General features: G+C 39.0%; 2 protein-coding genes across 2 annotated transcripts; both read left to right on the top strand.

Moving 5' to 3' along the window:
- Nucleotides 1–32,722: 32,722 nt before the first annotated feature.
- Nucleotides 32,723–34,807, top strand: LOC113295870. Its single transcript, XM_026544199.1, has 2 exons — nucleotides 32,723–33,122; nucleotides 33,348–34,807. The coding sequence occupies exons 1-2, from the start codon at nucleotides 32,723–32,725 to the stop codon at nucleotides 34,805–34,807; spliced, it is 1,860 nt and encodes a 619-aa protein (XP_026399984.1).
- Nucleotides 34,808–34,845: 38 nt separating this feature from the next.
- LOC113295871 lies at nucleotides 34,846–38,045 on the top strand. The gene is made up of 5 exons (XM_026544200.1): nucleotides 34,846–34,917; nucleotides 35,025–35,199; nucleotides 35,458–35,778; nucleotides 36,357–36,577; nucleotides 37,551–38,045. The coding sequence occupies exons 1-5, from the start codon at nucleotides 34,846–34,848 to the stop codon at nucleotides 38,043–38,045; spliced, it is 1,284 nt and encodes a 427-aa protein (XP_026399985.1).
- The last annotated feature ends 34,044 nt before the right edge of the window (nucleotides 38,046–72,089 follow it).

Genomic DNA, 72,089 nt, shown 5'->3' on the forward strand with positions numbered 1-72,089 from the left:
AATTCCTTCAAATCATGGAAATAATACATAAAATTAGGGAAAACTCACGGGACCGGGCCCTAGCCGGCTAACCATGCCCAAGCCCGTCCCCCACCCTTATTTTATTATTATTTGTTTCCCTCATCTCATGGAAACTCCTTCACTTCAAGGAAACTCCTTGATTTCAACAAAACTCCTTAGTTTCAACAAACTCTTTGATTTCATGGTATTTTCATAAAATCATGAAAAATATAATAAAATCATGAAAAATGGTACGGGACCGGGCTTATTGGTCGAACGGACATGCCTTGGACATATCCGGTCCCACACTTCATGATTCCTTCATTTTTATTATTATTTTCCTTCATCTCATGAAGTTTCCTCAGTTTCAGCAAAAATCCCTGATTTCCTCATATTTTCCCAAATGATTGCTCAAACACACATCAGAAAATATCAAAATTCTCAGGACTGAGGCACGAACACTTTGGTGACGTGAGCATACTACCTTGACCGACCAAGGTTGGCTCTTTGGCTTGCAAGAAGCCGGTCCCATGTATTTTCATCATTTAACCTAATTTGTTCATATTAGGTTCAAACTCTTCCAAACAACTTGGAATTCCATGAAACGATCGTCAGTCGATCCCGTGACCACCCATGGCCGGTTTCATGACCCCTTGGTCGGTCCCTCATCTCTTCACAATTAATTAGGTTTTATCACCTAAGGCTCAGACGAGCATTATAATAAATGATTAAACTAACATTTAATCATCCTTTCATCAACAAATCAACAAGTATTCAAGAGACCTTGGTATCTCCTCACTTGAGCATCTGGGCGCTACATGGTCGACCCATGACCCCATGTAGCCGGTCCTTCCTTCATTCCGTGGTAAATCTTCAATAAACCATCAATTTATCATCAATTGATCGAATTAGGGTTTTGAGTCCAAGGTTCATAATTACAGATTCAAACGCTAATAATTTTACGATGATCTCATGGTCAACATTTTATTAATTATACTTGGTTCAGTTGCCAGAATTTAAATTAATATTTTATTTGGTCATGCTACCAATAATTCATCAAATGAGCAACATTCGCTCAGATGAGCACTATTTGATCAAACCAAGGAATATTGGTTCAACTATCAATATTCAACAATTCATCGAGCAATATTTGCTCACATTAACTCTCGACGTTTATTTATACATTATACCTCTGTCTCAACAGACATGTTCAATTCATGAGTCTCAGAACATTTTTAAATCATGTTCGACTCAACAATACAAGGACTCATCGTCCCATGAAGTCATGAAGTCAGCAACTGAATAACTAATTACAAGACATCAATCGTGTCACATGGAGGATATTAACTAGGGTTTTGGTCTGGCGGTCTACGACATGTGTGTTCATACACACGATGAGAATGTGAGCAAGTCGTGCAATCAGTTGAAGGAGTTAACAAAGTAGTGGATGGAAAATCGACCAAGTCTTCGCACGTTGAGCAACTGGTTTTAACATGATTTCCATTTCTCCAATCTTGGATTCCATCAACTGTCACACTTCATGGGATCATGGTGTTTACAATTCTATCAATATAAATAAGTCTCTGAATCATGATTGAAAAGAGGACAATCTTACGTCAAATAGACAACACGAGATCAACAACTCAACCTCTGAGTAATTACTCTCAACAGAGCAAAATTCAATCATTCAGAACTCATCTTATTTTCAGAATACACAACACACCTTCAATCTTTGATTACCATTGATCTCATATATTTTCAGCTTCCCTCCTACAGATCGACCCATCCTCTCTTGTGACCGAATTTACTCTGGAACGACCATTGTCTAGGTTTAGGCCGTAGTAATACAGATTGATCTCTCGAATTCAAAGCACTACCTTATTGCAGTGCATCTGTGTGAGGTTTGACAGTTCGCTCGGTTCAAGGAGTTTCCTCCGCACGGTCGTCTCCTCAATTCCGTAATAACCAGCAACTTGTTTTGGCCCATCTACAGATTGGTGACCACAGTGGGAGATCATTCTCTCGGTTGCAATCTCACTTCTCACAAAGATGGTCGGTCTTAGATCTGTTTCAGTTACCAACCCGGATTCAATACCTGGTTCTAATATGGCAAGCTCTAGTGGTACTGCCAACACCACTCCTCCGGCGCAACCTACCACTATCACTCCTCCGGCACAACCTACCACTACTACTCCTCCGGCGCAACCTGCCACTACTACCCCTCCGAGCACTGGTGCTCTAGTGATCACCTCTGCAAGTGACGGTACCGACACCGGTACTGGTTCAGTTACCAATCCACTCTTCGGTCGGTTTCCTGAAGAAATCAGAGAAAATCCACCTACCATAGGCGATCTCATGAAGGTGCAAGAAACTCTTGCCAAAAATCAAACTGACATGGCTGCTACTCAGAAGGAACTATTCAACTATCTCAAGACTCTTACAGACAAGATGTCAGAGAAAACTCAGGAGAAAGGAAAAGCTAAAGAAACGTCTTCAGACGCTGATCCCGAAGTCACTCTGATCCATGTAGTAGAGGATGAGGAAGTTCATAAAGCTGCAGAGAATCCGCCAGCAAAATAGTCATCCGGTTTCATCACCCGTGAAGACCTAGAACGTCTCTTGGAGGACCATGGAAAATACAAAACACCTTCCGTCCATCATCACCAACCTCCATATCCTGCTGCTACACAAAGGATTCCTCTGCCAAAAGGTTACACCTCTCCAACCTTCACACTTTATGACGGAACCGACAATTCTCGAGAACACGTTTCTCGATTTATGGAAGCACTGGGTGAACATGAGCACAACCGTCTAAAGGAATTTTCAAAGTCTATGAAAGGCAGGGCATATACCTGGTACAACAACATAGCACCAGAAAGTATCAAAAGTTGGGGAGATATGGTTAATGCTTTCTACATAAAATATTTCTTCGTTTCAGAGCAAATCACCCTCTCTGATCTCAGAAGGATGTTTCAAAGGAGCAACGAATATCCTAACGATTATGTGAAAAGGTTCAAAGTTCAAGATTTGGACTGCCATGATACAAATGTCACAGAGCAACAACTTTTAGACTTGTGCATCAATGGAATGATTCAAGTCTACAGAGCCTTATTGGAGAATCTCAGGTTTCAGACTTTCTCAGAACTTCATGAAGCGGCCAAGAGATCATCAACTAGCGCACCTGCTTTATTGGAGAGAGCTAAGACTACAAAAGCTGAATATCCACGAGAAACTCGAGGAAGCAGACGTTTAATCAATAAACAATATAACTCCAACCTTCCACAAATACTATTGCAGAAGGGAGCAAACGAAAAGCCGAGCCATAGAGCAAACATACTTCCTCAACTCCTTCAAAGGCGCAAAAGAAGGATAATGCATAAGTTCATGCTCAACACACAGAAACTGATCCAGAGGCACCTAATTTCCCCTGCTCCATTGAAGAAGTTATTAAACTTCTAGATGCCTGGATTCAAGACGGTGCAATCAAACTGCCATATGTCAAGAAAGAACCAACTGAAGAGGCCATAGAAAATCCTCGTTACTGTCGCTTTCATAGGTTCGTCAACCATCCCACAAGTGATTGCAGAAATTTGAAGCACATATTCAAAGAAAAGATCGAATCAGGAGAACTCAACTTGGGGACTGAAGGAGTACACAGAGATCCTCTCCCAGTCAAAACCTTCACTTTTTCCGAACCACCTGTCAAGGAAGCAGTTCAATCCTTAATCGAGCATGTCTGCGGATTGCTGTACTTATCAAAGGCTCAAAGGGAGACATGTTTGCTGCACTGAATCACATCGTATCAGGGAAGCGTTTGTCGATTCAAGAGAAATTTCCTGAGCCGCCTTCAACAGACGAAGAAATGTTCGACTGGGGACTTCTCACCACAGTCCATCTCAAGGGAAACGAGTTCAAACGAGCATTAATTGATGTTGGCACTGTTGTCAACGTTATCCCTCTGAAAAATCTTAGAGTCGCTGGTATCACACGACAAGAAGCCATTCATGCTCCAGTAACAATCACAGATCATGAAGGAACACCCAGAGACGCTTATGGCCACATTACTCTCAAGGTGAACATAAACTCAGCCTGGACAGAAACAAAATTTTACATAATCCGAGAAGATCCAGGATATGATATGATTCTTGGACGCACATGGATTCATCCTAGAAAGGTAACGCCAACACCTTCAATTGCACATTTTTCTGTTGAAGAAACCTCTGATTCGGAAGAGGAAAAAGAAAATATTTCACCGTTCGAGTATCTGGAGGAGGTCAAAGCCCTGACAAAGCTAACACAAAAGCCTGAAGAAGATTCAAATGCTTTCATCAAAAGGTTTCGTACTCAGGCAAGTCTCACTCCTCCTCATGTGTCCATATCATCAGTTTTCAAATATGCTTATTTGATCTGAGGGCTTCACTCCACCAACGATTTAGCCATTGCAAAATGCTATGAGTGGATAATATCGCCTCAACAATATTTCACCAAGTGGATGGATGCAGAACCTCTCCGAATCGAATACCTCACTAACACAGTCATTGCTGAAATAATGGCTGAGTTCGACAAATAGTATCCCAAATATTCTCCTTTGCACGAATGTCAAAGTTGGAAGACTTCAATAACATGAAATTCTACTGCGCGAGGAATTCCGAATCAGCAGAAGATATTCAAGGCGTGGACGACCAGGCCTTACCAATTCAAGGAAGGAGATTTAGTTCTTAAAGCAACTAAGCGTGATCTCCATTCTGCAAGGAGCTCCAATTGGGAAGGACCGTTCATGATTGCAAGATCTATAACTGGAAGCTACTACAAACTTATCAACACAGATGGCAGGACCATGCCGGTGATCCATGAGAATTGGCCTAAGGCATTTGACGCCTGAAATTATTGGCGTTTGATGTACTGGGCGTTTGAGCATTCATGATGTCTGGGATTTGGCATTTAGGATTGTATTTCAATTTCTCCAAAATGTTTGCAATACTTGCATTCAGTATTTGAATTCAGTAATTTATCAAAATTCAGTTTACTTAAAGAAAATCTCTATCAAACCCAAAGAAACTCCTCAATCATCTACTTATCCAAAACCAATCAAAACTAAAAATAAAACCTCACATCTCTCAGAAGTTCAGAAGTTCAAGAGATTATGAAAAGTAATCAAAGAAAATCAGCAAAGAAAGAATTTTGCTCCTCTGCATCCTTCAAGGCTTGCAAGGTCGCCTTCTCCATGTTCAGCTCTTCAGTCGCCTGGCAATCTTGTCTTCCTGCTCCATCACAACATCATTGGGAAAGGGTATTTTTTTCTCACATGAGTCCTTAATAACATTTATCTTCTTACGAAGCCACTTCACGTTGAAGCCAAGTTTCTCAGAACTCTCCAAGTTGAACTCCCAATCAAAGAGTACATCTGGAGTCATAGTATTTCCGGCCCTAGTGCATATATCACTTACAACACGCAAGATAACATTTACTTGCATTTTTAAAGAATAAGCACGCTTTGGGTCTCTAGCAACAATGATGTGACCAAATTTCTTCCATATTTTCTCGTACAAGCCGGCATATCCAATGGGAACACTAAATCCACCAACTAGTTCGTGATATGGGAGTGATGCATCAAATGGAGGATCAAAGACAATCCCTGCACTTGGGTATTCATTCACTACTATGCGATTCTCAATCACTGGAGCTACTTCTACAGCCATAGCAACAACTTCTTCAGCTTCTTCAATGCACGGTTCAGTTTCTTCCGCCACTGAAGCAACAACAATTGAAGTATCGGTCTCTTCAACGACATCAACAACAACTCCCTCATGACTTTGAAGTGAATAAATGGTTGTTCCTTCAGCAATAACCTATGTGTTGCTCAATCCATAATTATTAGCTCCTTCATTCTCAACTTCGGTATTTGACACCTAATAACGAAGATTACATGAGATTAGGATCATCCAAGCATGAAACCAAAATAAATCATAAATTAAAGCATACAAGTGGTCTAACATCATCAAATTCCTTCATTCTACATGCTATATGTCTACAAATAACGTGAAAGTCACAAAAACACGTTTTACAACAAGCTCGCCTGAGAAGATTTTACGCTGCCCTGTACAAAACGATGAACTGGGAATAAATGGTGAAGAATAAAGGGTTGAGTTAGATACCATTCTCTTCGTATGGATGTTACCTACAACATGTCGAAATTTCATAGTAATAGGATGAACGAGCAAAAACATGTGGTCGAAACATTGGACTACATGACAGCTGAAAATTTCCTGAAAGTCTCTTGGATGTTTACTGTTTCGTCTATTTCGACCCCTAAACGTGCTCAAAACTTAAAAAGCTTCTTTGAAAAAGCTTGGAAATTTCCTGGTATTAAAGATACATATGTGGATCACGAAAATCTGACATCGTATGAAGATTCTACAACGTTTTTTCTAAAAGGCTAAGTTCTGAAATTTCTGGTGACATATTTCGACGAAACTTTTCGTATATTCACATGAATTCTCATTCGTTCATTCATAAATAAATAAATTTATGCTTATTTGGGTTAAATGCAAGAGAAGTACTTATTTGGGTGGTCTCCGAAATGTTCAAGGACCCTGGATTACCCGTATCAACATCAAGAGCACCATTGCTTTCATTCGGTTTTGAACCCTGGCAATTTTCTTTATTACCATTTTCAGAGGATGAACGAACATCACCATCTCTCTCCATCTCCATGGAGATATCCTCCTGGATATAATCTTAACAATTAGTGTTTTATCTATAAAGCATCACGGTTGGTTACTCAAAGAAATACTTACGGGTTCTTCTTCGTCACTCAGGTCAGAAATTGTTTGCCCAGCAGCAGAGAACCGAAGACCGTCAATACTTGATGGAGTAAAATTCTGCAACGAAATAAAAAATATTGGTTTTCTAATTCCGATAATACAGATGAGAATGAGTCATAGTAAAAGAAGTACCGACGACTCACCAAAGAAACCACTGGGGACTTTATGGTATTGGGTAACAACTTATAATTTTTGCTTCTGCCTTCTCCGCCATGGATAATCGCTTCAGTCTCTGAGAAGTATACATGGATTCGGGATCTCACGTTACGACCATCCTGTAGAATTAGATGCAATGATTAGAATACAATTATCATAATTCCATGAAGATTATACAAAATACATACCTGAGAATATCCCGGGGATAATTTTCGCTTATCACCAGAGAGATGCTTCAATATTGGTCGAGTAGAAATCATCTCAGCAGAAGGAGGGTCTTTCACTGGAGGCTGACCAATTATCACGAAGTCATGTAACCGCTCAAGTTGTTGATCCCAAAAGTCTACATAACCTGGAGTTACGTATGCAATTCTCTCAGAGCAAGGAAACCAGTATTCACTTCCTTCCACATGCGTACGGTCTAAATGGGTCCTAAGTTGCTCAACCAATGGTTTCCTCCTTCGGAAAGTTGGAACACAGTGATCCATACCCATTTGTCGAGCCGCCCTGTCAATGTTATATCCCTCTAACGAAAGTTCTCCATATATCGCTGATAACAAGTGACCAGGGGTGCAACTCAACATAAAAGATCTCTCGCCATCTCTCAGACCTGCACCAGATGCTAAAGCCATACTCTTTCCAAGATTGAAAGTTGTCAGCTGAGAAATATAAGGATGAGTCGACACCCATGGACGAAAGTCGAACTCATATTCATCATCTAACACATCAATGAGACATGCCTTAATCCGTGGTTGCTTGGTAGACCAGCGCATGATTCTGGCATTATTCTTCTCAGAGAAAATATGTCGGGCATCAACATTCATTCCTTGCAAGATAGTACGTGGAATAGACGCATAATTCTTGAAATGCTCCGACATAAAGGCTTGAAGAAACATCGTGTTGGCGTAGCATTCGATCTTCATAAAGCCATTCGATACACTGGAGTCTATAATTAAGGAATCTAAGTTAGAGTACAAAGAACCCAAGAATAGGCTACCGATTGGAAGTTGCTCACCTTGAGCCATTTTGATAGCAAAGGGGATCACGAAAGGCTTCAACAAATTTCCACTATCTTCAAATACGTCTCTAGACAGCCATAAACACAAGAAAGCAGCAATGAGTAACATACCATCGATGGGACAAGAAAGCAGCAATGAGTAGCAATGAAGCTGTCAAGATATTGGAAATTGCAGTCTCCTCAGCTTAAAAACTCTTAGGGAGATTGCTCGTGACTGGGAGATGCAACAAGGAAACAACATACTCCAAGGTGATGGTAAATTCTCCCCATCTACATATGAAGGTATGGGTTGGAATGCACCAACGGGAAAGTAGAGCCACAATACCTCGCACATCATGAAAAATGAACAAGTCTCCAGATGCTTGAATAGCCCTTGTTACTTGTGCTCGATCGAGCATAGCCCTGACGTGAGGGAAACCCAGCATGTGTCTTTCCCATCCAGAGAATTTTTCTAAAGGTCGACGAGAAAGCTTAAACTCTATGATTGATGCAAGGAAAAGTCCTCGTTCAAGAAAAAATCGATTTGTTGCCTTAGGAGTCACCAACTTCTTCTGAGAAACACTTCTGGGATTTATCAGAAGACGATATGCTGGGGATCTGAGATGTTTTTCAGCTTCCTGAACCTCGAAAAACGCATCATCTATATCCGGGACATTCTTGATTCCAGGTGTTTCGTATTCCTCCTCGCCAACAGAAGTCTCATCCATGCATGTATCATCCCTGGAGGCATCATTGTCTACACATGTATCATCTCTGGAGGCATCATTAGCTTGGGAATCAGACATCTTTGCGAAGTAGCTGTAAAATTCACATAACATTCTACTTCAGTACATCATCCAGATACAAACTTCGACAAGATGATGGAGTCATGCAAATAGAAAAATGCTCAACTAGCATCTACCAAAATGGTAATTCTTAACTCTTACCTTTTACGATTTTGCTAACAGTAGTGACTATAATACGAGAGTTAACACTTCAAAACCTGCTCGTTTCTTCGAATCTACAAGAGATGAGCAAAACTCAAATTTTCATAAAGTCATGAACATTTCTACTGTGATAATTCACCATAGGATTATGAAAACTAAAACATTATTTCATCATAAATAATTGTTTATTTCTAACGATTACACAAAATTCAAGTCTTGATTTTTAATATATATTCATATATATATGAATAATAAAACGTGATTTATTCATGTGAATAAAAAAAAACATTTGGATATGAGCAAAGCTCACGTAAATAAAATTTTGTGGATATTCCATGGTTTCATAAAAAAAAAATCCATGAACAGGCCATGGTTTCATAAAAGAATAAAAATATGTTTCCTTCGCATTATCGTCTTTCTTTAAAACGAGGGTTTATTTTGGTTTTGTGAAAAGTTCACATCTTTTAAGATAAAGTTTTGGTTCTCATGAAAGCTCATAAACAAAATTTTATCACTGGACGCAAGTCTATGTATAAAAAATTCTCTCCTAAGTCAGGGATTATTACTAGTTTCTTAAACTAACGATCGAACGGACATATATTTTCTAAAAACAAGGGTTTTCAACAAAAGTCACACTCATATATGCACACATACATAATTTCAACATGATCAAAGCATGAACAACTCATGAAATCAGCAAGCAAAAAAAAAAAAAAATTGCCAGCGTACCTGGTTGGCCGACGGTGGTTGCTCAGGTCGGACGGCGGCGGCGCTTCGGCGATTTTTCTTTTCCTTCTGTTGTTAACGTGAAGGAGATGAATAGGTGATGAAGAGGGTGGTCGGTCAATAAGAAATAAAAAAAAGGATTAATTCCCTTTTATATCAAATTTTATTTCCAAAACCTAATTCCACAAGGATTTCCTTTTTGGTCCCGGCTCGTGAATCCTAAACCGACTAAAGTCTCGTCATCAAATCAGCGGTTCAACACCAATTTATGCTCATTATACAATGCTCTACCATGCCACTGGGATCTTCGTTCAAGTCGTGGTTCACGCGCGCAATCGAAAATCTGGTAATGTCTTATCTTATGAACTAAATTCAATTGCTTACATTGTTTATAACCGGAAAATCACCATTCAGTGTTGACTGAGGAACATAACTGTTCCTCACTAAGCAGGGGACTTAATGTAGATGGTGGATTTTCGACAAGGGATAAAATCGTAAACCCATAACTGTATATGCTCCCGATTCAATAATCAGACGAGTATTGAGGCTCATGTCTCTTATCGAAAGCGTGAAAGCTCATGCCACGAGAATCTCTAACTGAGAATACTGTCTCTCAGAGTATATGTAGATGTGTAGTCTCTCAGCTAAGGCAACGACATATCTCATGAATACTGAGCAATTTCAGTGATCACTTTTATATAAAATTACAAGATTAGACGGCTCCTAGACAACTTGCCTTCTAGTATAGAGCAATAACGTCTTCAGGATGTAACAATGTTTTCCCTGACTATACAAAAGAAATATGACGCTTCAACAAGCTCATATCACTCAATTCCTGAATAATTAATGCTCCCATACGATCGTACTAGAATAGAGCCATCAATTAATTATTCTTAAATCATTAGATTCGTTAACTGAATCCTTGGAAAATATTCAATGTTTTCATAATGTTTCGTTACTTCAATTTATGGTTCTTCTCAGCAGAACTCCATGGGTTAGTAATAAATATCCAACACACGGGCATCTGAGCACTATCGAATAAGCCCCGACCAAAATGGTGCAAGTGTATTCAACAATAATGAGCACCTGAACACACGAATGAGTATTTCAAAATACGACAAGACGATGAACCTATGCAAAATAGGAAAGAAAATAATAAATAATAAAATATTAACCAAGGCGCTGGGGACTGGGCCCAGCGGCAGGCCGGTCGTGCCGTGACCAGTCCCACGCCCAGTTTTATATTTTATCATATTTTTGTTATTCTCCTTGATCTTATAAAAATCCTTTCATTTGAACAAATATCCTTCGTTTTAAGGAAATTCCTCAGTTTCATGGTGTTTCCTCCGCATCAAGGAAATATTATAAAATTGGGAAAGATATCATGGGACCATGTTTACTAGCCAAAAGGCTATGCCTTGATCCTGGCCGGTCCCACACCTCATGATTCCTCATTATTTTATTATTATTTCCCTAATCTCATGAAAACTCCTTGATTTCATGGTATTTCCTTCAAACCATGAAAAAATAATAAAAATTAGGGAAACTCGTGGGACCGGGCCCCAGCCGGCCGGTCATGCCCTAACCGGTCCTACGTGCCCCTTATTTTTTTTTTATTATTATTTTTATGTTTCCTTGATCCCATGGAATTCCTTGATTTCATGATATTTCCTTCAAATTATGAAAATTCCTTCACATCATGGAAATAATACATAAAATTAGGAAAAACTCACGAGACCCGGCCCTAGCCGGCCGACCATGCCCAAGCCGGTCCCACACCCTTATTTTATTATTATTTGTTTTCCTCATCTCATGGAAACTCCTTGATTTCAACAAAACTCCTTAGTTTCAACAAACTCTTTGATTTCATGCTATTTTCATAAAATCATGAAAAATATAATAAAATCATGAAAAATGCTATGGGACCGGGCTTATTGGACGGCCGGCCATTCCTTGGCTATAGCAGGTCCCACACTTCATGATTCCTTCATTTTTATTATTATTTTCCTTCATCTCATGAAGTTTCCTCAATTTCAGTAAAAATCCCTGTTTTCCTCATATTTTCCCAAATGATTGCTCAAACGCACATAAGAAAATATCAAAATTCTCAGGACTGAGGCACGAACACTTTGGTGATGCGAGCATACTACCTTGACCGACCAAGGTTGTTTCTTTGGCTTGCTAGAGGCCGGTCCCATGTATTTTCATCATTTAACCTAATTTGTTCATATTAGGTTCAAACTCTTTCAAACAACTTGGAATTCCATGAAACGATCGTCAGTCGATCCCGTGACCACCCAGGGCCGGTTTCATGACCCCTTGGTCGGTCCCTCATCTCTTCACAATTAATTAGGTTTTATCACCTAAGGCTCAGACGAGCATTATAATAAATGACTAAACCAACATTTAATCATCCTTTCATCAATAAATCAACAACTCTTCAATAGACCTTGGTATCTACTCACTTGAGCATCTGGGCGCTACATGGTCGACCCATGACCCCATGTAGCCGGTCCTTCCTTTATTCCGTGGTTAATTTTCAATAAACCATCAATTGATCATCAATTGATCGAATTAGGGTTTTGAGTCCAAGGTTCATAATTCCAGATTCAAACGCTAATAATTTTACGATGATCTCATGGTCAACATAATTATACTTGGTTCAGTTGCCAGAATTTAAATTAATATTTTATTTGGTCATGCTACCAATAATTCATCAAATGAGCAACATTCACTCATATGAGCAATATTTGCTCAGATGAGCAATATTTGCTCAAACCAAGGAATATTGGTTCAACTATCAATATTCAACAATTCATCGAGTAGTATTTTCTCACGTTAAATCTCGACGTTTATTCATACATTATACCTCTGTCTCAACAGACATGTTCAATTCATGAGTCTCAGAACATTTTTAAATCATGTTCGACTCAACAATACAAGGACTCATCGTCCCATGAAGTCAGCAACTGACTAACTAATCACGAGACATCAATCGTGTCACATGGGGGATATTAACTAGGGTTTTGGTCTGGCGGTCTACGGTACGTGTGTTCATACACACGATGAGAGTGTGAGCAAGTCGTGCAATCAGTTGAAGGAGTTAACAAAGTAGTGGATGGAAAATCGACCAAGTCTCCGCACGTTGAGAAACTGGTTTTAACATGATTTCCATTTTTCCACTCTTGGATCCCATCAACTGTCACACTTCATGGGATCATGGTGTTTACAATTCTAGCAATATAAATAAGTCTATGAATCATGATTGAAAAGAGGACAATCTTACGTCAAACAGACAACACGAGATCAACAACTCAACCTCTGAGTAATTACTCTCAACAGAGCAAAATTCAATCATTCAGAACTCATCTTATTTTCAGAATACACAACACACCTACAATCTTTGATTACCATTGATCTCACACATTTTCAGCTTCCCTCCTACAGATCGACCCATCCTCTCTTGTGACCGAATTTACTCTGGAACGACCATTGTCTTGGTTTAGGCTGGAGTACTACAGATTGATCTCTCGAGTTCAAAGCACTCCCTTATTGCAGTGCATCTGTGTGAGGTTTGACAGTTCGCTCGGTTCAAGGAGTTTCCTCCGCACGGTCGTCTCCTCAATTCCGTAAAAGACAACAACTCTTTTTGCCCCATCTACATAGAGTTTTGAACAATTGGATTTAAGCATAGTATGTGTACTTGCATATGTGTAATCCAAGTCCGGGAACCATGGTATGCATACCCGTATGCATACTGGTTGGTTTAACGAAAGTCCGGGAACCTTGTATGCATACCGGTACGCGTACTGGCGTGAGTGAAAATGTAGGGGTATAACAACCACACCCAAAAATTCGTTTGGAAGTCTGAGAGGACTTACTCCAATATACTTTCTAGAGAATCAACTAGACAGTCAGACTCAATCTAGAGAAAAGTATATACAAGAGTTTATATCTCTATCTATCAATTCAATCTGCAATCAGCAAATAGAAATTTGCGAGCCCGATTGAATATAAGAGAAGTAACTTGAACGGTACCAAAGACCAATGTTCAAGGATCAATCAATCTCAATCAACAACCAAAGGTTGGATTTCCTAATTGATCGATACAATGCACAACCTGTGACATTTCAAATATATAACAAAATATAATGCGGAAAAGAAATAACACAGACACAAGAATTTTGTTAACGAGGTAAACCGCAAATGAGAAAAACCCCGGGACCTAGTCCAGCTTTGAACACCACACTGTATTAATCCGCTAAAGACACTAGCCTACTACCAATGAACTTCATACTGGACTGTAGTTCAACCCTAATCAATCTCACACTGATTCAAGATACGGTTGCGTTCCTTACGTCTCATCCCAGCAGGATACTACGCACTTGATAAACAAATCTGTCTCACACAGAAAAGTCTATTGGAATAGATAAATCTGTCTCCCACAGAAATACCTATGAGTTTTTGTTCCGTCTTTTGATAAATAAAGGTGAACATGAACCAATTGATAAACCGGTCTTATATTCCCGAAGAACATCCTAGTATTATCAATCACATCACAATAATCTTAATTGACTAGCGAAACAAGATATTGTGGAATCACAAACTATGAGACGAAGGTGTTTGTGATTAGTTTTCTATCTTGCCTATCGGAGATATAAATATCGAGCCAATTTTACAATTGTACTCAACACGATAGAAACAACAAGATCAGATCACGCAACTAAAAATAAAATAGTTGGGTCTGGCTTCACAATCCCAATGAAGTATTTAAGTCGTCAACCTACGGGGTCTCGAGAGAAACCTAAGCTTAAAGGAGAATCGACTCTAGCTATGCAACTAGTAACATACATAAGTATGGGGATTAGGTTTCCCAGTTGCTAGAGTTCTCTTTTATATAGTTTTCAAATCAGGGTTTGAAATCTAAGTTACCTTGGTAACAAAGCATTCAATATTCATCGTTGGATGAAAAACCTAATTCAACCAAGCTAATATCTTTCAACCGTTAGATCGAACTCAGCTTGTTACACACAAATAAGATGTACCCTTATTTAGGTTTATATAACCGTACCTAAACGTGTACACCATGTTGGCTCAACAATAGTTAACCGAAGTTAGCCATATGATCACTCTCATATCAACCTTGTTCATCTTAACCATAACTAGTTCAAACGAATCAAATGAAACTAGTTAAAGAGTTGATCAACTTCTATATTCTCATAGAAGTATACAAGAATACAATTGAAGAAAAATCGGTTTGATTCACTTGAATCAATTCATGAACATTATAGCCACGATTTGCAAAGATTCATTCCTTATTATATAAATGTTTAAGTTCATGTACACAACCGATTTTAGAAGTTTAACCTTCAACTATGCAAACAGGTACATATACTTGAAATACCCGGACCAAGATTGGGTTTCGCCAGTACGCAAACGGGTACGCGTACTTCCAATCCCAGCAGAAATATTCGGACATGAACCTTACGCCAGTACGCGAACGAGTGCGCATACTTAGGTTCACGGATTTCTCAAGCCAACAGGTACGCGTACGGGTACGCATACTATGGTTCCTGCACATGGATTACATATGTGCAAGAGTACACAACATGACATATCCAATAATGGTTAAGTGTTCTAGCCTATAATTTCAATCATTGAAACTTTCTTAGAGAATGACAATAGCCTTTTTCACACACTATTAGCATCAAAGCAATTTTCAAGTTATTGAAATAATCATAACGATACATTCCAAGTCTACATCAAATGATTGTATGATCCAAACCATGTAAAATGTTACTCGGAAATTTTCCCATGATCATATTTTGACTTTTGTCGATAATATAAGATGAACTTGGTCGAAGCGAAAGCTTGCAAACACATATTCCGAGAAATAAGTAAGTGAGTTAAACTCAACTCGAAATCTCAAATGTGTATAATAGAAAAATGTATCGTAACACGACTTATGTCTCAATATAGGAGATATAGTAGAAATAGTCTTTCCAAGTTCTAGATGAATTTCAGTCTCTACATACCTTTTGTTGATGAAGTTCCACAAGCTCTCCTTAGTAGTTATGTTAGAGCATTGCTCGGTCGAACTCGCATGCGTTGCTATCTCAAGCATGTTGTGAATGTTAGTGATCAAAACTATAAGTCTTGATTTCTAGTCTACTATAGCTAAGTCTCGGACTAGGATAGAAAGTGTAGTTGAGCTCAAGGACTTCATGGTGATTCATCATACAAGAAGAATAACTACTCAAGGATCCGAAGGAACTTCTCAACAAAAAGGTATGTGAAGACTTGAACTTATCTATCACTCAAAAGTCTATCTATTCTATATTCTACTTCTTGAGACAAAAAGTCGTATGCCATATATAGACTTTGATTATACACAGTTGGTATTTCGAGCCGAGTATACCTCGCCTATCTATATCTCGAAATCTGTGTTGGTAAGATTTTCGTTTCGACCAAGTTTATCTTTACCTAGTGACGAAAGTCATGATATGTTTCAATCACTTTGAAAATTTCTTTGACGAAGAATGTTTCAATGATTGGAATGATAGTTTAACCAATGTGGACATAAGCATTGTTGTAGAAACACATTTATGTGTAAGTCCTATTCCTTGAACCAAAGTTTGCGAACTTTGTTGATCAAGAGAACCAGAAGAATGGCGTGAGCCAAATCCGCGAACTCAGTCCGCGAACTGCCGATGTTCTCAAATCCGAGAATTTCAGCTGGAGTTGAAAAACTAGTGCGTGAAGCTAGGTCCGTGAACTCATTCCGCGAACCCAATCCGCGAACCGGCGAAGTTCTCATCTCGAGAATTTCTGATGGAGTTTGTAAACTCTGCCCGGTAACTTAAGTCCGCGAACTAAGTCTGCGAACTTAAGAAGGTTATATATCTGAAGATGATTTCTGAACTTAAACTTAAAAAGACTAAGGAATGCAGTTTGCAAACCGTGGAGATAAAAGTTCATGAACCGATTCGAGTGAATCAAATCATCTTTCCTTCATTTGTGTCTTGTATAGTTACATAAGAATTATTTACAATTGAACAACTCTCTAACTAGTTCATTTGAGTCGTGTGAACTAGTTATGGTGATGAAGAACATGGTTGATATGAAATGATCATATGGCTAACCTTTTGGTTAACTATTATTGAACCAACAAGTGCATACGTTTGGGTACGGTTAACAAACCTTGAAGCGTGCATTTCAATTGTGTGTAACAAGTTAATTTTTCGATCTAACGGTTGAGAAATATTAGCTTGAATCTAAATAAGGTTTTCATCTAACGGTGGATATTGATTTCTTTGTTACCAAGGTAACTTAATGGCAAACCCTGATTTGAAAGACTAGATAAGGAGACATCTAGCATCAATGCAAAACTAATCCCCACACCTTACATGTGATACTAGTTTGCGTGCTAGAGTCGGTTCTCCTTTAACCTTTGGTTTTCTTCTTCTAAAACCAGGTTAACGACTTAAAGACTTCATTGGGATTGTGAAGCCAGACCGATACTACTTTATCCTAGTTGTGTGATCTGATCTTGAATCTTCTATCGTACGAGTACAATCATATTGATTGGCTTGAGATTGATATCTCCTATAGGAAAGATATAAAAAGTAATCACAAACATCTTCGTCTCATCGTTTATAATTCCACAACATCTTGTTTCGCTACCATACGATTAAGATTGTTGTGAGGTGATTGGTAACTCTAGGCTGTTCTTCGGGTATATAAAACCGGATTATCAATTGGTTCCTGTTCACCTTGATTACTATCAAAAGACGGAACAAAACCTTTTAGGGTTTATCTGTGGGAGACAGATTAATCCTTCGATAGACTTGTCTGTGTGAGACAGATTTGTTTGTCATCAAGTCTTCAACTTTGGGTCGTAGCAACTCTTAGTTGTTGGTGAGATCAGCTAAGGGAATCAAGTGCGAAGTATCCTGCTGGGATCAGAGGCGTAGGGAGTGCAACTGTACCTTGGATCAGTGGGTGACTGATTGGGGTTCAACTAAAGTCCAGTCCGAAGTTAGCTTGGAGTAGGATAGTGTCTGTAGCGGCTTGATACAGTGTGTGTTCAATCTGGACTAGGTCCCGGGGTTTTTCTGCATTTGCGGTTTCCTCGTTAATAAAATTTCTAGTGTCTGTGTTATTTCAATTTTCGCATTATATTGTTTTATCTTTATGATTGAAATAATACAGGTTGTGCGTTAGATCATCAATTAGAGTAATCCAACCTTTGGTTGTTGATTGTCATTGATTGATCCTTGGATATTGGTCTTTGGTACCATCCGAGTTATTCCTTGTATTTGATTAGGACTCGCTGATTTCTATTAGCTTGAGTAAATCAAATCAAGAGGGAGATATTAACTCCTTGCGATACTTTTACCTAGATTGAGTCTGACTGTCTAGTTTATTCTCTAGAAAGTATTACGGAGTTAATCCATACAGATTTCTAAGCGAAATATTGGGTGGTGTTGTTAGACCCCCGCTTTTTCAATTGGTATCAGAGCAGGCAAACACGTTTAAGACCTTACAAGTCTGTGTTTGTAGCGATCTGACTCTATGGACAGAGGTGTTATCTCTATTAACGTACCACCAGTCTTCGATGACTCTAATTACTTATGGTGGAAAATTTCTATGCGAACCTTTATTCAAGCACGTGATTTTCAATCATGGGTATATGTTGTTAATAGCTATGATGCCCCCATTGTGGCAGTTGGAGATGTAAACGTTCCCAAGAATACTGGTGAATACAGTCCTGCCGAGATACTTGCTGTAAAGCAAAACTCCGACGGTTTGAACGCCATCATACATGCCATTACACCAAATCTTCAGTACCATGTGTCTAATTGCACTAGGTCTAAAGATGTTTGTGATATCTTAGAAACCGTATTTGAAGGTAACTCCATTGAAAAGGAAGCTAGGCTTCAAAACCTTAATTCCGATTGGGAGAACCTTCGTATGGCAGATGAAGATACATTTGATGAGTTTAATCACAAAGTGTCTGAAATTGTTAATGCATCTTTTGCATTGGGTAAGACTATTCCTGAAAAGGACATTGTGATGAAAATTCTCAGATTGCTGCCATCTCGATACGAGTCTAAGAAGCATGCCATATTTGAGGGAAATAACCTTGATAATCTTTCCAGAAATACATTGGTTGGAAAGCTAAAGATCTTTGACCATGAGCATACATGCAAAATCGGAAAGAATGTTGCCTTTAAAGCACAAAAGAACACTAAATTACTTGATAAGAGTAAAAGTGTTTATGTCTCTAAGGATGATCAGCCTGAGAGTGATTTTTCAGATGAAGATCTTGACAAATCAGTCTCCCTGATCACAAGACAGTTTAGGGATCTTCTATTGAAGAGAAGTAAACGGTTTTCAAGAGACAAACCTAGGTCATCAGATAAACCTCACAATCGTGTTCCTCCTAAAAACAGGGATGCTGACGAGGCTGATGACGAGTATATGCCACAATGCTTTAAGTGTAAAGGTTTTGGTCATTTTGCAAACGAATGCCCAAATCGTAGAAAATACACTGGGAACAAAGGTCTTGCTGTAACACTTGATGAGATGTCTGAAATCTATGATTCTGATGAAGATAAGAAATCAAGTGCCGGTCTTCTATGTGAAAACATTGATTTTGATAATTGTAGCAATACATATACCAACCTTGATGGTTTCGGTGAACAAGAGAACCCAATCAAGATGGAAGAATCAATGGACCCATCTTTTGGAAACTCTGTTTGTAATGTTTCAGGATCTACCTTGTGTCTAGCTGCAGTCACACCACAGATGCCTGAATATTATTCAAGATTGACGTGCTCGTTTTGTTCTCAGAAGGGTCATGAACTATCAAGATGTTACAAGTACAAACATCAAGTGAGGCACGCCAACAAACTTCAACGAAGAGCAAATCGATTAGCAAGGAAACTTAAACTTGCTCAGAAGACCGCTGAGGTATGTAGGATTTTATCTTTCTCTAAGAAGTTAGTTTCTAAAGACAAAACAAGACCATTAAAGACGAAAGCATGGTCAAATCGTTTTGATAGACAGAGGTCAGAGGATTCCTCTCAAGAGGAAAATGGTGGAAAAATTGTTGTTCACCACATCACAAATTAATTGTGTTGTTTGGGAAATCTTGTCTCATGTGCCTGATCAAAAGAGACAAGGTAGTGAATGCACAGGCTTTAGGAAAAGTTTTTTTTGGATTGTTCTTTTCTGTCTATCAAATAAAAGGAAGGGTTATTATCGACAATTATACTCTTTATAGGGATTAGAATTGGACGTCCACGAACTTGTTTAAAGGTTGCGAATCCTACGTTCCTTTTTCCTCTCTGATATCCTTTATATCTTAAGACTGCTTGTTGAGACTGTGAATTCCACTCACAAAAATCAGTTGTTTATAATTGTTCCCTTAAGCATCATATCTTTGGATGGAAAGGATGTCAACATGATTGTTAAGCCATCAATCAAGGAAAAACAGATATCTCCAGTAACTCCGTCCTTGAAAAGAAAAGGGAGGAATACAAGAAAGCCAAGGGTCGTCTCTTCTAACTCTTAGAAGTTTTCCGATGTTCTTGATGAGTTGAAGGAAGTAAGAAAGGAGATTCATGATATTAAGGCTTCCGTTTTAAGATCTTTGGAAATTCCGAAAGCCCTGGTTCGACATCACCATCCAAGACGGTTTGTTGATATTAACTCATATCTTCACGAACCTTATGTACCAATGGCTGTTGACGACAAGGAGTTCGGGAATGATAAAGAATTTATCAAAGACATTGTTGCCTAGTATGTCTTCCTTTTGGTTTATTTGGAAGAATAACTAGTGCTTGAATAACAATGATTGTAACTACACATAGCTATTATTTTTCATCTTCTTGTTCTTTTTTAGGTTTTTTTGTTTTAAAAATAAATTCTAAAAAAATTTGGAGGATGATGTTTTTGAAGTACTTAATCTTTATGATTTGTTATATTGCAACTTGTTATGGATATTGGTGTTTATGTACGTGATTTATATTTGTCCCATACCTTGTCAAAAGTAAAGTCGTTTATGATCGATATTCATGTATTGGTTAAAGAATGAATGGACTTTTGACAATTACAAAAGTTAAGCCTATATTGTCAATCTTTGACGGAAGATAGGTTAAAATCTTTTGTTTGTAAGGATTATGTCTATTGAATATTGTTGTGCGAATAGTGATGGAAGATAGAATGAATCCTTGTGTATTCCACAATATTGATCTTTACTGATCCATATTTTATGTAATACTGTGAGGATCCGTAATGTGTCTTATGTTGAGCACTAAACAACCAAGTTGATTATTTTTGATTGGATTTGTTGTTGCTCCGTAAGGTACTATATGTCGAGCATTATGAACTAAATTAATCGTCTTGTTTGGTTATTTAGTTATTACTCCATAAGTTTTTCTTGTGTTGAATATATGAACGGTTAAGCTAATCATTCCTCATGGTTAAACTTAGTCGTAGCTCCGTAAGTTTACTTATGTTGAGCATAATCAATTAAATTGATCAATTTTTGTGTTTAATTTGGTTGCGTATTCCGATTAAATTAATCATGGGTTTACTTGTGATTAATTTGATTGAGTTTTTGGATATAAAAATCATTCTTATGGTTTTGGTGTCCAATAGAAATCCTTCTGTTCTTTTGAAATTAAGGTCGCTCATTGTTGTTCTCTCGGGAATGACATCAAATGGGGGAGAGTTCTTTTGAGCTTGTGCTTAATGGTCATATATTGAGGGGTGTGCGGCTGTGGAATTTTAGAGGGGTTATCTTGTATCTTTAAACTCCTTGATGAATGCATTTAGCTTCGGCTTTATGATTGCATCTAAATTAGTTGTTATGTATTTTTTCTTTTAGTCATGGAATGTATCTTACGGAAATTTCATTATGATCCCGTTCTTGTACCGTTGCCTATTTTATTGACAAAAAGGGGGAGAATTAATATGTAGTTCACACTACAAATACATGTGGTTTTTGGATCATTGTGTAAGGGGGAGTGGTTTTGATGAGTGCCAAGTAATACATATTTCTACACCTTTTTATTGGCAATTATCTCATCTTTTATGCTTTAAAATCATATATTATCCCAAATTGTGTATATTCATTGTTTTCAAGAATAAATATGTTTACTAATTAATTTTGTGTTTTTAGGTACTAAATAAAGCTTGGACGAATTGAGAAGCCAAAAGAGCAGAGGAATAGTAGCTAGCGACTATCAAAGAGATACAACGCAAAGCCCCCGCGAGAAGGCTGTGAAGCACGAAGGAATATCGCGTAAAGAGAAGCCGCAATCCGCCTGCAACTCTCCCGCAATCCGCTTGCAAGAGCTACGCCAAAAGTGGGCTTGATAGAGAACCCAAGACCCAAACCCATATCCGGATCCGATATATCAGAGTTTGATACACCCGTTGAAGATCCAACAGCATATCCTCTAGTTGCATCAAATTTTGATGTCACCGCTACACACAGAATACACCCATCTTTTCTTCCCCTAAGAGCAACTGCAATGGACGAGTAAACCTATAATTATGATCCAGGGACGAGACGCAACGGGACGGAGTAAAGACTAAAATCTGGACCAAAACCAAATTCCAGACCATATTTGGTCTGGGACCAAGACCAAAACTATATATAGTGGAGCGGAGGTATAATCACCGTTTGGCATCAGGCGTATATATAATCTACGCCTGTTGTGAAACGTACGTAAAGTCACCGCCCCATAAAGAGGCGTGTATATAAGTTACGCCCGGTTCAGGCGTTGATAAAATGTTCTCCCGTTGGGACGTTGATAAAGTTTACGCCCCACGTCAGGCGTTAATAAAATGAACGCCCCATTCAGACGAAGATTATACAAACGCCCCAGCCCGGCGTTGATATTCTTAACGCCCCACGCCAGACGTTGATAAAGTGTACGCCCCACGCCAGGCGTTGATAAAGTGTACGCCCCATTCAGGCGTTGATATAGTTAACGCCTCACGCCAGGCGTTTATATAGTTAACGCCCCAGACAGGCGGTGATATAACTAACGCCCCATGCCAGGCGGTGATATAATTAACGCCCCATCCCGGCGTTGATATAGTTAACGCCCCACGCCAGGCGTTTATATAGTTAACGCCCCAAGCTTGAGTTTAAAAAAAATAAAAAATACTTAGAAAAAATTGATTTTGAAATTTTTTTATACCGTTGGTAATTCGACCGTTGAAGAAAATGGAACGTTGAAGAAAATGGAACGTTGAAGAAAATGGAACGTTGGATAATTTGGAACGTTGGAAAGTTTGGAAGACATTTCGGTTTTTTCGGAAGAAACACCTATATATACACATGAGATCCTGTGACATTTTCCCACGACCAATACTTCAAACTATCCACACCAATAAGAAGAAATATTGTTTCTGCTTTCAAATCAGTTGGAAAATTTTCACGGATTCGCTTACAATGGCACCAAGAGTAGCACGAGGTCCAAATTTTACGACAATCGAAGATGTAACAATGTGTAAAATTCATTTATCTATATCTCAAGATTCTAGTGTTGGAGCTGATCAATCAGAGGCGACGTTGTGGACTCGTATCAAGGATGATATTGAACTTCATTTACCTAATAATCCAGAGCGGTCTTGGAGTTCTTGGCAAAAACGATATCAGGGAATAAGTAAAGATGTGGCGTTATTTTCGGCAAAAGAGGCAGAAGTTGAAGGTGAATATCATACTGGATGGGGTCCTGAAAAGAAGGTAAGCATTCTTGATTTTTCCAACCATTGTTTTCTAATATTTAATAAGCGCCCATGTACTTAAGTGTTTTTAAAAACATTAACAGCTTGAAGAAGTTAACAAGAGGTTCAAGGAATGCAACGATGGGAAAAAATTTAAGCACGAAGAGTGCTACCAAGTTGTGTTAGAAAATATAAAATATAATCGACGATCGACTTTTGTATTCGATACGACGCATGATTTGGAAACTTATGAGAATAACGAGGAAGATGATGAAGGACCGCAAACAACAACTCAAGGAGAGACCGGTAACGACACAGATGGGGGAGACATAGAGAACACATATCTTCGTAAGATGGGGAAAAAAGCAGCAAAAAGATTGAAGAAAACAGGGAGAGAGAAATCAAGTCACCAAGAGGAATTGATGGGAATAATTATTAAAGAACAACAAAATTTCAATACTCATTACCAAGCACAATCAAGATTCAAGATGGAACAAAGAGCAGCAGAGTTTGCAGCAAAACAAGCTGAACATGCTGCAAAAATAGCCAAGCAAGCTGAAGACGAAGAATTTCGCATCATTATGATGGATCTTGAAAAAATGGAACCTGTACAACAAGAGTACTTCCGACTTCGCAGGGCGGACATAGTTTGGAATAAAAGAAACCAATCTTAACACAAAGGCGGAATAGTTCAAACCTTAATTATTTCTCCTATTTAGTGATTAGTAGTATTATTAGTATTATTATGTTTTAAATTTCTTAGTATCTGAACAATTAGCATTATTATTATGTAATTTTTGGATTTTAAATTTACTTCCGTTGATTTGAATTAAATTTCTACTTTTTTGAAACATACGACCTTAATTAAAACTTGAGGATGTTTACATACAAAGAGATAATAGAAAGGAAATGACAAACGACAATTTTTAATTCCCATGTTCTTCCCATATATATTCGATCAAGTCATCACGCAAGCGAATATGTGCATCTTTGTTACGCATTGCACATCGGCGTTGCTGAGCTCTAATTTGGGAAAACTCGTCACTATTGCCTCTTAATATATTAACTGGTGCTGCGTTGCTACGTTGTTCATAAACATGTGGCCAGTCACCGGGTAGACGCTCATCCTCGACTATCATATTATGTAAGATAATACAAGTTTTCATGATATAGGCAAGCACATCTGGATTCCACATTCTTGCAGGTTGTTTGATGATTCCAAATTGTTGTTGAAGTACACCAAATCCCCGTTCAACATCTTTTCTTGCACCCTCTTGCATCGATGAAAATATTTCCTTTTTCGTACCCACCGGATGTTTAATGGCCGTAATAATAGTAGGAATCTCTGGGTATATTCCATCACCTAGATAATACGGCATATCATATGAATGTCCGTTCACCTCATAGCTCACCGGCGGTGCTTTTCCTGTTACAAGACTTCGAAAAACATATGAACGGTTCATAACATTAATATCGTTGTTAGAACCGGGCATACCAAAAAAAGCATGCCAAAACCATAGGTCATACGACAGCACTGCCTCCAACACGATACTTTCGCTCCCTTTATACGCGGTGTAAGACCCAGATTCTGCCGACGGACATTTATCCCATTTCCAATGCATGCAATCTAGACTACCCAGCATCCCAGGAAATCCCCGGTCTTTGTTTTGCTTGAGCAACAGTTCAATATCACCAGCCGTTGGTTCACGCAAATATTCTTTCCCATACAAATTCACAATCGTCTTACAGAACCTACGAGTAGCTTCCAACACAGTTGTTTCTCCTATGCGTAAGTACTCGTCTATTGCATCTGCCGCACATCCGTAAGCTAACATTCGTACTGCTGCTGTTACTTTTTGATGAGGGTTTAATCCTAAAACTCCACAAACATCGGGCTTTTGAACAAAATATATGTTTGCATTGGTAACACCTTTGACTATCCGGTTAAACAATTGTCGACGCATGCTAAATCTTCTGCGAAAAACATTGGGTGGTTGGTTTGGGTACGGAGAGAAATAGTCGTTCCATAGAAGTTCAGCCCCTGACTCACGATCTCTTGGTATTCTGATACGAGTTTGAGGCCATTTTGAATTTGTAACAAGGACTCCCAAACTAACGGCCATGTTATTTTGCATAATTGCTATTGCATCATCATCCGAGGAATAAAAACTACTATTAGAAGAAGAAGATGAAGAAGAAACAGAAGAGCAATAATGAGCGGTTTTCTCATATTGTTCCATTGCTATATGAAGCAGAAGAGATGTATTGTTATTCATATATTGAGTGAAACCAGTCTTTAATTTATAACCCATTTTCAAGAGCATTAAAAAAACCAAAAAAATAGATATTTTTTTGGGTTCACGCAAATGTGTTTTCCAAAAAAGATAAAGTGTTTGTCAGTGACCTGATATGACAATACTATATATGATTAGACTATACTATATATGATATGACTATACTATATGAGATAAGAAAAGATAACTCCAAAGACAGTTCATCTAAATAGTCATAACAAATTAACCCTTCATATTATCATTATCCGAAGTGGACGATCTTGGTGCCACAAAAGGAATGTGCGTTCTCGGATTGGTATTGACTGAGGACATTGTTGAAGCTGATCCCTGATTCATACCACTCCAAACTTGTGATGGCAGGGTTTGGGAAAAGGAACCGTATCCAAGCTGAGGTTGGACAGTGTGCGGCATACGGAAAAGAGATAGTTGTTGCTTCAAATCAACGTTCGCATTATTTAGCCTTTGTATTTCTGCTTCTTTCGACATGATAACGTCCATCCTCTCCTTCGTTTGTTTTAATGTAAATTCGCGAAATTGTTGATTAAAATCAGCATTTTCTTGAAATAATGTGTAAGCTTCATGCTGTGAAGAAAAAATAAAATATATAAGTACAAATATACCAACAAAAATCGAACGTACAATAAAAAGTCGAAAGTACACTTACGTGGGATAATAGATGTGGAGGATGGATATGTACATGTTCAACAGGTTGTTCAATTGGGACCGTATACAAGTCACCGACATACCCATATGTTTGGGCTTCCCAAATAGGATGAGTCACGTAATCTTTGGAGTTGGTTACCATTGTCCAGTATTGTAAATATATATCATAATCTTTAACAACTTTCACTATCTCTGTTGCATCGACCAAACCTTCTTTTTTTAGGCGTTCGGCTTGAATATTGCCAATATCCCCTATAACTGTGTGTAGTCTTATAGGAACAGCGAAAGTACAATGGTTTTGCCGCCAACACCTTTCACCAAGATACATGTTGTGCTGTACAGTTAGAAAGGGAATAAGAATTTAGTAAGTATGTTATTAAGGAAAAAAGTATGTTATATAATAAAATTTACAAATTAACTCACAATGCCCATGTAATAAAATATATATCTCGAGTCTGATAGCCGCGTAGCCGTGCATCCCATATCAGATGCAAGAACTTCTCTGTATGATTCCCATGGGCGCCATGTCACTTGTTCAGCAGTAAGCTTACTTAGTAAATCCCTACAACGGAAAATATCATTTGTATTCTTCGGTACATTCCATTTAGAAGATACGTGCCATTTTTGTTCTGTACTCGCCTCTGGGATTTCTGGTCGACATATGCCCAGGTATTCATACCCCCAAAACTACTCCATCAAAATAATTAGCCAATTTAATAACTTAGAAACAAAATAAACAATGAGAGGAAAAATAACTATATTGAAAGAATACCTCTAATACTTGGAATGGACCACATAGTGCCTTCTGTCTCCTCCCAGATAAACGGAGTGCCGCATACAATTTCGAAAACGCAGCACCACCCCAGTCATACGTGGATACTACATCAAGATTTTCAAAAGCAGCTAACCATCCAGCATCAATATAAGTCTTTGCATTAGAAAAGAAAAAATGTCCCAAAACATACATGAAAAAGGCAATTGCTACTCTATGAGCAAGGGTGCTATCATTTTCAGCCGCAACCAACTTGTCTTCGATGAAATATGACCTTAAATATTTAATTGTAATTGAATTTGAAACCCACGACGGTGATTTTGGACAGAGCGTGACATCTTGGATATCCGGAAAGATATGCTCACGAACATGTTCAAATTGGTACTTCCCCGAATCATAAGGAACATCAGGCCCATCACCGATACTCAGTCCAGTCAACATGAGCCAATCTAGGGGGGTGAATCCCATCTCACCAAATGGGAAGTGAAAAGTGTTTGTTGTATCCCAAAACCGCTCAGCAATATAATCAACCATTGAATGGTTGGTTTCGCTACATTGTATGTCCAGTAAATTTTGCCATCCCGCTTTTTCAATAATATATTTAGCTCTAGGACAGTGTTGTGAAATAGTTTGATAGTGATGAATTACCGATGCCAAAGATCCACAATGTTGATACTTTAATTTGTGCTCCCCTGTCAATGTGATGTCCGTAGTAGCGTGCGGTTTATCATCTTGCAGTATAGGAAACCTCCCTAACCGGGGAATATCAACCTCCTTAATTGTACCAGTAGCGATTAAGTTATAATCCTCTTCGGCTACATATTTTTGTTTCTTGTTCGTCTTCACGCGACCATTGAAACGCGCTGTGAATTTGTTCAACATCTGTGCACACACAATATAGATGCAGTTACATTATTAAAAGACCAACCCTCATTAACGAATATTTTTATTAGTCCATCACCATTTATATTCCAAATACTATAAATCCTTAACACAAACCATATAAATTCCAAATTCTATAATTCCAGAAACACAAATTAAATCGTCACCGATGCATTTCCAAAATCATTACAAGATTCCACAACCCAATTTAATCACTTCAAGATTCCATAAAAATCACTAAAAAATCAATTCCATACTCACGCAATTAGCTCTTCTACATATGTAACTCCCAAAATTTACATAACTACAATTTACATAACTAAAATTAATCACCTCAAAATTCAATAAAAAACAATACAAATTCAATTATTGGTAACCATATTCACATACAACATGCAGAAAACCAATAATTAATCCAATAATTTACATAACTACAATAATTTACAATAATTTAAAATTAATCCAATAATTTACATAACTACAATTATTCATAACCATATTCACTAAAATTAATTACCAACAGACAACATGAAGAAAAACAATAAAAGGAAGCTCTCAATTGAAATAGGTTGATTGAAACAGTTGAAGGGTGAGAACTATTTCCCACATAATCTACATAACCACGGATTTTTACAATACCCAAAAATAATAAATCAAATTTTTACAATACCACTGTGGAATCTCTAATAAATTTTAGTGAATAGATTATAAATCAAATAAAAATTTACAATACCCACAAATCAAATTTTTACAATACCCACAAATAAATTTTTACAACCACTGTGGAAGCTCTAATAAATATTAATCTCTATAAAAACATAAAACACACATACCCAATTTTTTCACATACATATTAATCTCTATAAAAACATAAAACACACATACCCACAAATATTAATCTCAAATTTTTTTAAGCTCTAACTATTTTTAAAAAAAAATTTAACCAAATTTACATAATCATCAAATATGGTTTTTTTTACATACATATTAATCTCTATAAAAACATAAAACACACATACCCAATTAAATTTAACCAATTTCATATTCATATTTGTTCGTTAAAACCAAATTTTAGATAAACTAATTTTAACAAATAAAACCCTAAATAAATTATACAAACAATATGGATAAAACAAAAGAGATTAAGAAAAAGAAAACATACCTCTTTTGTAACCCGGGTTCATCAAGTATCTTGGTTATTTCTTTTCTTTTACTGCTCTTCACTGTGATGTTTTTGTTAAGAAGCTGTGTTTGTGGGCGGTAGAAACAAAGAAACAAAGAGGAGGTAGAAAAGAAAAGAAGAAGACGGAGAAGATTAGGGTAAAGGGAAAGTGAACACGTGGGCTATACGTGGTGGTTAGAGATTGGACGGGCTTTAATGCCACACGTGATAGATACGTGTGTTAATGGAAGTCCAACACTATACGTACGCCTGCAAACCAAGCGTTGATTATACGTACGCCTGAGAGAAGAGGAGGCGTTGATTATACGTACGCCCCACGTCAGGCGTTGATTATACGTTCGCCTCAAACAGGCGTTGGTTATACTTACGCCTCAAAACAGGCGTTGATTATACGTTCGCCTGATACAGGCGTTGATTATACGTCCGCCCCACGTCAGGCGTTGATTATACAAACGCTTCATTCAGGCGTTGATTATACGTTCGCCACACCAGGCGTAGATTATACAAACGCCCCTTCTCCGAGCATGAAATATATGTACGCCCCACAACAAGCGTATTCTTTATCAACGCCCCACAAGCAGCGTTAATTATATCTCCGCCCAGCCCAAACGAAGATTATACCAACGCTCCACATGCAAGCGTGGATTATACATCCGCCCGACTAAATATACTCCACTGCCTTAACGTGACACTACAGACTAAACTCAAATTTGATCGTTTGTTTTGGTCTTTGATCTTTGGTTTTGATCGTACCACTGTGGACGCTCTAACCGACCAGAAACCAAACCCAACACAATTTCCTCTTCTCTTCCATCTGCAGAACCACTACCACTTGCATCTCCTCCATTAACTCCATTACCCCCCCTCTCCTCCGTACACTGAGCACCAATTCACCACCATTAACTCCTAATTCTCCATCTCTCTCTATCTTATCTTTATTCTTATCAAGAACAGTAACCCTAAAAGATAAGGTTTAGAGAAATTGAGTTAGGGTTAGCTGTACAATTGGGGGAACATTGATTCAATGAAGTTGCAGGGAAATTGAAGGCAAGGAAAGTCAATGGAGTATGGTTGGTGAGTTGGGTTATCATTAATTTTCGAATAGAAGAAGGATTGAGGGCTGTTGTGTATAAATAGGGGACTATTTTCTCTGTAATGATCATCTAAGAATAGCTGGATCAATTAGTCATCTTTATATAATTGTGTTTTCATCTTGTTCACCATGTTCTAATTCCATTTGCTAATGAAACCCTGATTCTCTGCTATGTTATTCATACTATTTATGTTACTCTTGAATGTTTGTATTGTTCTAGGATAAAGTCAATCTTAGTGCTTCAATGCTTTTCTCTCATAGTGTATGCCATGTATCCATTGCAGTTAGGATAAAACTGTGTTGATTGTGCTGCAGATCATGCCTTAGAGACTGTTGTTAATCCCTTGACTAGTTGTGCTTAATTAGACAGTTAGTGCTCTGGATTGATACCTTAGTTGCGATTGAACTATGCATTGGTGAAACACCTTAGGTAAGTGATAGACTTGACACTTCTTCCTTATCTGTTACAAGGACAAGAGTAGTATAATTAGTAGAATACATAGTAGGAATTAGTGGTAGATTTGACAATCCTAGTGCCTTTATTCTCAGTGTTAACATCTCTGTCATTGCCTTTTTGTTTTACTGTTCTAATCTCTATACAATCACCTTTGTCGTATCGACGCAAAACAAAACCCCCCTTGTGTTACCCTTGTTCTAAGTCAGTTGTAGTAAAGACCATAAGATTCAGCCTTTTCTCCCTCCTTGTCCCTGAGGATCGACCTGTACTTGTCATGTGTTACTTCTCGACACTGTGCACTTGCAGTTCTAATTGTAGGTATATTTACAGACCTACCATGTTTTTGGCGCCGCTGATGGGGACTCGATATCGGTGTAGCTGAAGTTCCATCTTTACTTTACTGGTTTTTAATATAACCCTGTATATATGCGCTAGATTTTTCTGTTTTCATGTTGTTAGTGTAGTCCGTTTACTTGCATTCTGTTACATAATCTGCATCATAGCTCCATAAGCATCAGCTGTAGTTTTAAAATTTCTATTGTCTGTGTATATTGCATATGTTTCCATTTACTGCATTCTTTCAGTACTTTTTGTTTCAACTTTCAACTGCACCTTAGCATAATCCGCATCTGTAGCTAGTTTCATTCTGTAGTGTGGGTTCTCTTTTGTTTCCTTTATCAGTTCATTGGTCCTCTTATGCTGTGGATTAATAGTTTACCTGTTAGTTTACCTTTGTTTTTAGACCATAATCTGTAGCTGTGCGTCAAAGTGCATCTAATCATACTCCGACTCTGTAGCCTGTTATAATAGTGTAACTTAGTGAAACTTGTTCCATTTCAAGCTTGTTATCATCATCATCTGTAGCTTAGTTCTATAACATTTTAACTGTAATAACTATAGTTTTTATCTATCCTTTGTCATCAGCATAGTTGCATCAGTAGGTTGTATATATACTTCATTAAATTTTACTTTTTCTGTTATAGCTTAACTTAGCTGCTAAATCCATTTGTTTATCTTGCATACTCATAGCTGCATCTTTATCATCCATCTTGTAGCTTTTCTATTAAAAGTGCATCATTGTCTTGGATTGTTTCTGTAAATTGAGTCTAGTTTAAGTCAGTTTTATTTACAGTAGTGATATCCTGTAGTTAAGATTGTGAACCTGTAAAGTTCTCTTTTGATTTTCTCAGTTTACTGCAATCTGTAGATGTTTGTTAGTTGCATCTCATAACACCTCGCACCTGTAAAATATCAGCATTTCAAGTCTATCATCCCTGTAATATATCCATGCCAGCATTCTCGCATTTCATCTGTATTCCTTTGTTTTATCTTTAAAACTCTGGGAACTGAACCTCTCCTTTGAGCAAGCAGGTACCTGTGACACATCTGTGCAAACCAAGAAAGCAGAAAGAGGAGCAGAGTACAACAGTTATTGTGGCTAAACCCGGTTGGTGTCATTCTTGAACCCCATTACACTCTATATCTGTATGCATGAAAACATGATAGCTTGATACACTAGCTGCCTTACTAAGCACTATTTCAGACCTGCAATTTCTGGTATTCTTGAGCATGATTTTGTGAAAAGTAACTTGCTTGCTGCAGTTATTATTTCACTTTCCCTGCAAATCTGTGCGTAATAATCTAAGAACTAGCTTTTGATCCATAAAAACACGAGCCTGTGATTTTAGAGTTTTACATTGCTACTTGTCTGAGCAGTATAACAAGTAACTGAATTTGTTGTTAGCTGTGCTAAACCTGTATGATAGTGAAATATATGAATCTGTATGCCTACTAAGCATCAGCTGTGGCCTGGTTGTGGCACTTGTTGTTAACTCTCATCTCTGCAATTTAACTAGTATGTATGCTAGGTTATGATTGTAACCTTTAGAGACCAAACAAATAGACTAGTCAGAATTAGCCAAGAAGAGATTGTTGACATACCTAGTTCTGAGGTAGACATCCCTGACCAATCTGAAACCATGGGTGAAGAAGCAAACCAACCCCGTAGTCTCAAGGACTACATGTACCCAACCAGGGAAAGCCAGCCCTCGTGCATCATTCTACCAGCTGATGCTGGTCAGTTTGAACTTAAGGCAAGTACCATTCACATGCTCCCTGTGTTTAGAGGGGTTGATGCTGAAAACCCCTACCATCATGTTAGAGATTTTGAAGATATTTGTGGGAATCTGCGTTTTAACCAAATGCCGGAAGAGTCCCTCAAACTGAGACTGTTTCCTTTCTCTTTGAAAGAAAAAGCCAAGTCCTGGCTGCATGCCTTACAACCACAGTCCATTAGAACATGGGATTCATGGGAAGACCTTACAAAAGAATTTTTCAAAAAAATTTTCCCTAACCATAAGACTGCGACAATTCGTCAAAGTCTGAATGGTTTTGTGCAATTAGAAGGTGAGACCTTAGCCAAATATCTGGAGAGATTTAATGAATTACTGCTCCAATGTCCTCACCATGGTTTTGAAAAATGGAGACTTGTGCAAATTTTGTATAAAGGTCTAGGTGTTACCACCCGAACCATAGTTGAGTCAATGTGCAATGGTTTATTTATTGAAAAAAGTGCTGATGAGGCTTGAACTTTCTTAATCGAAGTCGCTGAGAAGACTCAGCAATGGGAGTCCATCCGTGAACCTAAAAAGACTGGCCCTGTAGCTAATGTCCATAGAATCGAGTCCGATTTTGAAGAAAAAGCTAATGTTGCATCCTTGGCTAGGAGAGTAGAAGCGCTAGAGCTGCTGAAGAATGTGAAAACTACTGCCCCTACTCTCTGTGACCAAATTGAAATGGCCACTCGTGCCGCATGCCACAGTTCAGAGCATCTAGTGGATAGTTGTCCAGACCTACAAGCATTTCATGAGTCTAGATTTGAGCAGGCTAATGCTTTGTATCATAAGCAAGAGAACAACCCTTATTCTCAGACCTACAACCCAGGGTGGAGGAATATTTCTAATTTCTCGTGGTCTAAAGGGCCCGTACAAGGGGGTACACCAAGTAATAACCAAGGATATTCATATCCTAGAAACCCCCAAGTACAAACACACACACAGTACCCTGTAGAGAAAAGACCTAGCTTTGATGACGGTATAAACCAAATGAATCAAAACCTTTTGCAATATCAGAAGTTAAATGGCCAGAGGCTTGCGAGTTTAGAACTCAAAATCGGTCAAATGTGTGATGTACTAAACGAGAGAGAAAAAGGTAAACTACCTAGTCAACCTCAACAACTTCAGAAAATTGCATTTCAGGCAAGCACCTCAAATTGCAATGAGTCCTCTCATAATCAGGTAAATGCTGTCACTACTCTTCGTAGTGGTAAGGTTGTTGATAACAATGTAGGTGTACCACAATCAGTCGAGTCTAGATCAGACTCACCGGTGCATACAACTCCACAGAAAACAACCGTGGTGGAGAAGGAATCTGAGCATGATAATGACTCTAAGAATTCCACTGATGTTGCACCATCTCAGGTACCTGTTGCTCCATTTCCTCAGAGGTTGACACAACAAAAATGGGGTACTCACTACAATGAGATGTTGGAAATGTTTAAACGTGTAAACATAAACATTCCATTTCTCGAAGCAATTAGGCAGATACTCACCTATGCTAAATTTTTGAAAGACCTTTGCACACAAAAAAGAAAACATCATGTGCACAAGCGTGCTTTTCTCACTGAGCAGGTAAGTTCGATTATTCAAAGCAAAACTCCACCTAAGTTTAAAGACCCAGGTAGTCCAACTATCATATGCACTATAGGTGACCATACGATCGATAGGGCTTTGCTTGACTTAGGAGCAAGTGTGAACCTTTTTCCATATTCTGTGTATAAGCAATTAGGTCTTGGGGAGCTGAAACCCACTCCTGTTACGCTACAGTTAGCGGACAAATATGTCAAAATCCCTCGTGTTATTGTTGAAGATGTGTTAATCAAGGTTGATAAATTTTATTTTCCTGTGGACTTCATTGTGCTAGATACTCAACCTGTGCAAAACCCAGACTGCCAAATTCCTGTCATTTTAGGACGTCCTTTTCTGGCAACGCCAATGCTATCATAAACTGTCGTAATGGAGTGGTGAACTTATCTTTTGGAAACATGACTGTGGAATTAAATGTTTTCCGGGTTATCCAACAACATATGGATTTTGATGATGATGAATTGCATGAGGTTAATATGATTGAGAGTCTGATCCAAGACTCATTGCCGACATCGTATCTGTGGATCCTTTGCAAGCATGTTTAGATAATTTTGACTTAGATATTTTTGATTCTGAGTACATTAGTGAGGTTCACTCTTTGCTTGAATCTGTACCACCCATGGATATTGCTAAATGGCAGAATGCAATGGAACCACTTCCACTATCTGATTCCGAATCTTCCCCAATTCCTGATGAACCACCTAAGCTTGATTTGAAACCATTGCCTGATACTTTGAAATATGCTTTCTTAGGTTCTTCTAAGACTTTCCCTGTTATTATTGCATCATGTTTAGACACAGAACAAGAAAACAAACTTTTAGAAGTACTTAAAGAACATAAGGAGGCCTTAGGTTGGACCATCTCAGACCTTAAAGGTATAAGTCCCACCATTTGCATGCATCATATAAATCTTGAAGAAAATACTAAACCATCTATGGAAATGCAAAGGAGACTTAACCCCAACATGAGGGATGTTGTTAAAGGTGAAATTCTGAAATTGCTTGATGCAGGTATCATATACCCAATTCTAGATATCCAATGGGTCAATCCCATTCAAGTTGCGCCCAAAAAGTCTGGTATTACTGCAGTTCAGAATGAAATGAATGAGCTAGTCCCCACTCGTGTAACCACGGGATGGCGAGTTTGTATTGACTATAGGAATCTGAACACAGTAACAAAGAAAGACCATTTTCCTCTTCCCTTCATTGACCAAATGCTAAAAAGGTTGTCAAGACATAGTCACTATTGTTTCTTAGATGGCTATTCGGGTTATAACCAGATTCATATAGCACCCAAGGAACAACCAAATACCACATTTACCTGTCCTTATGGTACATTTTCTTATCGTCGTATGCCTTTTGGGTTGTGTAATGCACCCGTTACTTTTCAACGTTGCATGATGAGCATCTTTTCTGACATGGTAGATAAATTTCTTGAAATTTTCATGTATGATTTTTCTGTCTTTGGATCTTATTTTGATGAATGTTTGCATCATCTTACTCTTGTGCTGATTCGATGTAAGAAAAAGAATTTGGTTTTAAATTGGGAAAAATGTCATTTCATGGTTAACTCAGGCATCTTTCTAGGGCACATCATTTCTGAAAAGGCATATAAGTAGATAAAGCCAAAGTTGATCTCATTCAACATTTGCCTCAACCTCGCTCTGTGAGGGAGATAAGGTCATTCTTGGGCCATGCTGGTTTTTATCGGCGATTCATCAAAGATTTTAGTAAAATTTCAAGACCTTTGTGTAGTCTTCTTGCAAAAGATGTTGCATTTGTCTTTGATGATGCTTGTAAGGAAGCATGGGAGCAATTGAAAGCTCTTCTCACATCTGCCCCTGTACTCAGGCCACCCGATTGGACCTTACCATTTGAAATTATGTGTGATGCGTCTTATTATGCTGTAGGAGCTGTTTTAGGTCAGCGAGTAGACAAACTTCCTTATGTGATCTACTATGCTAGTAAGACACTTAATTATGCTCAACTGAATTATTCCACCACTGAGAAAGAATTACTAGCTGTTGTGTTTGCATTGGATAACTTTAGATCTTATTTGATAGGATCTAAAGTCATCATATATTCTGACCATGCTGCATTGAAATATCTTCTGTCTAAGAAAGATGTTAAGGCTCGTCTAATTCGATGGATACTCTTGATACAAGAGTTCAATCTCGAAATTCGAGATAAGAAAGGGTCTGAAAATGTCGTTGCTGATCACTTGTCTAGGTTGAATGTTGACTCTATTGATGAATCTTTGCTTATTAGAGAGTCATTCCCTGATGAAAAATTGATGCTTGTGTCTGAAATGCATTGGTTTGCTGATATTGTTAATTACCTCGCTACAGGTAGAATGCCTTTGCATTGGTCTAAAGAAGACCGCTCTAAATTCTTGGCTGAAGTGAAATGTTTCCTTTGGGATGACCCATACTTGTTTAAATACTGCCCTGACCAACTCATTAGGAGATGTGTCCCCAATTCTGAACAAAGAGATGTCATCTCTTTCTGTCATGACCATGCATGTGGAGGCCATTTTAGTGCCAAGAAAACTGCTGCAAAGATCTTTCAAAGTGGTTTTTATTGGCCATCATTGTTCAAAGATAGTCATGCCTTTTGTGTTGCTTGTGAACGATGCCAGAAATTAGGAAGTATCTCAAGAAGAAACATGATGCTCTTACAACCTATTTTGATTATTGAATTGTTTGATGTATGGGGTATTGATTTCATGGGTCCCTTTCCTAATTCTGAAGGTAATTTGTACATTCTTGTTGCTGTTGATTATGTTTCTAAGTGGGTAGAAGCCATTGCCTCCAAAATAAATGACCATAAAGTAGTTCTTTCTTTTCTAAAAGAAAACATCTTCTCTCGTTTTGGAACACCTAGAGCAATAATCAGTGATGGTGGTAGTCATTTTTGTAATAGACCTTTTGAATCACTTATGCGCAAATATGGAATCACTCATAATGTAGCAACCCATACCATCCTCAGACCAATGGCCAAGTAGAAGTTTCTAATAGGGAAATCAAGCATATTATTGAAAAGACTGTTAATCCAACTAGGAAAGATTGGTCTTTGCGCTTAAATGATGCTTTGTGGGCCTATAGAACTGCATACAAAACTCCCATTGGCATGTCCCCTTACAGACTAGTGGTAAAGCTTGTCATCTACCTGTTGAGTTAGAACATCGTGCATATTGGGCTGTCAAGAAGTTGAACTTTGATCTTGATAAGGCTGGTACCCAAAGGAAACTTCAACTCAGTGAGTTAGAAGAAATAAGAAATGATGCTTATGGTAGTGCCAAGATGTATAAACATAAGATGAAAGTGTTTCATGACAAGCGCATTCTGCGCAAGTCTTTCACACCTGGTCAAAAGGTTTCATTGTACAACACTCGTCTGCATATCTTTCCAGGTAAGTTACGTTATCGATGGCACGGACCATTCGTGGTACGTACTGTTTTCCCTCATGGAGCTGTAGAACTTGAAAATCCAGCAACCAAGATCATCTTCAAGGTCAATGGTCAGAGATTGAAACACTTTCTGGAACCACTTCCACCAGATGAGACCATGGACTTGGAAGACCCTATTTATGTGGACTAAACCGGTCCACCTGTGTACATACTTATGGATCGAACATCCATTTTCTTTCCCTTTTCTTTTCTTTCTGTATAGTTTTCATGTGTGCTAACCAATCTTTTTGTCCTATTGATAATATTGTTTGCTTTCAAAAGCATTCATCCATTTATGGTTTAGCACCATCTTTTTTGCATTTGGTAATCTCTTTCCTTTAGATCTACTCTGCACTGTTCTCCTGGTATGTTGTTATAATTCTGCTTATATTTTGAGGACAATGTTAGATTTGGGTTTGGGGGAGTATTTTGCATACAAAGTTTTTAGTATTTTGCATCTTAAACTGTTTTAAAAAAAATAAAATAATCAAAAATTCAAAAATCTTTGTAAATATTTGCATAAAACCTCCAAGTTTTAGAGATCTTAGAGTCACTAGCATGCTTCTAGCTATGTTTACATAGAGAGTCTGACGGAAATAACTGAACTTGGAAATACTGGAGAACACAATCGGGTTTCTTGTTTGTCTGAGCGTTAAAGTTGGATTTAACCATGCCGGTGGACGAATTAGGTGCTGCAAAGATATTTGGTAGTAGAGTTGTAATCACCCTTAGTGGAGACTACCTATTTTTACATCAAGCGAGGCACCAACATTCCATTTTTGTGACTATCTAAAAAGTCCTTTTAGAGTGTGTGTCACCGTACGCAAATTCCGGGTAGGAATGGTGAGCTACCCAACTTCGCACCACTTTCAGCACTATTTTTTGATCTCTTGAGTGCTAATTTTGTCAATCATGAGGATGACGTCTAAAGATGAAAACTCCTTCTTGTAGTTTGATTTGCAGTTAGCACCATTCTCTCTCACTCGACAACATCAACAGATCCATAGAAACACATCATCATCAACAAGCAACACGACGACAGATTCTATGAAGAAAGTTGAAGAAAGTCCAAGGTTTATATGCAACAATTCAAAAGTCTTATTCAAAAGTGAAGATACAATACAAAAAGCAGAATTCTATACGCAAGTGAAGATTTATCTTACAAAAGCGAAGAAAAACAAAAAAAGGTGAGAAACAGTGAAGTTCATAAATTCAAGACAATACAGTTTGTGAATAATTAAGTGATGAAGTCCCTCCTACATGGCATTAGTAGTTTCATTATTTATTTTGTGTTCAAAAAAAATAAAAAAAAATGTGAAGAATTAAGTGAGAACTACTATATTTTGTTTTTAATTTTGTTTAAAAAGCACCATGAAAATAAGAGGAAAGTTCAAGCAACAAGGAATTTGAAGAGAAAAATCATAAATTGTCAAGATTCTACGAAGTTTAGAAGTTCATCATCAACAGTTGAAGACCAAAGACGTTTCTATGGATGCTGTGAGAGTGGTGTTGATTGCCGATCGGATGTGAAGGTAAGTGAGTACTCCCATCCCTGCTAATGATTGATTTCATTTCTTAGAGATCATCAGAAAAAGATTCTTATTCCCACAATTTTGTGGAGTCTCTAGAAATTATCTCGGAAGGTTATCCTTCCTACCATTCAACGTGTGCAGGATTTCACTCTTCATTCATGTCTGCACACATGAGAGACTAGAAAAGCGGTCTTTTTGAGTGCAATTGTCATAAAATATTATTGGTAAGGCAGAAGTCGAGGTTTGTGATCACTCTCGAACCCGAATTCTTTCATATGGTGTGGTTCCTTCTCGCTCAACTCTTAAGGATGAGAATGCGTTCTTTTGGTATTTCTAACTTCGTGTTACTAGCATGCAGAAACTCTATGTCCTCATAGATCCTTGGATGCTTGGGACTCTATTACGCTCTGAGGTTGGAGAAGGTTTTGTGGGTACATCTCTGGTAGGTTCTCACGATACTACAACTCGTCCAACTAGGGACACCTAGGGGTTTAAAGGCTTAGTGCATACGCTAAATGCATTCGAAAAATAAATAAATAAATAAAAAGACCAGAGACAGTGGTATAATTAGAATTTCTTAATTTCTGTTTCACTTGAGGACAAGTAAAATTCAGGTTTGGGGGTATTTGATGAGTGCCAAATATTACATATTTCTACACCTTTTTATTGGCAATTATCTCATCTTTTGTGCTTTAAAATCATATATTATCCCAAATTGTGTATATTCATTGTTTTCAAGAATAAATATGTTTACTAATTAATTTTGTGTTTTTAGATACTAAATAAAGCTTGGATGAATTGAGAAGCCAAAAGAGCAGAGGAATAGTAGCTAGCGACTATCAAAGAGATACAACGCAAAGCCCCCGCGAGAAGGCTGTGAAGCACGAAGGAATATCGCGTAAATTGGGGACTATTTTCTCTGTAAAGATCATCTAAGAATAGCTGGATCAATTAGTAATATTAATATAATTGTGTTTTCATCTTGTTCACCATGTTCTAATTCCATTTGCTAGGATTTAGATGAAACCCTGATTCTCTGCTATGTTATTCATACTATTTATGTTACTCTTGAATGTTTGTATTGTTCTAGGATAAAGTCAATCTTAGTGCTTCAATGCTTTTCTCTCATAGTGTATGCCATGTATCCATTGCAGTTAGGATAAAACTGTGTTGATTGTGCTGCAGATCATGCCTTAGAGACTGTTGTTAATCCCTTGACTAGTTGTGCTTAATTAGACAGTTAGTGCTCTGGATTGATACCTTAGTTGCGATTGAACTATGCATTGGTGAAACACCTTAGGTAAGTGATAGACTTGACACTTCTTCCTTATCTGTTACAAGGACAAGATTAGTATAATTAGTAGAATACATAGTAGGAATTAGTGGTAGATTTGACAATCCTAGTGCCTTTATTCTCAGTGTTAACATCTCTGTCATTGCCTTTTTGTTTTACTGTTCTAATCTCTATACAATCACCTTTGTCGTATCGACGCAAAACAAAACCCCCCTTGTGTTACCCTTGTTCTAAGTCAGTTGTAGTAAAGACCATAAGATTCAGCCTTTTCTCCCTCCTTGTCCCTGAGGATCGACCTGTACTTGTCCTGTGTTACTTCTCGACACTGTGCACTTGCATTTCTAATTGTAGGTATCTTTACAGACCTACCAGGTTTCCATGTGAGATGGAGTATTGACTAAGGGGGAGTGATACATATCACCATAGTATTATTGTTGAAGTTGTGATACAATTGAACTTTGACACTGTGCAATAATACTATGACACGGTATAACAATGATCGAGAGTTATGTTTTCTCATTGTTATAGCTACAGATCTTCAACAACGGTGATGCTAAACTTACAACCTTTGGGATCATTGGAGTACTTGGGAAATGACGAAGATTTCGAGGAACGTTGAAGATTAGACATGTGGAATAAGAGCTACTAAAGTTTCATTATCTTTTTTGTATTTCATATGTATTGATAGTTTTGTCACTAAAATTGACAAAGGGGGAGATTGTTAGAGCATTGCTCGGTCGAACTCGCATGCGTTGCTATCTTAAGCATGTTTGTCAATGTTAGTGATCAAAACCGTAAGTCTTGATTTCTAGTCTACTATAGCTAAGTCTTGGACTAGGATAGAAAGTGTAGTTGAGCTCAAGGGATTCATGGCGATTCATCATACAATAAGAAGAACTACTCAAGGAACCGATGGAATTTCTCGACAAAAAGGTATGTGAAGACTTGAACTTATCTATCACTCAAAAGTCTATCTATTCTATCTCCTACTTCTTGAGACAAAAAGTTGTATGCTATATATAGACTTTGATTATACACAGTTGGTATTTCGAGCCGAGTATACCTCGCCTATCTATATCTCGAAATATGTGTTGGTAAGCTTTTCGCTTCGACCAAGTTTATCTTTACCTAGTGACGAAAGTCATGATATGTTTCAATCACTTTGAAAATTGCTTTGACGAAGAATATTTTAATGATTGGAATGAGAGTTTAGATTACATAACCAATGTGGTCATAAGCATTGTTGTGGAAACACATTTATGTATAAGTCCTATTCCTTGAACAAAAGTTTGCGAACTTTGTTGATCAAGAGAACCGGAAGATATGGCGTGAGCCAAGTCCGCGAATTCAGTCCGCGAACTTCTGAAGTTCTCAAACCCGAGAATTTCTGCTGGAGTTGACAAACTAGTGCGTGAAGCTAATTTCGCGAACCCAGTCCGCGAACCGGCGAAGTTCTCATCCCGAGAATTTCTGCTGGAGTTTGTAAACTCTGCCCGGTAACTTAAGTCCGCGAACCAAGTCTGCGAACTTAAGAAGGTTATATATCTGAAGATGATTTCTGAACTTAAACTTAAAAAGACTAAGGAATGCAGTTTTCAAACCGTGGCTATAAAAGTTCATTAACTTATTTGAGTGCATCAAATCATCTTTGCTTCAATTGTGTCTTGTGTAGTTACATAAGAATTCCTTACAATTGAACAACTCTCTAACTAGTTCATTTGAGTCATGTGAACTAGTTATGGTGAAGAAGAACATGGTTGATATGAAATGCTCATATAGCTAACCTTTTGGTTAACTATTATTGAACCAACAAGTGCATACGTTTGGGTACGGTTAACAAACCTTGAAGCGTGCATTTCAATTGTGTGTAACAAGTTAAGTTTTCGATCTAACGGTTGAGAAATATTAGCTTGAATCTAAATAAGGTTTTCATCTAAAGGTGGATATTGAATCTTTGTTACAAGGTAACTTAATGGCAAACCCTGATTTGAAAGACTAGATAAGGAGACATCTAGCATCAATGCAAAACTAATCCCCACACCTTACGTGTGATACTAGTTTGCGTGCTAGAGTCGGTTCTCCTTTAACCTTTGGTTTTCTTCTTCTAAAACCAGGTTAACGACTTAAAGACTTCATTGGGATTGTGAAGCCAGATCGATACTACTTTATCGTAGTTGTGTGATATGATCTTGCATCTTCTATCATACGAGTAAAATCATATTTATTGGCTTGAGATTGATATCTCTGATAGGAAAGATATAAAAAGTAATCACAAACATCTTCGTCTCATCGTTTGTGATTCCACAACATCTTGTTTCGCTACCATACGATTAAGATTGTTGTGAGGTGATTGATAACTCTAGGCTGTTCTTCGGGAATATAAGACCGGATTATCAATTGGTTCCTGTTCACCTTGATTACTATCAAAAGACGGAACAAAACCTTTTAGGGATAATATGTGGGAGACAGATTAATCCTTCGATAGACTTGTCTGTGTGAGACAGATTTATTTGTCATCAAGTCTTCGACTTTGGGTCGTAGCAACTCTTAGTTGTGGGTGAGATCAGCTAAGGGAATCAAGTGTGCAGTATCCTGCTGGGATCAGAGGCGTAGGGAGTACAACTGTACCTTGGATCAGTGAGAGACTGATTGGAGTTCAACTACAGTTCAGTCCTAAGTTAGCTTAGAGTAGGCTAGTGTCTGTAGCGGCTTAATACAGTGTGTGTTCAATCTGGACTAGGTCCCGGGGTTTTTCTGCATTTGCGGTTTCCTCGTTAACAAAATTTCTGGTGTTTGTGTTATTTCAATTCCCGCATTATATTGTTTTATCTTTATAATTGAAATAGTACAGGTTGTGCGTTAGATCATCAATTAGAGTAATCCAACCTTTGGTTGTTGATTGTCATTGATTGATCCTCGGATATTGGTCTTTGGTACCATCCGAGTTATTCCTTGTATTTGATTAGGACTCGCTGATTTCTATTAGCTTGAGTAAATCAAATCAAGAATGAGATATTAACTCCTTGAGATACTTTTACCTAAATTGAGTCTGACTGTCTAGTTGATTCTCTAGAAAGTATTCCGGAGTTAGTCCATACAGATTGCTAAGCGAAATATTGGGTGTTGTTGTTAGACCCCCGCTTTTTCAATTGGTATCAGAGCAGGCAAACATGTTTAAGACCTTACAAGTCTGTGTTTGTAGCGATCTGACTCTATGGACAGAGGTGCTATATATATTAACGTACCACCAGCCTTCGATGGCTCTAATTACTTATGGTGGAAAATTGCTATGCGAGCTTTTCTTCAAGCACGTGATTTTCAATCATGGTTATATGTTGTTAATGGCTATGATGTTCCCGTTGTGGCAGTTGGAGATGTAAACGTTCCCAAGGATATTGGTGAATACAGTCCTGCCGAGATACTTGCTGCAAAGCAAAACTCCGACGGTTTGAATGCCATCATACATGCCATTACCCCAAATCTTCATCACCGCGTGTCTAACTGCACTAGGTCTAAAGATGCTTGGGATATCTTAGAAACCGTATTTGAAGGTAACTCCATTGAAAAGGAAACTAGGCTTCAAAACCTTAATTCCGATTGGGAGAACCTTCGTATGGCAGATGAAGATACATTTGATGATTTTAATCACAAAGTGTCTGAAATTTTTAATGCATCTTTTGTACTGGGTAAGACTATTCCTGAAAAGGACATTGTGATGAAAATTCTCAGATTGCTGCCATCTCGATACGAGTCTAAGAAGCATGCCATCTTTAAGGGAAATAACCTTGATAATCTTTCCAGAAATACATTGGTTGGAAAGCTAAAGATATTTGACCATGAGCATACATCCAAAATCGGAAAGGATTGTGCCTTTAAAGCACAAAAGAACACTAAATTACTTGATAAGAGTAAAAGTGTTTATGTCTCTGAGGACGATCATTCTGAGAGTGATTTTTCAGATGAAGATCTTGACAAATCAGTCTCCCTGATCACAAGACAGTTTAGGGATCTTCTATTTAAGAGAAGTAAACGGTTTTCAAGAGACAAACCTAGGTCATTAGATAAACCTCACAATCGTGTTCCTCCTAAAAAAAGGGATGCTGACGAGGCTGATGACGAGGATATGCCACAATGATTTAAGTGTAAAGGTTTTGGTCATTTTGCAAACGAGTGCCCAAACCGTAGAAAATACACTGGGAACAAAGGTCTTGTTGTAACACTTGATGAGATGTCTGAAATCTATGATTCTGATGAAGATAGGAAATCAAGTGTCGGTCTTCTATGTGAAAATATTGATTTTGATAATTGTAGTAATACATATATCAACCTTGATGGTTTCGGTGAAGAAGAGAACCCAATCAAGCTGGAAGAATCAATTGACCCATCTTTTGGAAACTCTGTTTGTAATGTTTCAGGATCTACCTTGTGTCTAGCTGCAGTCACACCACAGATGCCTGAATATTATTCAAGATTGACGTGCTCGTTTTGTTCTCAGAAGGGTCATGAACTATCAAGATGTTACAAGTACAAACATCAAGTGAGGCACGCCAACAAACTTCAACGAAGAGAAAATCGATTAGCAAGGAAGCTTAACCTTGCTCAGAAGACCGCTGAGGTATGTAGGATTTTATCTTCGTCTAAGAAGTTAGCTTCCAAAGACAAAACAAGACCATTAGAGAAGAAAGCATGGTCAAATCGTTTTGATAGAGAGAGGTCAGAGGATTCCTATCAAGAGAAAAATGGTGGAAAAATTGTTGTTCACCACAGCACAAATTAATTGTGTTGTTTGGGAGATCTTGTCTCATGTGCCTGATCAAAAGAGACAAGGTTGTGAACGCACAGTCTTTAGGAAAAGTTTTTTTTTGGATTGTTCTTTTCTGTCTATCAAATAAAAGGAAGGGTTATTATCGAAAATTCTACTCTTTATAGGGTTTAGAGTTGGACGTCCACGAACCTGTTTAAAGGTTGCGAATCCTACATTCCTTTTTCCTCTCTGATATCCTTTATATCTTAAGACTGCTTGTTGAGATTGTGAATTCCACTCACAAAAATCAGTTGTTTATAACTGTTCCCTTAAGCATCATGTCTTTGGATGGCAAGGATGTCAACATGATTGTTAAGCCATCAGTCAAGGAAAAAGAGATATCTCCAGTAACTCCGTCCTTGAAAAGAAAAAGGAGGAATACAAGAAAGCTAAGGGCTGTCCCTTCTAACTCTCAGAAGTTTTACGATGTTCTTGACGAGTTGAAGGAAGTAAGAAAGGAGATTCTTGATATTAAGGCTTGCGTTTTAAGATCTTTGGAAATTCAGAAATCCCTGGTTCGACATCACCAGCCAAGACGGTTTGTTGATATTAACTCCTATCTTCACGAACCTTATCTACCAATGGTTGTTGACGACAAGGAGTTCGAGAATGATAAAGAATTTCTCAAAGACACTGTTGCCTAGTATGTTTTCTTTCTGGTTTATTTGGAAGAATAACTAGTGCTTGAATAACAATGATTGTGACTACACATAGTTATTATTTTTCATCTTCTTGTTCTTTTTTAGGTTATTTTGTTTTAAAAAAAAAATCTAAAAATATTTGGAGGATGATGTTTTTGCAGTATTTAATCTTTATGATTTGTTATATTGCAACTTGTTATGAGATATTGGTGTTTACGTCCGTGAACCATATTTGTCCCATACCTTGTCAAAAGTAAAGTCGTTTATTATCGATATTCATGTATTGGTTAAAGAATGAATGGACTTTTAACAATTACAAAAGTTAAGCCTATATTGTCAATCTTTGACAGAAGATAGGTTAAAATCTTTTGTTTGCAAGGATTATGTCTATTGAATGTCGTTATGCGAATAGTGATGGAAGATAGAATGAATCATTGCGTGTTCCACAGTATTGATCTTTACTGATCCATATTTTATGTAATACTGTGAGGCTCCGTCATGTGTCTTATATTGAGCACTAAACAACCAAGTTGATTATTTTTTATTGGCTTTGTTGTTGCTCCGTAAGGTATTATATATCGAGCATTATGAACTAAATTAATCATCTTGTTTGGTTATTTAGTTATTACTCCATAAGTTTTTCTTGTGTTGAGTATATGAGTGGTTAAGCTAATCATTCCTTATGGTTAAACTTAGTCCTAGCTCCGGAATTTTACTTATGTTGAGCATAATCAATTAAATTGATCACTTTTTGTGTTTAATTTGGTTGCGTATTCCGATTAAATTAATCATGGGTTTACTTGTGATTAATTTGATTGAGGTTTTGGATATAAAAATCATTCTTATGGTTTTGGTGTCCAATAGAAATCCTTCTTTTCTTTTGAAATTAAGGTCGCTCGTTGTTGTTCTCTCGGGAATGACATCAAATGGGGAAGTGTTCTTTTGAACTTGTGCTTAATGGTCATATCTTGAGGGGTGTGCGGTTGTGGAATTTTAGAGGGTTTATCTTGTATCTTTAAACTCCTTGATGAATGCGTTTAGCTTCGGATTTATGATTGCATCTAAATTAGTTGGTATGTATTTTTTCTTTTAGTCATGAAATGTCTCTTACGAAATTTCATTATGATCTCGTTCTTGTACCTTTGCGAATTTTATTGACAAAAAGGGGGAGAATTAATATGTAGTTCACACTACAAATACATACGGTTTTCAGATCATTGTGTAAGGGGGAGTGGTTTCCATGTGAGATGGAGTATTGACTAAGGGGGAGTGATACATATCACCATAGTATTATTGTTGAAGTTGTGATACAATTGAACTTTGACACTGTGTAATAATACTATGACACTGTATAACAATGATCGAGAATTATTTTTTCTCATTGTTATAGCTATGAATCTTCAACAACGATGATGCTAAACTTACAACCTTTGGGATCATTGGAGTACTTGGAAATGACGAAGATTTCGAGGAACGTTGAAGATTAGACATGTGGAATAAGATCTACTAAAGTTTCATTATATTTTTTGTATTTCATATGTATTGATAGTTTTGTCACTAAAATTGACAAAGGGGGAGATTGTTAGAGCATTGCTCGGTCGAACTCGCATGCGTTGCTATCTCAAACATGTTTGTCAATGTTAGTGATCAAAAGTATAAGTCTTGATTTCTAGTCTACTATAGCTAAGTCTCGGACTAGGATAGAAAGTGTAGTTGAGCTCAAGGACTTCACGGCGATACATCATACAAGAAGAAGAACTACTCAAGGAACCGATGGAACTTCTCGACAAAAAGGTATGTGAAGACTTGAACTTATCTATCACTCAAAAGTCTATCTATTCTATCTCCTACTTCTTGAGACAAAAAGTCGTATGCTATATATAGACTTTGATTATACACAGTTGGTATTTCGAGCCGAGTATACCTCGCCTATCTATATCACGAAATATGTGTTGGTAATCTTTTCGCTTCGACCAAGTTTATCTTTACCTAGTGACGAAAGTCATGATATGTTTCAATCACTTTGAAAATTGCTTTGACAAAGAATGTTTCAATGATTGGAATGAGAGTTTAACCAATGTTGACATAAGCATTGTTGTGGAAACACATTTATGTATAAGTCCTATTCCTTGAACCAAAGTTTGCGAACTTTGTTGATCAAGAGAACCGGAAGAATGGCGCGAGCCAAGTCCGCGAACTGCCGAAATTCTCAAACCCGAGAATTTCTGCTGGAGTTGACAAAATAGTGCGTGAAGCTAAGTCCGCGAACTCAGTCCACGAACCCAGTCAGCGAACCGGCGAAGTTCTCATCCCGAGAATTTCTGCTAGAGTTTGTAAACTTGTAGATGGGGCAAAAACGATTTGCTGGTTTTTACGAAATTGAGGAGACGACCGAACGTAGGAGACTCCTTGAACCGAGCGAAATGTACAACCTCACACAGATGCAGTGCAAGAAGGGAGTGTTTTGAATTCGAGAGATCAATCTGTAGTACTCCGACCTAAACCAAGACAATGGCCGTTCCAGAGTAAATTCGGTAACAAGAGAGGATGGGTTGATCTGTAGGAGGGAAGCTGAGAAATGTGTGGAATCAATGGTAATCAAAGATTGTGGGTGTGTTGTGTATTCTTAATAAGATAAGTGCTGAATGATTGAAGTTGCTCAGTTGAGAGTAATTGCTCAATTGATGAGGTGTTGATCTCGTGTTGTCTTTGAGACGTGAGATTCTTGTTCTATCTTCAATCATAATTCAGAGATTTATTTATATTGCTGGAATTGTAGACACCATGATCCCATGAAGTGTGACAATTGAGGGAATCAAAGAGTGGGGAAGTGGAAATCGTGTTTGAAACCAGTTGCTCATCGTGCGGAGACTTGGTCGATTTTCCATCCACTACTTTGTTAACTCCTTCAACTGATTGCACGACTTGCTCACATTCCATCGTGCGTATGAACACACGTGCCGTAGACCGCCAGACCAAAACCCTAGTTGATATCCCCCCAAGTGACACGATTGATGTCTCGTGAACGTGGAGTCTGCAGGGCAGATGTGTATTTAGTCAGTTGCTGACTTCATGGGACGATGAGTCCATGTATTTGCTCAGTTGAACATGATTCTGCAAAATGTTCTGAAACTCATGAATTGAACGTGTCCGTTGAGACGTAGGTGTAATTCTCACGTTGAGGTGAGAAAGTATTTCTCATTCGATGAATTGTTGAATATTGATAGTTGAACCAATATTCCTTGGTTTGAGCAAATATTGCTCATATGAGCAAGTGTTGCTCGTATGATGAATTATTGGCAGCGTGACCGAAATAAAATATTAATTAGAATACTGGTAGTTGAACCGAGTATAATAAAATGGTGATCATGAGATCGTCGTAAAATTATTAGCGTTCGAATATGGAATTATGATCCTTGGACTCAGAAACCCTAATTTGATCAATTGATGACCGAGTGGTAGTTTATTGAAAATTTAACCATGGAATGAAGGAGGATCGGATACATGAGACCGTGGGTCGACCATGTAGCGTCCATATGCTCACGTGAGCAAATACCAAGACCCCTTGAAGAGTTGGTGAAAAGATGATCAAATGATGGTTCAATCATTTTTCATATAATGCTCGTCTGAGCCTTAGATGATAAAACCTAATTAATTATGGAGAGGTCAGAGACCGACCAAGGGGTCATGAAACCAACCCTGGATGGTCATGGGATCGAATGACGATCACTTCATGAAATTCAAAAATTATTTGGAAGAGTCTTGGACCTAATACGTGCAATTGCGTAAATTAGGTCAAACCATGAAAATACGTGGGACCGGATCATTGCGAACCAAAGAGACAACCTTGGTCGGTCAACATAACATGCTCACGTCGTCAACACGTCCACATCTCAGTCCTGAGAATTTTGATATTTTCTGGCGTGCGTTTGAGCAACCATTTGAGAAAATACAATAAAATCAGGGTTTTGCTGAAACTGAGGAAACTTCATGAGATGAATGAAAATAATTATAAAATGAAGGAATGATGAAGCATGGTACCGCTGAAGCCAAGGAATGGCCGGACGGCCAGTGACCACGGTCCCATGGTGCGTTTTCCTAATTTTATATTATTTTTCATGATTTTATGAAAATATCATGAAATAAAAGAATTTGTTGAAATTAAGGAGTTTCCTTGAAGTGAAGAAGTTCCATGGGATCAAGGAAGCAAATAATATTAAAATAATAAAAATAAAGATGTGTGGGACCGGCTAGGGCATGGCCGGCCAGCTTGGGCCTAATTTTTATGTATTTTACGTGTATTTTTCCATGATTTGAAGGAATTTTCCTAATTTGAGAGAAATACCATGAAATCAAGGTGTTTCATGGGATGAAGGAAACCTTAAAATAATAATAATAAAATAAAGGGGTGTGTGGGACCGGCTAGGGCATGGTCGGCCGGCTGGGGCCCAGTCCCACGGGTTTCCCTAATTTTATATTATTTTTCATGTATTTATGAAAATACCATGAGATGAAGGAGTTTTCATGAGATTAGGGAAGTAATAATAAAATAATGAGGAACCATGAGGTGTGGGGCCGGCCGGGATCAAGGCATGGCCGGTTGGCCAACAATCACGGCCCCACAATAATTTTCCCAATTTTATATTATTTCCTTCGTGCGATGGAAGCACCATGAAACTGAGGAGTTTCCTCAAACGAAGGATGTTTGTTCAAATGAAAGGATTTTCATAAGATCAAGAAAAATAACAAAAAATATGATAAAATATAAAACTGGCATGGGATTTGCCACGACACGGCCGGCCTGTCGGTGATCCCAATCCCCTGACGCCTTGGTCAATATTTTAATTATTTATTATTTTCCTTCCTATTTTGCATAGGTTCATCGTTTCGTCGTATTTTTAAATACTCGTTCATGCGGTGATTTTTAGTGCATCATCGTTGAGTACACTTGCACCTTTTGAGCCGAGGCTTACTCGGAGGTATCTCAGACGCCCGTGCGTTGAATATTTATTACTAACCCATGGAATTCTGCTGGGAAGAACCATAGATTGAAGTAACGAAATATTGCGAAAATATTTGAATATTTTCTGAAATTCAGTGGATGAATCCAAGAATTTAGGAATAATTAACCTATGGCTCTATACTAGCAGAGCAAGCTGTGTAGGAGCATTAATTATTCTGACATGAGCTTGCTGGAGCTTCATATCCTTTATATAGTCAGGGAAACTTGTTGTTTGTATCCTGAAGACGTTATCGCTCTATACTAGTAGAGCAAGCTGTCTAGGAGCCGTCAATCTCGTGATTCTATATAGAAATAATTACTGAAGTGTTCAGTATTCATGAGATATGCCGTTGTCCAGCCGAGAGACTACATATCTGCATGTACTCTGAGAGACAGTATTCTCAGTCAGAGGATTCGATGAGAGACCCGTGTCTCAATACTCACATCTGATTGCTGGATCAGGAGTTCGTATAATTATGGGTTTACGATTTTATCCTTTGTCGAAAATCCACCATCTATATTAAGTCCCCTACTTAGTGAGGAACAGTCGCGTTTCTCAGTCAGCATTGAATGGTGATTTTCCGGTTATAACAATATAAGTAATTGAACTTAGTCATAAGTTAAAACGTTATCGGATTTTGATAGTACGAGCAAACCACGACTTGAATGAAGATCCCAGTGGCATGATAGAGCATCGTTCGATGAGCATAAATTGGTGTAGAACCGGATGATTCGATGGTGGAACCTTGGTTGGTCTAGGATTCAAGGATCTGGGCCCAAGAAAGGAATCCGTTTTAGCGCGGACGCTCGTTCGTTCGTTAGTTTAAGAAACAACAAAATAGACCTGAGTCTAATGATAAAATTTTTGTCTATGAGCTTTAACGAAAAACAAAACTTTATTTTTTAAATATGTGAGATCTCGCAAAGTGGAATAAACTCTAGTTTCGAAGGTTGATGCTCGTACAAGAGAATTTTTTTTTTGAACAGACGTGCGTCTGTTAGTAATAAAATTTTGTTTATGAACTTTCATGAAAATTTTTATCTTCGAGCTTTCAGAAATCTTTGAAAATATGCTCTCGCTTCAAAGATAGATGCTCGTGCGAGGGAGAAAAATATATAGACATCTTTTCAAATTTACGTGAGTTTCACGTTAAATATTTATATATTTTGTAAAATCATGTTTTGATTTTGAACAACTATTGAAAGTAGACAATTATATATGGTGAAATAATGTCTGTATGTGAGTTTTCACAATTGTAAAATGGACGTCTGTCCAATTTTTGAAAAACCAGTGGATGTTAAAATTCACATGGGTTGTTCACGGTTTGATGAAAATCAAGTCATGATTTTGAATAGTGAATTTTGCTCGTCTTTGCAGGTTTGAAGGAACGAGCAAGTTTTCAAAATTTTGACGTTATAATCACTACAGCTAGTGAAATTGTAAATAGGCAAGAGTTGGATTGTTACCGTTCCAGCGCGTGCTTGTTGTTGGTATATCCATGACTCAATGTATTTCTCCTCAGATAGTGGTGACTTCTGGTTACAACCACCCTTCTGGATATTCCGGCGAATGCTCCAGAAATATCAAGTCAAACATGAAGACTTTTGCAGATGTTCATCCTGGGATGAATCAACCTTTCAGAGACGCTGGAAAGCTGGTACTTTGTATGTCTCTCGATCATCTGTGAGTCGTCCCTTATCAGCAGAAGCACCGCCGACTTCAGCAAATGAGACTATCGGCTGACGATGAAGTCAGGATTTGCGTTGATGATGTATATCCTGATTCAGATGTGGATGAACGAAGAACTTCGCCATAATTCGTCATCATAAAATTCAAAAGTTGGTCTTTCAGTAAAAACGTTGTAGAATCTTTGTCCGATGTCGGATTTTCGCGGTCTGCATACATATCTTCGTGCCCAAAAAATTTCCCAGCTTTAACATAGAAGATATTCGAGTTTTGAACATGTTTAGGGCCTGAAAAAGGCGAGACGATAAACTTCCAGGAGACTTTCAGAACTTTTTTAGATTGTATGTTGTCCAATGTTTTGGCCTCATCTCCTTGCTTGTTTCTTAAATTGCTTTGAATTTTGGATATGTTGTAGAGGAGATTCATACGAAGAGAACGATATATGAACCATCCCTAGATTTTTCACCAATTGCTCCCAGCTCGTCGGGTTGTACAAGACAGTGTAAAATCATCTCGGACGAGCTTGCTGTAAAACACTCATGTTGTGTTTTTAGACCATTCACTTGTGTCTTGAACGGTTGCTGAAGGATTTTAATGTCATTGATTCGTTTGAAATCAGGAACCCTTGATTGATACATGAGCATGGTGCTTGCAGCGCCATCTTACTTCTGTCAGTCGTAGAAACATCACTTCTGAAACCCTGGTCACGGGACCATAGCTGAGGTTCGTCTCGAGAGGGGATGATGTAATGACCATGGTTTCATGTCCCGGTGGTAGAATTACTTTTATGATTAATGATTAGCACATGAGAATCCGGTGCCACGAGTCTTGGACTGTGAAACTGGTCGTCATGATCAGTGGACCGTCAGTCCCCAACATTTTGTTAGATCTCTCCTTTTCGTCTTCTCTTCTTCTGGCAAGACTTGGGTAGAGGACCCAGGTATAAAAATTGATGTAAAGACCTAGATGGTCGAAGTTGGAGGTACCTTGATGAAGTACATAGTGTAAAGACCTGGTGAACACCGATCGACTGTGGAAGTCATGAATCCCGTCTAAGAATTGTTGCTTGCATGTTGTTCGCTCTGGAAGCTTTAGGGACCTCATACAAGGTCGGAATTCAATGCTTGACCCCAACTTTCAAAGCTAAGAGTCTGAGTTATCACATGAGAAAAGAATAACTTAATTTGGAGTTGTAGAGGTCAGCCAACGAAGCGTGCACATTTGTAATTTGTAATCCCCTACAAATGTTTTCGGATTCCGTAGATCTGACGGTAAAAGCCATATCTTTCAGCTTGTATGTCCGATTGATGCGCCCTTTTGGTATGTTGTAGAAGAAACATAGAAGAACATCTTTTGTTGAGGAAGTATTGTTCCATTCCTCACCCATTGGTACGTTTTTGTAAACCCATGGCCTGGAGCATGTCGTATCTCATTTGTAGAGGCGATGAGAACATCTTGTAGAAGATTTTGACTTGTACCCATCCGTCGTGCAAGATTTGGGAAGATGTTAATGATATCATGTCTATATATATTGATATGAATCATTGGTTCTTAGAGAAGTCCGATTCATGTGTAACACTTCAGAGAATGATTAGTTGATGAAGCCCTGAGGATGTTGCTTTTGAGACCGTTGTTGGTGCTGAGACCATGAATGATTACACTCCACAGATCCTTTTCGATGCTGAAATTAGGGATGGTTTTCCTCTAGCGATTATTGTTGATGTTGATACCATGGTTGAAGTTTCTCCAAAGACCGAAAAGGCTAGAACCTTGATTATAGATATAATCTTTGCTCCTCCATCCAGTGAGCCTTTTACGAACTAGTTGATGAGTTGAGCGTCCCTAAGATGAAGGTGTACTGAGAGTTCAACCTGAATGCTCCTGAAAGCATAACTTTACCATGAACTGGCTTTGTCAGTGAGTCGACGTTGTTGTGGTAGATAGCATCAACAATTTTCATACTGAATGTGATTGATGAAGAGAGGAAGTTCCTCAATCATGCAGGGGCTTGTGATGTGGAAAAATCCAGTTGATGAAGTTTCGCGGAATCACCTCGGGTTTCCCAGTGTATGTTGAAGGAGTTAGTGTCATCCATGTATGAATGATGTTGCATCTGCTTCAGAAGTCTTATCATGGGATAATGAAGACTTATCGATTGTAGTTTAGTTACACTTTGATCATTGATTTTGTCATCGTCGAGATATTTGTGCTGAAGCTGTACTCTTTGATTGGGATTACAATTTGATGGCTTCTTAGATGCTTGAGCGTTGAAGCGTATATTCCTTAAGCATCGAATGTTTGATCATCTCGGCCCTGGAGTATCTTCCACTGATTCATCTTCCCTTTCGTTGCGGTAGTGGGATTCGACACTTGTGCAGACATCAGAGCTTTCAGATTTTTTGGAACACATGGACTTGCAGGATAAACACCCAAAGTGTTCTTTGCCATGTTTGTACATCATCTCGGTAATGAATGTTTCAGTGCTTGATTCGGAGGAGCGTCAGATTCAACCACTTGGTAAAATACTAATGTGGTTAAGCTACCATTCATAACGTCTTGCAGAGTTTCTAGCAGAATTGAGTCCCCATGCTAGGATAGCATGTGAGGAAATAAATGACATAGACATGGGATGAGACTTGCCTGAGTGCGGAACCTCTTGATGGATGTATATGCATCTTTTGCAGGTTCTTTCTTCAACCTCGTCAAAGTTTGAAATTCCTCCAAGTACTCTGATGATGGAATGTCCGTCAAATCTTCTGGATCAGAACTTTCTTCGTTGGAGAGACGTGTAACCAAAGGCGCTCTGTAAGTACCCATATTTTCAGCGTGAATCCACGCTCGTCTGGAGGATATGTCATATCCTGGATCTTTCTGATTATGTGAAACTTGGTTTCTGTCCAGTGTTGAACTTATGTTCACTTTGAGAGTGATGTAGCCATAAGTATTCCGAGCGCTCCTTCAAGGTCTCTGATTGAGATGAGAGCATGAGTAGCTTCTTGTCGACTGATGCCTGTGGCTCTGAGGTTGTCAGTGGAATGATGTTGATGGCGGTGCCGACATCGATCAACGTTCTTCCAAATTCGTTTATTCGACTGTGGTAAGCAGTTCCCAGGCGTACATCTTTTGGTTTGTGGATGGAGGCTCAAGAAGTATTTCCAGAATGGACTTCTTGACACGATGTGGTTCAGTGCTGTGAACATGTCTCTCTTTTGTGCCTTCGACAGATAGAGCAATTCACGTTCGACCAAGATTGAACTGCCTCTTTGATAGGTTGTTCAGAGAGTGTAAAGGTTATGATTGGGAGAGGATTCTTGTGTACTCCTCTAGTGCCCAGTTGAAGCTATTGTGGATCAACATTCTATTTGGTGACGTGCTTCAAAATATTGCAGTTACTTGTCGAATGATTGATAAATCTATGAAGGTGACAGTACCTTGGATTCTTCATATTGGCTCTCTATGATGAGCAACAGTTTGATTGCACCGTCTTGAACCCAGACTTCCAGTAACTCGATCACTCCTTCATGAGAAGTTTGAGTCTGTCCGATCATTTTCCCGTTTGTTGATGGCAGGTCGAGGTTTGTGCAAGATTGGTTATCGTTCCGTGATGCTTTTGTAGGAAGAGGTGTTGGATGTCGCATGTTTGAGAAGAATCTTTCCTTTTTCTTCCTTGAGCAACAACGTTCATGGAAGGTTGGACATCGTACGGTTTGTTGATCAGGCATCGGCTGCTCCGAGGTTCCTCGACCTTGTATACTTTTCTCAGTAAAGCAGGTGTAGTAGTAGCTGATCGTTTTGGCTGCTTCATGAAGTTCTGAGAACGTGTGGAACCGGAGGTTTTCCAGCAAGACTCTGTAGATCGGGATCATTTTGTTGACGCACAAGTCTACAAGTTGTTGCTATGTGACGTTTGGGTCGTGGCAGTCCAAGGCTTGAATTATGAACCTTTTCACATAATCATCAGGATGTTCGCTGCTCCTTCGAAACATCCTTCCTAGTTCATAGAGAGTGACTTCTCTGACACGAAGAAGTATTTTCTGTAGAAAGCATTAATCATCTCTCCCCAATCGGTGATACTTCCCGATGCGATGTTGTTGTACCAGGTGTATGTTCTGCCTGTCAGAGACTTTGAAAATTCCTTCAGACGGACGACATGGTTGTGCTCGTGTTCGCCCAATAATTCCAGAAACCGAGAAATAACTTTTTGAGTATTGCATGTTCCATCATAAAGAATGAATGTTGGAGCGGTATAACCTTTTGGAAGAGGAATCCTCTGTATGGCAGCAGGATATGAAGGTTGGTGAAGATGGACAGATGATGTCTTGTATTTTCCTCGATCCTCAAAAAAGTTCTCCAGGTCTTCACGAGTGATGAAACTTGCAGGTTCCATTGCTGTAGAGTCATCTGCAGCTTTGCAGAATTCTTCATCATGTACAACATGGATTGGAGAGATTTCAGGATCAGCAGTTGAAGATGTTTCTTTAGCTTTTACTTTCTCGCGCTGAGGCTGAGTTCATTCAGACGCAAGCTTGTTTGTGAGAGTTTTGAGATAAACACGCAACTCTTTCTGTGCTGCAGCCACGTCAGTCTGAACCTTCATGAGATCAACTATGGTAGGCTGATTTCCTCTGGTTTCTTCAGGAGATCAACCGAAGAGTGGATTGTTGATCGCGCCAGTGCCGTCACTTGCAGGGGTGATCACTGGAGCACCAGTGCTTGGAGGATTAGTAGTGGAAGGCCGGAGGAGTGGTGTTAGCAATACCACTAGAACTTGCGATGTTAGGGTCGGGTGTTAACTCAGATTAGCAGACCTAAGATCGACCATCTTTGTGAGAATTGAGGTTGTAACCGAGAGAATGATCTCCCACTATGATCGCCAATCTGTAGATGGGGCAAACACGATTTGCTGGTTTTTACGGAATTGAGGAGACGACCGTACGGAGGAGACTCCTTGAACCGAGCGAAATGTCCAACCTCACACAGATGCACTGCAAGAAGGGAGTGCTTTGAATTCGAGAGATCAATCTGTAGTACTCCGGCCTAAACCAATACAATGGCCGTTCCAGAGTAAATTCGGTCACAAGAGAGGATGGGTTGATCTGTAGGAGGGAAGCTGAGAAATGTGTGGAATCAATGGTAATCAAAGATTGTGGGTGCGTTGTGTATTCTGAATAAGATAAGTTTTGAATGATTGAAGTTGCTCAGTTGAGAGCAATTGCTCAATTGATGAGGTGTTGATCTCGTGTTGTCTGTAAGACGTGAGATTCTTGTTCCGTCTTCAATCATGATTCAGAGACTGTTTATATTGCTGGAATTGTAGACACCATGATACCATGAAGTGTGAAAGTTGATGGAATTAAAGAGTGGGGAAGTGGAAATCGTGTTTGAAACCAGTTGCTCATCGTGCGGAGACTTGGTCGATTTTCCATCCACTACTTTGTTAACTCCTTCAACTGATTGCACGACTTGCTCACTTTTCATCGTGTGTATGAACACACGTGCCGTAGACCGCCAGACCAAAACCCTAGTTGATATCCCCCCAAGTGACACGATTGATGTCTCGTGAACGTGGAGTCTGCAAGGCAGACGTGTATTTAGTCAGTTGCTGACTTCATGGGACGATGAGTCCATGTATTTGCTGAGTTGAACATGATTCTGCAAAATGTTCTGAAACTCATGAATAGAACGTGTCCGTTGAGACAGAGGTGTAATTCTCACGTTGAGGTGAGAAAGTATTGCTCATTCGATGAATTGTTGAATATTGATAGTTGAACCAATATTCCTTGGTTTGAGCAAATATTGCTCATCTGAGCAAGTGTTGCTCGTATGATGAATTATTGACAGCGTGACCGAAATAAAACATTAATTAGAATACTGGTATTTGAACCGAGTATAATAAAATGGTGATTATGAGATCGTCGTAAAATTATTAGCGTTCGAATCTGGAATTATGATCCTTGGACTTCATGAGATGAATGAAAATAATTATAAAATGAAGGAATGATGAAGCGTGGGACCGCTGAAGCCAAGGCATGGCCGTCCGGCCAGTGACCATGGTCCCATGGTGCCTTTTCCTAATTTTATATTATTTTTCATGATTTTATGAAAATATCATGAAATAAAAGAATTTGTTGAAATTAAGGAGTTTCCTTGAAGTGAAGGAGTTCCATGGGATCAAGGAAGCAAATAATATTAAAATAATAAAAATAAGGGCGTGTGGGACCAGGATATGGCATGGCCGGACGGCTTGGTCCCGGTCCCATGAGTTTCCCTAATTTTTATGTATTTTCCGTGTATTTTTCCATGATTTGAATGAATTTTCCTAATTTGGGTGAAGTACCATGAAATCAAGGAGTTTCATGGGATGAAGGAAACCTTAAAATAATAATAATAAAATAAAGGGGCGTGTGGGACCGGCTAGGGCATGGCCGGTCGGCTGGGGCCCGGTCCCACGGGCTTCCCTAATTTTATATTATTTTTCATGTATTTATGAAAATACCATGAGATGAAGGAGTTTTCATGAGACTAGGGAAGTAATAATAAAATAATGAGGAACCATGAGGTGTGGGGCCGGCCGGGATCAAGGCACGGCCAGTTGGCCAACAATCACGACCCCACAATATTTTTCCCAATTTTATATTATTTCCTTCGTGCGATGGAAGCACCATGAAACTGAGGAGTTTCCTCAAACGAAGGATGTTTGTTTTCAAATGAAAGGATTTTCATAAGAACAAGAAAAATAACAAAAAATATGATAAAATATAAAACTGGCGTGGGATTGGCCACGACACGGCCGACCGGTCGGTGATCCCAATCCCCTGACGCCTTGGTAAATATTTTAATTATTTATTATTTTCCTTCCTATTTTGCATAGGTTCATCGTTTCGTCGTATTTTGAAATACTCGTTCATGCGGTGATTGTTAGTGCATCATCGTTGAGTACACTTGCACCTTTTAAACCGGGGCTTACTCGGAGGTAGCTCAGACACCCGTGCGTTGAATATTTATTACTAACCCATGGAATTCTGCTGGGAAGAACCATAGATTGAGGTAACGAAATATTGCGAAAATATTTGAATATTTTCGGAAATTCAGTGGATGAATTCAAGAATTTAGGAATAATTAACCTATGGCTCTATACTAGCAGAGCAAGCTGTGTAGGAGCATTAATTATTCTGACATGAGCTTGCTGGAGCTGCATATCCTTTATATAGTCAGGGAAACTTGTTGTTTGTATCCTGAAGATGTTATCGCTCTATACTAGTAGAGCAAGCTGTCTAGGAGCCGTCAATCTCGTGATTCTATATAAAAATAATTACTGAAGTGTTCAGTATTCATGAGATATGCCGTTGTCCAGTAGAGAGACTACATATCTGCATATACTCTGAGAGATAGTATTCTCAGTCAGAGGATTCGATGAGAGACCCGTGTCTCAATACTCACATCTGATTGCTGGATCAGGAGTTCGTATAATTATGGGTTTACGATTTTATCCTTTGTAGAAAATCCACCATCTACATTAAGTCCCCTGCTTAGTGAGGAACAGTCGTGTTTCTCAGTCAGCATTAAATGGTAATTTTCCGGTTATAACAATATAAGTAATTGAACTTAGTCATAAGTTAAAACATTACCGGATTTTGATAGTACGAGCAAACCACGACTTGAGTGAAGATCCCAGTGGCATGATAGAGCATCGTTCGATAAGCATAAATTGGTGTAGAACCGGCTGATTCGATGGTGAAACCTTGGTTGGTCTAGGATTCAAGGATCTGGGCCCAAGAAAGGAATCCGTTTTAGCGCGGACGCTCGTTCGTTCGTTAGTTTAAGAAACAACAAAATAGACCCGAGTCTAATGATAAAATTTTTGTCTATGAGCTTTCACGAAAAACAAAAATTTATTTTTTAAATATGTGGGATCTCACAAAGTGGAATAAACTCTCGTTTCGAAGGTGGATGCTCGTACGAGAGAATTTTTTTTTTTTGAACAGACGTGCGTCTGTTAGTAATAAAATTTTGTTTATGAACTTTCATGAAATTTTTTATCTTCGAGCTTTCAGAAATCTTTGAAAATATGCTCTCGCTTCAAAGATACATGCTCGTGCGAGGGAGAAAAATATATAGACATTTTTTCAAATTTACGTGAGTTTCACGTTAAATATTTATATATTTTGTAAAATCATGTTTTGATTTTGAACAACTATTGAAAGTAGACAATTATATATGGTGAAATAATGTCTGTATGTGAGTTTTCACAATCGTAAAACGAGCATCTGTCCAATTTTTGAAAAACCAGTGGATGTTAAAACTCACATGGGTTGTTCACGGTTTGATGAAAATCAAGTCATGATTTTGAATAATGAATTTTGCTCGTCTTTGCAGGTTTGAAGGAACGAGCAAGTTTTCGAAATTTTGACGTTATAATCACTACAGCTAGTGAAATTGTAAATAGGCAAGAGTTGGAATGTTACCGTTTCAGCGCGTGCTTGTTGTTGGTATATCCATGACTCCATGTATTTCGCCTCAGATAGTGGTGACTTCTGGTTACAACCACCCTTCTGGATATTCCGGCGAACGCTCCAGAAATATCAAGTCAAACATGAAGACTTTTGCAGATGTTCATCCTGGGATGAATCAACCTTTCAGAGATGCTGGAAAGCTGGTACTTTGTATGTCTCTCGATCATCTGTGAGTCGTCCCTTATCAGCAGAAGCACCGCCGACTTCAGCAAATGAGACTATCGGCTGACGATGAAGTCAGGATTTGCGTTGATGATGTATATCCTGATTCAGATGTGGATGAACGAAGAACTTCGCCATAATTCGTCATCATAAAATTCAGAAGTTGGTCTTTCAGTAAAAACGTTGTAGAATCTTTGTCCGATGTCGGATTTTCGCGGTCTGCATACGTATCTTCGTGCCCAAAAAATTTCCCAGCTTTAACATAGAAGCTCTTCGAGTTTTGTACATGTTTAGGGCCTGAAAAAGGCTAGACGGTAAACTTCCAGGAGACTTTCAGAACTTTTTCAGATTGTATGTTGTCCAATATTTTGGCCAATAATCACGGCCCCATAATATTTTTCCCAATTTTATATTATTTCCTTCATGCGAAGGAAGCACCATGAAACCGAGGAGTTTCCTAAAACGAAGGATGTTTGTTCAAATGAAAGGATTTTCATAAGATCAAGGAAAATAACAAAAATATGATAAAATAAACTGGCATGGGATTGGCCATGGCACGGCAGGCCGGTCGGTGAGCCCAATCCCCTGGCGCCTTGGTCAATATTTTAATTATTTATTATTTTCCTTCCTATTTTTCATAGGTTCATCGTTTCGTCGTATTTTTAAATACTTGTTCATGCGGTGATTGTTAGTGCATCATCGTTGAGTACACTTGCACCTTTTGAGCCGGGGCTTAATCGGAGGTAGCTCAGACTCCCGTTACTAACCCATGGAATTCTGCTGGGAAGAACCATAGATTGAAGTAACGAAATATTGCGAAAATATTTGAATATTTTCGGAAATTCAGTGGATGAATCCAAGAATTTAGGAATAATTAACCTATGGCTCTATACTAGCAGAGCAAGCTGTGTAGGAGCATTAATTATTCTGACATGAGCTTGCTGGAGCTTCATATCCTTTATATAGTCAGGGAAACTTGTTGTTTGTATCCTGAAGACGTTATCGCTCTATACTAGAAGAGCAAGCTGTCTAGGAGCCGTCAATCTCGTGATTCTATATAGAAATAATTACTAAAGTGTTCAGTATTCATGAGATATGCCGTTGTCCAGCCGAGAGACTACATATCTGCATGTACTCTGAGAGACAGTATTCTCAGTCAGAGGATTCGATGAGAGACCCGTGTCTCAATACTCACATCTGATTGTTGGATCAGGAGTTCGTATAATTATGGGTTTACGATTTTAGCCTTTGTCGAAAATCCACCATCTACAAAACTCTTCCCGGTAACTTAAGTCCGCGAACCAAGTCTGCGAACTGAAGAAGGTTATATATCTGAAGATGATTTCTGAACTTAAACTTAAAAAGACTAAGGAATGCAGTTTGAAAACCGTGGCTATAAAATTTCATGAACCGATTCGAGTGAATCAAAACATCTTTCCTTCATTTGTGTCTTGTGTAGTTACATAAGAATTATTTACAATTGAACAACTCTCTAATTAGTTCATTTGAGTCATGGGAACTAGTTATGGTGAAGAAGAACATGGTTGATATGAAATGCTCATATGGTAAACTTTTGGTTAACTATTATTGAACCAACAAGTGCATACGTTTGGGTACGGTTAACAAACCTAGAAGCGTGCATTTCAATTTTGTGTAACAAGTTAAGTTTTCGATCTAACGGTTGAGAAATATTAGCTTGAATCTAAATCAAGTTTCATCTAACAGTGGATATTGATTGCTTTGTTACCAAGGTAACTTAATGGCAAACCCTGATTTGAAAGACTATATAAGGGGACATCTAGCATCAATGCAAAACTAATCCCCACACCTTACGTGTGATACTAGTTTGCGTGCTAGAGTCGGTTATCCTTTAACCTTTGGTTTTCTTCTTCTAAAACCAGGTTAACGACTTAAATACTTCATTGGAATTGTGAAGCCAGACCGATACTACTTTATCGTAGTTGTGTGATCTGATCTTGCATCTTGTATCATACGAGTACAATCATATTGATTGGCTTGAGATTGATATCTCCGATAGGCAAGATATAAAAAGTAATCACAAACATCTTCGTCTCATCGTTTGTGATTCCATAACATCTTGTTTCGCTACCATACGATTAAGATTGTTGTGAGGTGATTGATAACTCTAGGCTGTTCTTAGGGAATATAAGACCGAATTATCAATTGGTTCATGTTCACCTTGATTACTATCAAAAGACGGAACAAAACCTTTTAGGGTTTATCTGTGGGAGACAGATTAATCCTTCGATAGACTTGTATGTGTGATACAGATTTTTTTGTCATCAAGTCTTCGACTTTGGGTCGTAGCAACTCTTAATTGTGGGTGAGATCAGCTAAGGGAATCAAGTGCGCAGTATCCTGCTGGGATCAGAGGCGTAGGGAGTACAACTGTACCTTGGATCAGTGGGAGACTGATTGGGGTTCAACAATAGTCCAGTCCAAAGTTAGCTTGGAGTAGGCTAGTGTCTGTAGCGGCTTAATACAGTGTGTGTTCAATCGGGACTAGGTCCCGAGGTTTTTCTACATTTGCGGTTTCCTCGTTAACAAAATTTCTGGTGTCTGTGTTATTTCAATTTCCGCATTATATTGTTTTATCTTTATAATTGAAATAATACAAGTTGTGCGTTAGATCATCAATTAGAGTAATCCAACCTTTGGTTGTTGATTTTCATTGATTGATCCTCGGATATTGGTCTTTGGTACCATCCGAGTTATTCCTTGTATTTGATTAGGACTCGCTGATTTCTATTAGCTTGAGTAAATCAAATCAAGAGAGAGATATTAACTCCTTGAGATTCTTTTACCTAGATTGAGTCTGACTGTCTAGTTGATTCTCTAGAAAGTATTTCGGAGTTAGTCCATACAGATTTCTAAGCGAAATATTGGGTGGTGTTGTTAGACCCCCGCTTTTTCAAGTTCTTCGTCTTCAAACGATGAACGCCGTTGTTGATGGTGGTTTTTAGCCTAGGGTTAAAATCGTAAAACCGCACATCTGACAGGACGTCATCATGACCATTAGCACATTTATTGAATCGATCAGCATGCTTACGTAAGAATTACCAGGGTACCTTCTTTTTATGTGTCATGTTCTACGGCAGAACCCCTTAACATTGATTGACATCACCTGTGCAAAACCCTAATTCTCATGCTACCGCGCTGTAGATTGTTGATTTTAAACAAGGGCTAAAATCGTAAACTCATAATGATACGAAGCTCTGATCCAGCAATCAGACGTAAGTATTGAGACACGGGTCTCTCATCGAATTCTCAACGGAGAGTACTTTCTCTCAGAGTACATGTAGATATGTAGTCTCACGACTGGACAACAATATATCTCATGAATACTGAACACTTTCAGTGATTATTTCTATATAGTATCACGAGATGGACGGCTCCTAGACAGCTTTCTCTGCTAGTATAGATCCACAAAGTTAATTACTCCTAATTACAATTGCTCCTATTCCATGGTCGAATCCACGACTGGTCCCATGGAATGGCAATAACAATTGCTCCTATTCCATGGTCGAATCCACGACTGGTCCCATGGAATGGCAATAACAATTGATCCTATTCCATGGTCGAATCCACGACTGGTCCCATGGAATGGCAATAACAATTGCTCCTATTCTATGGTCGAATCTGCGACTGGTCCCACGGAATGGCAATAAACAATTGTTCTGATTCTATGATCGAATCCACGGATTGATCTCATAGAATAGAAATAACTACATTATCTCATTAGTAATAACTATCTTAATTACTCCGATTCTATGGTCGAATCTACGATCCCATGGAATGGTAATGCTCACTTTATTATTCTGAATTCGTAGTCGAATCCTCAGCTGATCCTATGAATTAATAATAAACATTTTATTACTCAGTTTTGTGAATTATTCTCCACTGAATTCCATAATTAGTAATAAATAATCAACAACCGGGCGTCTGAGCTACCTCTAAGTAAGCCACGATTCAAATGGTGAAAGTGTATTCAACGACGATACACTAACAATCACCGCACGAACGAGTATTTCAAAATACAACGAAACGATGAACCTATGCAAAATAAGGAAGAAAATAATAAATAATTAAAATTATTGACCAAGGTGCTGAGAACACGGACACACGACCTACTGACCGTGCCGTGGTCAGTTCCACGCCAGTTTTATATTTTTAATACATTTTTATTATTTTCCATGATTTGATGAAAATTCTCTCATCTGATCAAATCTCCTTCGTCTCGAGGAAGCTCCTCGGTTTCTTGATACTTCCATAAATCCATAACAAATAATATAAAATTAAGGAAAGGAGTGTGGGGCGTGACCATTGGCCAACCGACCATCCCTTGGTCCAGCCGGCCCCACATCCCACGGTTCCTTATTATTATTATTATTTCTCTAATTTCATGAAAAAACTCCTTGATTTCATGGTATTTTTTGCACAAATCATCATATAATAATAAAATAAAATTATGAAAACTTGTGGGACCGGGACACTAGCCGCCGGCCATGCCCTAGCCGGTCCCACACGCCCTTTGCTTTATTATTTTATTATTATTTATCCTATTTTTCCTTGAATTCATCAAATTCCTTGATTTTATGGTATTTCTCTCAAATTAGGAAAAATTCCCTCAAATCATCAAAAATACCTAAAATTATTAAAAAATTATAAAAAACTCGTGGGACCGGTCCATAGCCGGCCGGCCATGCCTCCATGGTCCCACACGCCCGTGTTTTTATTATTTTAATATTTTACTTCCATGAACTCATGAAAACTCCTTCAATTCATGGAAACACCTAAATTCATCAAATTTCTCAAAATTCATGAATTTTTCATAAAATCATCAAAATATTATAAAATTAAGGAAAAGGCACCACGGGACCGTGGTCACGACCGGCTGACCATGCCTTGACCACGGCGGTCCCACGCCTCCTCATTCCTTATTTTATAACTATTTTTCATCATCTCATGGTGTTTTCCTCAGTTTCGTCGAAACCCTAATTTTGACATATTTTGTCGAATGGATGCTCAATTGCACGCCAGAAAATATCAAAATTCTCAAGACTGAGACGCGGACGCCTTGGGGACACAAGCATGCTATCTTGACTGACCAAGATTGGCTCTTTGGCTCACGGAAGACGGTCCCATCAATTTTCACAGTTTTGACCTAATTTGCACAATTGCCCGTATTAGGTCCAAAACTCTTCCAAACACTTTGGATTTTCATGAAGTGATCGTCAGGCGGTCACGTGACAACCCAGGGTCGGTTTCATGACTCCATGGTCCTTCCCTCGCCACGTCATAATTAATTAGGTTTTCTCACCTAAGGCTCAGACGAGCATTTTTGAATAAATGATTAAGCCAGCATTTAATCATTCTTCCACCAACAAATCGTCAACTCTTCAGGATTTCTTCGTATTTGCTCACGTGAGCATATGGACACTACATGGTTGATCCCCGGTCCCATATAGTCGCTCCCTCCTTCGTCCTATTGTTAAACTTCTGACGAACCATGAATTGATCATCACTTGGGGGGGGATATCACTTAGGGTTTTGGTCTGGCGGTCTACGGCACGTGTGTTCAAACACACGATGGAATTTGAGCAAGTCGTGCAATCAGTTGAAGGAATTCACGAGGTAGTGGGTGGAAAATCGACCAAGTCTCCACACGTTGAGCAACTGGTTTCAAACACGATTTCCACTTCCCCACTCCTTGATTCCATCAACTGTCCACTTCCAGCAATATAAATAAGTCTCTGAATCATGATTGAATCATCAGCATCAACAGTATCATCAATCTCACGTCTCATCGACAACACGAGATCATCAACTCATCAATTGAGCAACTACTCTCAATTGAGCAATTTCAATCATTCAGAGCTTATCATATTCAGAATTCATACACCCACCATCTTTGATTACCATTGATTCCACACATTTCCCATCTTCCCTTCTACAGATCAACCCATCCTCTTTTGTGACCGAATTTACTCTGAAACGGTCATTGTCTTGATTTAGGCCGGAGTACTACATATTGATCTATCGAATCCAAAGCACCCCCTTTGCAGCGGTGCATCTATGTGAGGTTTAACATTTCGCTCGGTTCGAGGAGTCTCCTCCGTACGGTCGTCTACTCAATTCCTTAAAAACCAGCAAATCGTTTTTCCCCATCTACACGCGCCAAGGCATGCCAACCATGCCAGACGCACCACTGTGCCAATGGCAAACCATGCCAACCACATCTCTGCGCCAAGGCATGCCAACCATGCCATCCCCACCATAGTACCAATGGCAAACCATGCCAGCCACATCTCCGCGCCAAGGCATTCCAACCATACCAGCCGCACCAATGTGCCAACGGCATGCCAAACCCACGGCCCTAGCCATGCTAGCCGCACCATGTGCGAAACGGCATGCCAGTCCCTTGTCCCCACCATGCCAAGCCAACCGCACCTTTCCATGGCCCTAGCCATGCTAGCCGCACCATGTGCCAAACGGCATGCCAAGCCAACCGCACCTTGCCATGGCCCTAACCATGATAGCCGCACCATGTGCCAAACAACATGCCAAGCCCTTCGCCCCACCATGCCAAGCCGACCGCACCTTGCCATGGCCCTAGCCATGCTAGCCGCACCATGTGCCAAACGACATGCCAAGCCTTTGGACCCACCATGCCAACCCAACCGCACCTTTCCATGGCCCTATCCAAGCCAACCGCACCTTGCCATGGCCCTAGCCATGATAGCCGCACCATGTGCCAAACGATATGCCAAGCCCTTGGCCTCACCATTCCAAGACAACCACACCTTTCCATGGCCCTAGCCATGCTAGCCACACCATGTGCCAAACGGCATGCCAAGCCCTTGGCCCCACTATACCATGCCGACCTTCCCTATGCGGCTACCAAAACGAAGGCGTGCGACAATCAATGGTATCCCTTCAATCCAGGAGAAAATCCTAGCAGTCCAAAGTTACCAGACAATGCATGGTAACCTTTGACCACAAACCCTAGTTTGTCCACGCCAAACCTCGCCAAGGTATGCCATGCCAATGGCATACCAACCTTGCCGCGCCACCATACTGGCCTTCCCTATGCGGCTACCAAAACGAAGGCATGCGACAATCAATGGTTTCCCTTCAATCTCAGGAGCAAATCCTAGCCGTCCAAGGTTACCAGACAACGCATGGTAACCTTTGACCCAAAACCCTAGTTTGGCCACGCCAAACCGCGCCAAGGCATGCCATGCCAATGACATGCCAACCTTGCCGCGCCACCATACTGGCCTTCCCTATGTGGCTACCAAAACGAAGGCGTGCGACAATAAACGGTCACCCTTCAATCCCAGGAGAAAATCCTAGCCTCCCAAGGTTACCAGACAATGCACGGTAACCTTTGACCCAAAACCCTAGTTTGGCCACGCCAAACCGCGCCAAGGCATGCCATGCCAATGGCATGCCAACCTTGCCGCGCCACCATATTGTCTTTCCCTATGCGGCTACCAAAACAAAGGCATGCGACAATCAACGGTCGCCCTTCAATTCCAGGAGAAAATCCTAGCCGTCCAAGGTTACCAGACAATGCCACGGTAACCTTTGACCCAAAACCCTAGTTTGGCCACGCCAAACCGCCCCAAGGCATTCCATGCCAATGGCATGCCAACCTTGCCACGCCACCATGCTGGCCTTCCCTATGCGGCTACCAAAAACGAAGGCGTGCGAAGATTAATGACTACCTTTCCTCTTAAGATGCAAAATATCGACCGTCGAAGGTCACCAAGCCAGCAAGTCTCCCAAGCTCGACTTGCCAGGAGACAACAATATGCTACATGATTTCCAAGAAAATATTCGAGACATCAACACATATCACAAACTGGGGGATCCTCTTTGGGTATTGGTTTGGCGGTTTACAGCGTGCGGCGTACACTACGCTCGTCATAAGGAAGTGTCATAAGGATGAGGCGGTTAGTAAATACAAGGAGTAATGGTGAAACTCTCTCTTTTATGGAACATCAATTCCATGCGTTAACGGTTACCACCTCCTCCCATTTACTCACCCATTTTTCCATTTCTTAATGAGACCAGAGTACGTTTCACTTCGACTTGTATAAATAGGTCTTACCTATTTCCACCGAACAACAAGTTCAGTCAGGAGCGTACAACACTCAGAAATTACTTGCTAGATTTACCATATGTTAGCTTACCACTTTCTGATACAAGTCGTAAAACAACTACTCTTCCAGAATCAACTATTCTGGTGTCAACACTTTCCTTGCTTCCCTCCCCAAAACCAACCTATTCTCCTTCTCTTTGTGACCGAAGCAAGTATGGAACGGCCATTTCTTGGTTTAGGCCGTATTTGTACAGATTGATCTCTCGAATCTAAAGTACTCCCTTGCAGTACATTGTTTAGGGTTTAAATTCGTTTCTCACCCACACACCTGAAATTACCGAAATCAACAGAAACCATTTTCACCCACAAACAATTGGCGACCACAGTGGGAGATTTATCTTTCGGTTACAATGTCAATTTTCAATCCTCGATATCATATCTCAAACCATACATCAAGGTGGTGGAAGCGAACGATCCGCTCATGGATCCATGACTCGGTTATCGGACGACCCAATCGCCAGTAATGACACGACTTGGGACTTCCCAGAAATTAGAAGCAAGCGATCCGACCAGGGATTGATGACCCGTTATCAGGCGACTCAGAGACGACTGGGGACTTTCCAAGACCATGGTGGTGCTTCCCACAAAACTCAGACTTATACCCGGAAGATCCATTTTCTAGGAGATCCGAAAAAACCGAGTAAGTCTTGCTTAGACAAAATACATGGTTTACTACTTCAAGTTTTCACAGGAATGATAAAAATGATAGCCATGTTATGTTTCATCCCATGCTCTCTACTGACACGCGACGCTCACGGTTCCACGGTTTTTCTGAGATGATTGCGTCACTTTCGTTCATAACCAAGACGACATTATTCTAAAATAAAATTTTTCATTCCAAAAGAATAATCCAAAACCCTCATAGATAACACTTGTCTATCAACCCAAAAAATCCAGAAAATCAAAACCATAAACTAGGCGTTTCATTTGCCTTTCAAAAAGGAAAAAAAAAAAAGAAAACCTAAAAATAAGAAGTTCAGAAGACGGAAATGCATTCAGGGAAAGTTTTCCAACAATGGATTGCTCTTCTTAGCAAGAGCCTACTTCGTGCTTTGGAGATCCGCCCTCTTCAACTTCAACTTCCTGGACAACCTTTCGACTTCCTCTTCCTGTTTCTTCACCGTATCCGTAGAAGGACCTTCGATTGATTGGGCCAACAAATTTTCAACCTCGGAAAAACCTTCGACGAACCAAGGAGCATTGAACTCAAACTTTATGCACATATCACGATGGAACCTCCAGCTTGAGATTACATCCCCAGAAACAGTGTGACCAGTCATGTTACACATGTCGTTAATCGAAGACAAGGCTTCCTCCACACACTTGACCAGCGCGTATCGACTGGTGATTTTCTTGGTCGTGGCAATATGACCGGAGCTTTCCCATATCTTGGTGTATAACGCTGCATTTTTAGCTGGAACGCTGAATCCCCCAATCAACACATGATCCGGATAAGGAACCAGGTATGGAGGAACAAAGGTGGAGCCTGCGACTGCATCAGTAACTGGCAAAGGATTCCTAACAACAATTGCGCCAACATTCACGTGAGCAATCTCCGCTGTCTGAGTCGCAAAAACGCTTCCAACTTGATCGACCTCTGTTTCAAAGCCACCAGGCTTGGCTGGCACATCTGGAGACAAAGTTGTGCCTCCACCAGTCTCCGTCTCAAGTTCATCTTCAGAACCGACTTCGCTCTGTGATATCGCGGCTTAGACAATTCTTCAAAAAAAGAAAGAAGAAATAAAGAAGAAGAAAAATATGGAGAAGACTTGCTGATTCGCTTTCAGACCGACCAGAGGAGGATTCAGCACTACTATTGGAAGAACTACTCTCGCCATCACTGGACCCTGATCTTTCATCCTTCTCAGCTTCCCCATCGCCATGAACAGACTTCGCACCACCACCCTCCGTCTCGGGAAGGGACGTTTTCTGACTACTTGCAAGCTTGGTAAAGGCGTTCACGCTGCTGAGACCCTAGACGAGATGCAAAGACGGATACTCAGAAAGGAAACAAGAATATACACAATCTAACTAAAGTCAAGAGGAAAACCATACGTACCCGCATATTGGACGAACTAAAAGTCGGTAGATCTGTTGAAACCGGCTGGGCACCATCTGCGCGACTCTTGGATCTTCTCTCCTTCACTTGGGGACTATCTGCACTCGGGCTAACAGATTTTCGCTTGGGCGAAGAAGTATCTCTCAGCAGTGGATGCTCCGCTAAAACCGCAGGAGAAGGCTTACCGTGACGGTTTTCTACCACGTCATTCACGAACCCGTGGAAAACGAGAAACTCATCCTGCCAGAATATGTTATATTTAGAGGTTGTTGATGGACTTCGTTCCGCAAGCAGGAAAGGGAGACTTTTTCCC

Source organism: Papaver somniferum, chromosome 7 (genome assembly GCF_003573695.1).
Source record: "Papaver somniferum cultivar HN1 chromosome 7, ASM357369v1, whole genome shotgun sequence".
Classification (NCBI taxonomy): Eukaryota; Viridiplantae; Streptophyta; class Magnoliopsida; order Ranunculales; family Papaveraceae; genus Papaver; species Papaver somniferum.

What these genes read in the sequence shown, in the direction of transcription:
- LOC113295870 (XM_026544199.1), top strand. Translation starts at nt 32,723, where the DNA reads ATGGGTGAAGAAGCAAACCAACCCCGTAGTCTCAAGGACTACATGTAC. An exon ending in GACTGCGACAATTCGTCAAA is followed by an intron (nt 33,123 to 33,347) that starts GTCTGAATGGTT and finishes TCTTAATCGAAG; the next exon opens with TCGCTGAGAAGACTCAGCAA.
- LOC113295871 (XM_026544200.1), top strand. Translation starts at nt 34,846, where the DNA reads ATGACTGTGGAATTAAATGTTTTCCGGGTTATCCAACAACATATGGAT. An exon ending in ATGATGATGAATTGCATGAG is followed by an intron (nt 34,918 to 35,024) that starts GTTAATATGATT and finishes TTTGATTCTGAG; the next exon opens with TACATTAGTGAGGTTCACTC. An exon ending in CACATTTACCTGTCCTTATG is followed by an intron (nt 35,779 to 36,356) that starts GTACATTTTCTT and finishes ATTATGCTGTAG; the next exon opens with GAGCTGTTTTAGGTCAGCGA.